The sequence below is a fragment of the Microcebus murinus genome, chromosome 5, assembly GCF_040939455.1.
Source record: "Microcebus murinus isolate Inina chromosome 5, M.murinus_Inina_mat1.0, whole genome shotgun sequence".
NCBI classification, from domain to species: Eukaryota; Metazoa; Chordata; class Mammalia; order Primates; family Cheirogaleidae; genus Microcebus; species Microcebus murinus.
Window position 1 is genome coordinate 111,244,271 of NC_134108.1, and position 71,455 is coordinate 111,315,725.

The 71,455-nt window shown below is 49.1% G+C and overlaps 2 protein-coding genes and 1 non-coding gene across 3 annotated transcripts; 1 reads left to right on the forward strand and 2 right to left on the reverse strand.

Moving 5' to 3' along the window:
* Positions 1 to 9,166: 9,166 nt before the first annotated feature.
* Positions 9,167 to 30,638, reverse strand: LOC142871025 (butyrophilin subfamily 1 member A1-like). The gene is made up of 10 exons (XM_076003595.1): positions 29,906 to 30,638; positions 28,660 to 28,754; positions 26,769 to 27,116; positions 25,166 to 25,696; positions 24,859 to 25,059; positions 24,591 to 24,611; positions 24,471 to 24,497; positions 23,221 to 23,247; positions 10,928 to 10,954; positions 9,167 to 10,573 (listed from the first exon to the last, which is right to left on the reverse strand). The coding sequence occupies exons 1-10, from the start codon at positions 29,950 to 29,952 to the stop codon at positions 9,906 to 9,908; spliced, it is 1,992 nt and encodes a 663-aa protein (XP_075859710.1). The 5' UTR covers positions 29,953 to 30,638; the 3' UTR covers positions 9,167 to 9,905.
* On the reverse strand, positions 9,511 to 9,651 carry LOC142871171 (U4 spliceosomal RNA). The gene has a single exon (XR_012919440.1). It is a non-coding gene; the product is annotated as a U4 spliceosomal RNA (small nuclear RNA).
* Positions 30,639 to 43,332: 12,694 nt separating the features above from the next.
* Positions 43,333 to 51,232, forward strand: LOC142871026 (uncharacterized). Its single transcript, XM_076003596.1, has 7 exons — positions 43,333 to 43,336; positions 45,156 to 45,327; positions 47,945 to 48,054; positions 48,404 to 48,589; positions 49,303 to 49,631; positions 49,975 to 50,128; positions 50,928 to 51,232. The coding sequence occupies exons 1-7, from the start codon at positions 43,333 to 43,335 to the stop codon at positions 51,122 to 51,124; spliced, it is 1,152 nt and encodes a 383-aa protein (XP_075859711.1). The 3' UTR covers positions 51,125 to 51,232.
* The last annotated feature ends 20,223 nt before the right edge of the window (positions 51,233 to 71,455 follow it).

Below are 71,455 nucleotides of genomic sequence, written 5' to 3' on the forward strand. Positions count from 1 at the left end.
TAAAAAAAGTCATGGTTGCAGGACAGGTGACAGACGAATAGGGAAGACAGGGTTCGGTCCCCCTCCCAACCTAGGGTAACTTTGCAAGTAGAGGGGAACCCAGTCAGCTTCCTCATAGATACAGGAGCAGAACATTCGGTACTAACGGAAGACACAGGAAAATTGTCCAGTAAGACCAGTTGGGTGCAGGGGGCAACAGGAGCCAAACTATATCGGTGGACCACGTGGCAGAGATTGGATTTGGGTTCAGGACAAGTGAGTCACGCCTTTATGGTCATCCCTGAGTGCCCCACACCACTACTGGGAAGAGACATTCTTACCAAGCTTAAGGCTCAAATTCATTTTGAAGAAGAGGGAGTAATAATAACTGATAATAAAGGCAATCTCATCAACAGCCCCCGGGGTCACTCAGATCTTGACCCTGACACAGGCAGATGAATATAGACTGTACTAGCCCACAAAAGGCAGACAGGAAGGCATGGAGAAATGGCTCTGTGAATTTCCCATGGCATGGGCCGAGACAGGGGGCACAGGATGGACAAAACACCGGCCGCCTCTTTACGTTGAGTTAAAACCCGGAGCCGAGCCAGCCCGAGTCAGACAGTACCCCATGTCCCAGGAAGGTAGAGTGGGAATTACGCCCCACATTCAGAGACTCCTGGACAGTGGGATTCTCCGGAAATGCCAGTCAGCCTGGAACACCCCCCTGTTGCTGGTGAAGAAACCGGCGGGGTAAGGACTATAGGCCTGTGCAAGACCTCAGGGAAGTCAATGCAAGGGCCTTGGATATCCACCCCACAGTCCCTAACCCCTATACTCTGTTGAGCTCTCTCTCTCCCACGCTGTCTTGGTATACTGTCCTAGACCTAAAGGATGCCTTCTTTAGCCTGGCGGTGGCGACACGCAGCCAGGAGATTTTTCGCCTTTGAGTGGCAGGATGATGAGAGAGGAATTCATGGGCAACTGACGTGGACGAGACTGCCCCAGGGGTTTAAAAACTCGCCTACCCTGTTCAACGAGGCCCTCCATCATGACCTGGGTGAGTACCGAACTAATCACCCAGAGGTGACTCTGCTGCAGTACGTGGATGACTTGCTGTTAGCTGCACCTAACCCCCGGGCCTGCCTAGAGGGCACCAAAGACTTACTCAAAGTATTAGGCGAGTTGGGGTACCGAGCCAGTGCAAAGAAGGCTCAAATTTGCAAGGATGAAGTCACCTATTTAGGATATAAAATAAAAGGTGGCCAAAGATGGCTAACCGAGGCAATGAAGCAGACTGTGTTGGGGATACCCATTCCAGCCTGGGCCGAGAACTGAGGGAATTCCTGGGGTCGGTGGGTTACTGCCACCTCTGGATTCCAGGGTTTGCGGAAAAGGCTCAACCTCTGTATGAAGTGTGTAGGGCGGGGCGAGCATGGGAGTGGACTGTGCAATGGAAGATGCTTCTCAGGCCCTGAGGGCAGCCATGCTGGAAGCCCCGGCCCTAGCACTCCCTGATCCTACAAAAGAGTTTCACCTGTTCATAGACGAGAAGAGGGGAATAGCCAAGGGGGTACTCATGCAGGCCCTGGGACCCTAGAAGAGACCAGTGGCGAACTTGTCAAAAAAAAAAAAACTAGATCCGGTGGCGGCGGGGTGGCCAGCGTGCTTGCGAATCATCGCAGCCACGGCCCTGTTGGTCAAGGACGCTGATAAGCTCACCCTAGGGCAGCGGCTGCAGATCACCACCCCGCACGCCATGGAGGGGGTCCTGAAGCAGCCACCAGGACAGTGGATCACAAATGCGAGGCTGACACACTACCAGGGGCTTCTGTCGGACGCCCCCCGCATTGAGTTCCGAACACCTGTCGCCTTGAATCCAGCCACGCTTCTGCCCAGCCCCGATTCAGCCACGCCTGAGCATGACTGCCTGGAGATCCTGGCTGAAACCCAGATGGCCCGGAGAGACTTAAAGGATCGCCCCCTTCCAAGCAGCGACCTGACCTGGTTCCCGGACGGAAGTAGTTTCGTCCGGGACGGACGCAGGTACGCAAGGGCGGCCATAGTAGATGACCAGGGGAAACTTATCTGGGCGGCACACCTTCCGCAAGGGACATCAGGACAGAAGGCGGAACTAATAGCACTAACAGAGGCTCTTACTCGGGCCCAAGGGAAAAGGCTGACAGTGTACACTGATAGCCGCTATGCCTTTGGGACGGTACGAAGCCTGGGTTACAGAACAGTTGCATGCGACACAAGGCGAGGATGGCTGGTTGTGGGACGAAGGGCATCGCCTGATAGTGCCAGAGACCTTAGGACGCCACCGGTTGGAGTACCTACACCAGACCACACATCTAGGGAAGAGAAAGAGAAAGATGCTGCAACTGCTGGACACTGCTCAACTCAGATTCAAGTCACAAGGACGGGTTGCAGATGACACCGTCAGAAGCTGCCGAGTCTGTCAGGTCATGCAGCCGGGGAGGACCAGAGGGACCCACACAGGTACGAGGGAAAGGGGGAGGCAGCCAGGACTATTTTGGGAAGTGGATTTCACAGAGGTCAAGCCTGGAAAATACGGTACCGATATTTACTGGTCATGGTAGATACGTTTTCCGGATGGGTAGAAGCCTTCCCTACGAAAGGAGAAACAGCTTTGACAGTAGCTAAGAAAATATTAGAAGAAATAGTCCCCAGGTATGGACTGTCGGAAGGGATAAGATCAAATAATAGGCCTGCGTTTATCTGTCAGGTTAGTCAAGGGCTGGCCCAGGCTATGGGGATAGATTGAAAATTACATTGTGCATATAATCCCCAGAGCTCTGGGCAGGTAGAGCTAATAAATAAAACAATAAAGGAGACCCTGACTAAATTGGCCCTGGAGACTGGCGGAGACTGGGTGACCCTCCTTCCCTTTGCCCTGTTCCGAGCCCGGAACACCCCTTATCACTTGGGTTTAACCCCTTTTGAAATCATGTATGGCACACCCCCTCCTGTAGTTCCTAGGATGAGCCCTGAGGCTCTTCCGGGACATCCCAAAGAAGTGTTCCAAGCGGTGCAGGCTCTGCAACGTGTCCACAGTCAAGTATGGCCGGGCCTCCGTGCTATCTACCGGCCTGAGGAGGAGGGTGCCGGACACCCGTTTCACCCACACCAGCCAGGGGACTGAGTGTGGGTGAAACGGCATAATAGCAGAACCCTCGAGCCAAGGTGGGAGGGCCCCTATCAAATTATTCTTGTTACCCCCACTGCTCTTAAGGTCGATGGAATAGCGACCTGGATACACCACTCCCACGTGAGACCTGCTAATAAAAAGACCAGGAGCGGTGCCAGGACCAGTGGAAAGCGACTGCAGACCCGAAGAACCCATTAAGAACCAGACTGACCCTCGTGACCACCACGGACCAGAGCCCCTCTGAGAAGAGGAACTAGATGGGACTATTGGCACAAATTGTCATCGGGCTGCTGATTGTTCTCCCGGGACTTGGACTAGGAGTAGTGGCACCGCAGAACTGGACTAAATTGCAAAAATGCATCTTGGTAACTTTTTATGTTTGCTATACGGGTGGTGTATTGGCCTATTGTTCTTGGGAGTTTTCCAACCACAGCTGCCCCAAATCCTCATGAGCCTCGTAATCTGACATGAGAAATTATCAACCTAGAAACCCATGAGGTTTGGAACACGACCTCAGGGACGGCACCGCTTAACACCTGGTGGCCAGACTTATATTTCAATCTAGACAAAGTGAGCGATCTAGAGGAAACACCAGAGGAAGGGAGGAAACAACAGAGGCAAGTGTCCATGAGCAGAAATGGTTTCTTTGGATGCCCGGGGTTCTGATCCCCAAAAGACAATCGCCTTGGCAGAGAAATTGTTAATCATTATTGTGCTAAGTGGGACTGTGTAACCGCAAATGATGGGGAGTGGAAATGGCAGGTGCAACCTCTACTTGTTGAAATGTCCTATGTCCAACCTTGTACCAAAGACAGGTATGCTGAGGACTGTAACCTAATAAGAGTCACCAACCTAATTTTTGAAAGAAAAAGGGAGCCCTTCACAGCCATAACCCTGGCTACTCTTTTTGGCTTAGGGGCAATAATAGCAGGAACTGGTATCTCTTCTCTGGCAACGCAGCAAAAAAGGGTTTAATACTCTAAGGGCAGCTATTGATAAAGATACTGCAAGGATAGAAGAGTCAATCTCACACCTAGAAAAGTCTCTATCCTCCTTGTCCGAGGAAATACTCCAGAACCAGAGGGGGGTAGATTTAGTGTCCCTCCAACAAGGAGGACTGTGTGCTGCCCTCAGAGAAGAATGTTGTTTCTATGCAGACCATACGGGAGTTGTTAGAAAATCTATGGCTAAGGTCAGAGAAGGGCTTGCCCGCCGCAAACGGGAATACGAACAGCAAGCAGGCTGGTTTGAGTCCTGGTTTATCATTTCCACTTGGTTAACTACGCTAATATCTACCCTACTAGGCCCACTCATTATATTACTCTTAGTCCTCACGTTTGGGCCTTGTGTAGTTAATAGACTAGTAGCTTTTGTGAAGGAACGGATAAGCACTGTCCAGCTACTAGTACTGCAACAACAACATCAGCAGCTGTGGTCAAGTGCTATAGAACTAGAGCACCTAAGAGACCTTGAGGACGAGCAGGAGTGCTCGTCTGCTACCTAGAGAAAGGGGGGAATGTAGGGCGGAGGAAGGGCAGAGGAATTTGTAGGGCAGAGGAAGGGCAGAGGAATTTTTCCAATTGTCGGGAATTTACTTGGGTGGGGCAATGAGCTAACTGCAAACTTTTGCTTCTGGTCATTGCTTGCTTGCTACGCCGCTGTATGGGGAATTATGGGATGAGGTCATTGAAGCACGAACGACTGGCCCATCAGGCAATAGAGGGCAACCAACCCGCCAATTATTTCAAAAGGCAATAGTGGGCAACCAATCATTTTAAAGGTCAACGCATGATCCATGCGTGATCAGCTTGTGTGCAGCTTGTGCACCATGGGGATAAAAGGCATGCCGTTGTTCCGGTCGGGGTCCTTGCCTGCGAGAGTGGCCACTGCGTTGGTGCTCTGGGGCTTGGACCCTGGCTAGCCAGAAAATAAACCTCCTCTTGTGTGATTGCATCCTCCATGTCTCTGCTTTTCGGTCTGGTGGGGCTGTGGAAGGTCGGTCCCTAACAATACCTATGGAGATTAATTGGCCAGAGGAAAAATTAAATTAATTAGATTCTAAATTGGTATCAGTTTTGCAATCCTCAAATAAAATTTACCATACACTTCAATTGACTGTTGATAAAGAGAGTAAACATATTGTAAGTCTGATTAAAAAATATGATGATGCACGCAGAGGATTTTTTGGCTGGTGAGGCTGCTTGCTACTTTCTGATTCTACCTATGACTCTCTTGAGCACCTACTGTTTAGTACTTTTATGACACTCATTGCTGTATTATTATTTATTATATGTCTCCTGTGAATGCTATACCAGATACAGGAAAAGGAAAAAAAATCAATCAAAGGCCCAGATCATGATAGCTCACAGAATAGATCTGGTCCAAGAAGTATTTTTAGACTAAGCCCGAGGCCTGACTCTATCTGGCCCCTTTAACAATTGGCTACTAAATCAAGTGGAGTCATGTCCCTCCCCTAAGATATAACACCGGCTATTCTACAACACCTATTCTACAGCACTGGGTGACCAGATAGACAACTCTAGAAATGAGCCTTCCTAGCACCATGGGACCTCATGCTGGTTATTGGCCTACACATGCATTCCATGGAATGATCTTTGGCCAACAGGAGGAACTGAGGACTGAACTCTGATTTTTTGCTAAAAACTCCTTCCTAAGGAGGCCAGCTGGGTCAGGCTGACAAATGGTAAATTCCCACTAAGCGGCTTTTGTTAACCAAATAAAGCGGTGATTTACTTCCCAACCTAATTCTGGTATGGCATCAACATCACCTAAAAGATAAGAAGCCCCTGTCTTAACTCAAGCATCCTAGCAGATGCCAATCATAAATTTAAAATGTCTTAACTCCAGCATCCTAGCAGATGCCTACTCTTAAATTTAAAGCATCTTAAAACATCCTAGCAGGCGCCTATTGTAAGTTTAAAATGTCCTCCTGTCTGGACCTCCCAGAGTGCTCACAACCTTATCTTAAATTAAGCATATCCTTTCTGGTCTTCTAGATAAAGTCTAACTCTATCAGCCAATTGCCAGCCAAAGAATCTTTAAACCCACCTATAACCTATAAGCCCCCACTTCGAGATGTCCCACCTTTTTGGGCCAAACCAATGTATACCTCTCATGTATTGATTTGTGACTTTGCCTGTAACCCTTGTCTCTCTAAAAATGTATAAAACTGAACTGTGACCCAGCCACAGCGAGCCCACTTGCTCAAGGCTTCTTGAGAGTGGCTCCAGGTCTCGGTCCTCAAATTTGGCTCAGAATAAATCTCTTTAAAATTATTTTGCAGACTTTGGCTTTTTTCCGTTGACAAGATGCTTGTATCAGTCAGAGTCTAATCAGGAGACAAAAACCACATCAGTCATTGGAAAATTCAATACAATGAAAATAAAGGGAAATGTTACTACAGTTATTAACTAGTAAATATGGTTAACCACAAAAAGAGGTAAAAGAAAGCTCTGAAGAATACAGAAATGGCAGCTATAGGGAGCAGACACTACCCCTAGGGCTGAGGCAGAGGAGAGTAGGGGCCAAGGGAAAACTCCCCTTTGCCTCCAAATAGCCCTGAATGTTCCATGCTCCACTGACAAAAGACGAGTACCAGGAGAAAGGGCATGCCACATTTCATTAACCCGCAAGGGAGGGCGATCACTCCTAACCCAATGGGTGAAAAAGCTTATATACCCTTTTTCATAGGAGAGGTGGAGACGGAGAATGTAGACGATTCTTTTTAGGGACAGGAAATGACTTTTAAGGAGAATCCATGTACCCAGGAGCTAGAAATTAACTTGTAAATGATTCTCTTTGGAATTTGAATGAGCTTGAGAGACAGACATTATCTTGTGAAAGGTCCATCCAGGGGGGGTTGCATTCCTCAATCTTGTTTTCTACAGATAGTTTTAATGAGATTTCAGGGCAGGGACAAAGGCAATGGTGTTTGGGGAAGAAGCTTTCTTGGTCAGATGAGGAAATTCCAGATAGAGTCTCTCCCTGTGCCTGGGCTGGGGGCAGAGGACTGAGACCAGGTTAGAGGGTCCTTGATCCCCAGGCTGATTTCTGAGGCCCTTCAGTTCTCAAACGCACTCAGCACACCAAACTGCCATATTTTGGGAAATCATTTTCTGTGCCCCAACACTAGCCAAAGAAGGAAGAAGCGAGGGAGAGGACTCCATCAAGACTGAGATTTCAGGCTCATTGGAGCAGGGGGAGCTGTGGCCCACTGGGCAGTAGAAAGGGATCTGTGATGCTCCCAACTAAATGGGGCGTCTTTTCTCCACTCTCACAACACCCCCAGAACACTTAGGACACAAAATATGTGGGATTATCCACACCAAATAATTCTCCAATTTTCTGCAGACACCAACTCGTGTCCTATAATTTAATTCAATTAAGGAGTTAGCACAGACCTCACAGGTTAAGGGCTCAGACCTACAAGCCTCCCACCCCTGGCTGCAGCTGCCAGTCACAGACGGGACCTCAGATTACTTGTACTTTTGACAGACAAGGTATAAATCAGAAGTTCCCAAGAATGGCTCATAGAACCCAGGGAAACACTTTCTTTACTAACCAGTTTACTATAAAAGATATTGTGAAGGATACAAATGAATACCAGACAAAGATGTACACAGGTGAGATCAGGAAGGGTCCCAAGCTCGGAAGCGTCTGTCCCCTTAGAGTTCGGGGTATGCCACCCTCCTGACACATGGACACACTCTTGTTCACTAACCCAGAAACTCTCTGAAACCACATTAGGGTTTCTATGGAGGTTTCATTATTAGGCGTGCTTGAGTAAATCATTGGCCATTGGTGATTAATTAAATCAACCTCCAGCCCCATCCCCTCCTGAGGTAGGAGGTGGGGCTAAAAGTTCCAACCCTCTAATCACAAGACTAGATAACCTGCCACCATCCTGAGGGTGTCCAGGGCCTTCCCAAAAGTCGCCTCATTAAGCCAGGAGCTGTGGTGCAAGCCTGTCATCCCAGCTATGCAGGACGATGAACACTCCTTCATGCCTCAGAGTATGAGTCCCCAATAGTCCTACTTCTTTCCGTTTGCTGTGGTCTTCCATTGAGAAAAAAAATAGCTCAGAGCAGTGTGAGTTGTGCGAGGTATGCAAAATGTATCCCGTGCAGAGACGTGAGTATGGGACTTCAGTCACCACTCCGACCCTGCCCACCACCGCCCACTCCCCCAGGGCCAAGCATTTAAAGGCGTTTTCTTCCGAACTGGCTGCCTCATCCATTATCTTCTTGTTCCTGAAATTTGTGATACAAGGAACAATGTATAGTCAATCAACAGTTTATATTATTTTAATGCAAATTATCCGTAAATAACTTGCCTCTTCCTTTCCTTTTCCTTTACCTTTAAAAACCCACTCAGTAATCCTAGAACTCTGGGAAGCCTATGAGCCCAGGCCAGAGGATCATGTGAGGTCAGACTGGCCTGAGCAAGAGCAAGATCCCCATCTGTACAAAAAATAGAAACATTAGCCAGGCATGGTGGTGCGTGCCTATAGTCCTAGCTGCTCAGGAGGCTGAGGCAGGAGGATCATTTGATCCCAGGAGTTTAAGGTAGCACTGAGCTATGATGCCACTGTACTCTGTCTCAAAAAAAAATCCCACTTGTAACTGCTGCTAATCTGAGTGTATATTCAGGGCAACTTGCTTCCAGGCTGTAGTCCTCAAACATGGCCCAGCAAACTCTCTACTTATATTAAGTTTGCCTCAGTCTTTCATTTTCTTTTTCCTTTACATTGACACCGTTAACGCTTACCATTGGACTTGGAAATGCTAACAGGCAATGCATTTACTACCTGGAAACATGCTCACGGTCAAAGCTTTCCGCAATTCACCCAGTATCTGAAAATTCTCTTCTGCATTTATGTCTTAGCCTGGTACTTACTGCTTGCCCCGCGAGCAAGTCTCTTCTTTCCACAGTCGCGTAGACACAAAAGGCCACCCTCGCCTTTATCCTTCATTCCCTGAATTACCACAGCACAACTTTTCCACAAGAAACAGACATTTACTGAGTTTTGAGAAAGCAGGTGTGTTTCATCCATCCCAGAATAAGAAGGGAATAAAATACAATATTACATTCAGATTCCCTTTCTCCTACACGTCCATCAGTTATGCCTTCCCGGGATGTTTTAGACGGCCGACCCTTCTGGTCAGGTAATCCAAACTCGACCACCCCAGCCGCCGGGGCCTCTGCACAAACTCAAGTTGGATAAAGTGAATTCCCCTTTGTTCTGCAGAGGAATTCAGTCCTCAGCCCTTTCATACCCAAACAGTATAAAAGTCCCATGAAATATTTGTTTCTTTCTCTTGTTTTTTTTTTTAAATCAGTCCCCGTAGGAACCATCAAAAATTGCCGGTGCTGACCATATTGCAAGTTGTCACTGTGGGGTATTGTGAAAAGTTTTCAATTAGAAATAATCACACCTCAGATAAACCTCATTGGCTACAATACTGCCATTGCGCAAAGCTGAAATATTTTTTAATATCAAAAGAACAATGACTTCTCCTGGTTAAATTCAGCCTACCACAGACCAGTTCCAACAACAGTCAACTGTTATCTTCTGCGATCTGAACACAGGCACGGACCGACTGTCTTCATAACCACCTGCCCGGGCTCTGCACTCAGAACAGCACGAGGCTCCCAGGGCCGCCCAGGGCTCAGCTCAGAGGTTTTGCAGCTCCCGGAAGAGCCACACAGGGAGGGGTCAGGGACCGTGATGGCCCTAGACGGGCACAGCCTCAGGGCCGCAGGGGAGCAGTGGCGACTCCACCCCTGGGGGAGCACCACCAACACCTGAGCCTGAGCCGAACCCCTCCCCCGGGGAGCTCTCCGGCTCCTCCAGAGAAGAAGAAATGTGATGGGGCACAGGGAGCCCCTTGGGCCCACCCACCACGGAGCAGAGGGTCAGGGACGCATCTCCTGACATAAGCCTGAAGTATGGAAAGAGCGTCCCAGAGAAGGAAGCTGGAGGGAAGGAGAAAATATGGGAGCCGTCAGTCATGTTATAGAAGGAGACATCCCCTTCGCTGTAGTCCAGGAAAACTCCCACTCTATGGGGAGCCTGCCTAAGGCGCAGATCAGTGTCAGGATTAGTACAGGCGCAATATCCGTCATCAAACCGCCCCATAACCCAGAACCCCTTTTCTGGACACTCTCTGTGCCACTCTGTACGTTTCACATCTTCCCTACAGACCCCCAGAGCCCACCGACAGTTGTCTCCATGCCTGACCTCCACCTCCCAGTAACGTCGCCCTGCCGGGATGCCCTCGAGGCCCAAGACACTGAAGATGCCCTGTGAATCAACACAGGTGTCCCTCAAGGTCACACTCTTCTTGTCCTGAGAGATGGCCAGGTTGGAATGGGCAGAGCCTGCATTCAGAGTGACAGACCCTGCGGAGAGAGACACCAATCATGCAGGCCCTCCCCTGCCCCGTAACAAGGGTGCACATACCCCTCGGCCCCCAGCTTAGCTGCACGGGGAAGGGAGGGGGAACCCTGAGATGAGAGTCGTGTGACTCTAGTCCACGCTCTCCAAGCCGAGGAAGAAACCAGGAGATGGATTTGATGGTTAGATATGTCACAGCCTGCTGAGGACCAGGCCCAGCTTTGTGACAGTCAACTCCACCACCCACCCCACCACCATTGATGGTGCCAGCACCTGGGCAATCACAGAGAACATAAGAAGCAGACAAAAGACAAAGGGGCAGCAGAAGGCGCACCCAGAAAGAACACGTAGTCACTCACAGGCCTGGAACTGTTCCGTCCGCCAATCTGCAAGAGAAGCACACAGTTCATATCAGGGAAGTGCAGAGATTGTACACATCAAAATAAACACCTAGTGTTCTGAAACACAGTGACACAGAAGTTATAGGGAAAAGTGTGTTGGAAAACATTCAACTGATATGTATCGATCTCTCTCTCTCTCTCTCTCTCTCTCTCTCTCACACACACACACACGCACACGCGCATGCACGCACACACGCACACACACACACACACACACACATTGATCATGCTGCAGCCTACAGGATGAGGACTAAGCCATAAAGCTTAGCACCCAGCCATTGAGAGACTGGACACCGACCTGAACAGAAAGGTCCTTGCCCAGATTTCACTGTCAAATTATGCTTCCTCAGGTCCCTCGCCATTCAAGCTTCCTGAGAGCTAGGGTTATTTGAGAAGGCATGGAGGAGACTGAAATTTCTACGACCTCCACTTACTTATGAAGAACTGAGCTGGCTTTGTACCATGTTTCCCCGAAAATAAGACAGGGTCTTATATTTATTTTTCCTCAAGAACACACCCGAGGGATACTTTTCCAGGGATGTGTTATTTTTTTTATGTACAGTACAAAAATCTCCATTTATTCAAATATAGCTAAGTCGTCTTCTTCTGGAACATCATCATAACTCTCCAAACCCCAAATTCCATCCTGAATTTCTTGTGACTCTATTTCCTGTAGAACCATTGGCCCCAATCTCTGATGTTGAGCACTAGAGCTCTCGTGGGGCAGATGAGAAGGGCTGCTCATCTTCTTTACTGCTCAGTGATGAAATGCATGGGTTGTGCAGATATGCTGCATAGCCACGCCCATCACTAGGTCTCATTTTCGGGGTAGGGTTTACATTGCACAAATGCTAGAAATCCTGCTAGGACTTCTTTTATGGGTAGGTCTTATTTTCAGGGAAACATGGTAGGTAGCCTGTAACCGTGAGCAGAGACAGAACGGCATCTAGCTGACCGAACCTGGGAAATGCCTGGAAACCATGAGTGTAGAATGCCTGGAAACTCAAGGTGTAGAATAAGAGAAATCTTGCCCAGGTAGGAGGAAATAGAGAGGCTTGTAGGATGGGAGAGAAAGAAGTTCCAATCAGGAAACACATATATCCAGTGAGAGGGCAGAGGATAATGACCTCTCCTCCCCTCTTCATGGGCTGACGGGAGCAAAAACATCCCTATGTAGACCGGAGAACCCAAACATGCTGGACCTGGTCATTTGGCTCCCCCAAGAATTGCCCGAAGGGTTGAAAGCTCCCAGGAGAAACCCTGCCATGATAGGCCCCCAAAGATGTCCATGCTGAAGCCCTGGAGTGTGTAAATATGTTACATACATGGCCAGGGGGACTTTACAAATGTGAGTAAGATTAAGGACCTTGAGATGGGGAGATTATCCCGGATTATCCAAGTGACCCCAAACTAATCACACAAACCCTTGAAAGCGGAGGCCTTTCTTGGCTGTCGTCTGAGAAACAGATGTAATCACAGAAGCAGGGGCAGAGACACGGTGCGTGGCTGGTTTTGAAAATGGAAGAATGGGCCCACAAGTCACGGGATGCTGATGGCCTCCAGAAGCTGGAACAGACAAGAGCCTCCAGAATGGAACGCAGCCTGGTCCACACGCTACTGGACTTCTGACCCACAGTGCTGTCAGATAATAAGTTTGTGTGGGTCTAAGCCACATAGTGTGTGGTGATTTGTCATGGTAGCAAATGTTAGAGAAAGCTAATAAGCCCACATGGGGTGGGAACATGGAACACATCCTCCATGGCATAGGGCACTAGCAGGGGAAGGTGTCGAGAGAGGATGAGGTTCTCCATCAACTGCACATGGACAGCTGAGGACCCAGGAAATCTCACATGCTCTGCTGGAAGGTGGAGAGGCAGAGAGATGCCCAGAGAGCCACTGGACCAGGCCTGGGGTCAAGAGGAAGAAGCCATAAGGTGCATCAATTTTGCAACCACAGACAAGTGACCCAGACTATGAACTTCACCTCAGGGTCAGGGGAGGGGGGACTAACAATGCCCCCAACCAGCCAGATGGGACCTGCCCCTTCTCAGCAGACACCAACTCAAGGAACATAAACCAGATCAAACTAGCCTCCCCAGAGTGAGAACCTGAAATGACTAAAGGGGAAGGACAGAGTCCCCTCCCCCCACACTCCTAAGCCATATAATCTCCTCCAACGTCTTTTTGGGGAAGAAGAAAGATCACCAAAGAAAGCAAAACCTATATATGTCATAAGACTCCAAAATGTCTTCAACTGGACAGCTTTTGCCTCCAACAGGATGGAGGCTTAGAAACCAAGATTAGAACAATAAACCATAAGTAAACATTTATCTTGCACATGGTGTAAATTTGTGACCATCATTGCCACTTACCCAGGTACAATCGGTATTGCCATCTGTATTGATTGCTTAATTGAAAGAGAATCACATAAAACAATTGAGTACCCCAGATGACCCTTTGAAAAAAGTGAACTTTACTCATATCTCATCAAGACATCAGTTGATACTTGGCTATAATTTTCTATATTACAACTGATACTGATAACCAAAGAAGAAAGAGGAGGAGAAGGAGGTGGGAGAAGAGAAAGACAGGGAGGAGGAGAAGAAAAGAAATCTGGCATTTGAGTATGAGACTGCAGTGTACCAGGGGCTATGCTGTACACGCTAATGCATTCTTCCCTTAATTTCCACAGCAAACCTTTAGGTTACAGATTATTCTTCCAATTATATGAATAAGATGAGATCAGGCATTTGTCCACCTCACACTGTCAACTTGCATAAAAATGTTGATTCCAGGGTAAACATAACCATTACAAAATAAAAGTGTATGGGGCGGGGAGGATCAAGATGGCGGACGAGAAACACCGCCAGACAAAGTGTCTCTGCAGAAAAGACAGATTCTAGCAGAAATTAGAAAAAAGAAGCAAGAAGACAAGCATACAGCAGACAAGGGCCGGAAGGAGGGGTACCTGAGACCCTGGGAGACTCCACGGGAGGAGGTTGCAGACGAGAACTGGAAGATGAGACCGCCCGAGCCGCCCTGAGACCAGCGGGAAGGGTAGGTGGATGAGTCACCATTCCCTTCCCCTGCATCTGGGACTGCTGGTGGGCTCCCCAGCAGGTGTAGAGACCTGCAGACACCAGCCCAGAGACGGCCGCCGCCAGCAAGTGGTAAGCCTGTAGCAGATGCAGCACCAGGCTCCCAAATCCCAAGGGGCACCTCCGTGTGCACAGACGCGAGCCGCGGCAGACGCCATATTGCCTCCTCCTCACCTCTAGCGACCCTACCCGCGGCTGCCCAGAGAGACAATACAGCCACCACCCGGAGGCACCTACAGGGAACAGGACCTTCCCTTTTGGGACCCTACAGCTGACTAAGGGGAACTCAGACTGTGAGCTCCCTACCCGCCAGCCCTCCCAGGTGCTGCTGGCACGGTGTTCCCAGGAGAAAGGGGCAGACCCTGAGGCTGAGAGACATAGACCCAGCTTGGGCTCCCAGTGGGTGAATTGGGACTGGCACTCCTCTCCCTCTGAGGATATAGTTTGAACTCTGGGACCCAGAGGTTAGACCTATAGACCAGATCCCGTGCACCAAGGTCTCGCATTGCCCGGGGCACAGAAGGGATATACGGAAACAGCCTACTGAGGTGTGTGTGCCTTCAGGGGCAGATCAGCATCCGAGAGGGCAACCCTCCTCCCAAAAGGAAGCTGTACGACCAGCCCAGGTGGCGTTCCTGCACAGAGAACCTCCCCACCAGCATCACAGTCCAGGGAGGCCTGGTGGCGTGTGGTCTGGCCTGCTGGCAGAGGCCCAGGAGTAGCTGTGAAGATGGGGAGGATGGAAAGAGATGAGGCCTGCTCTAGACAGTGGGTCTCAGACAGCACCACACACACACACACAGATTTTCTGATTGAGCCGGGCCATTCCAGCCCCTCCCTGACAGCTCTTCCTGGAAGCAGAGAACAAAACTTTGACCCCTGCTAATGGCATTGGTGGTGCCTGAGGGCAGGCTTACCCAACCCAGCTCCGCCCATACTCTCTCCTAGACCAGCCTTCACTGAGGGGGAGAAAAGGACACATTTGGAAGTCCCAGGGCCCCGCCGAACACCTGAGGCACTAGAGTGTCTCTCTAGCAGAAAAAGAGCTCATCACAGGTCACAAAAACAACAGCATAGCCTGTTCCTCCAAGCTAGCGCCACCTACTGACAGGGAGGACATCCTGCACACCCTTTTGACAGCACCTACTAACTCATTGTACAGAGACTGGTCGAATCTCACCCATAGACACCACCTACCGGCTCAGAAACTAAACAAGGTGTGTGAATACTCAAACAAAAACCTAAAGAAAAGAAACAACAACTGATCGGCCAACATGGGAAGAAATCAGCAAAGGAACTCCAGAAATATGAAGAACCAAATGGAAAACACACCCCCAAAGACCAGCACCAGCACCATAGAAACAGACACCAACCAAAATCAGGCAACCAAAATCAGGCAAAATGACAGAAGAGGAATTTCGTATGTGGATCATAAGAACACTCACCGACCTGCAAGAACAACTCAAAAACCAACATAAAGAAACCACAAAAAGCCTCCAGGACCTAGAACAAAAGTTCACTAAAGAAATAGATACAATGAAGAAAAGTTTAACCGAACTCCTGGGAATGAAGAATCAATTCAGGGAACTACAAAATACAGTGGAAACTCTCAAGAACAAGGTAGATCAAACACAAGAAAGACTCTCAGAGATTGAAGATAACACCCTCCAACTAAATAAAACAGTCACAGAGATAGAGCAGAGAAACAAGAGAAAAGAGCAAAGACTACTAGAGATGTGGGATTACATGAAGAAACCTAATGTGAGGGTCATAGGGTTACCAGAGGGGAAGAAGACAACACTCAAGGGTTGGACAAGCTATTTAAAGATATAATAGAGGAAAATTTCCCAGGCCTTGCTCAAAATCTCGATATACAAGTTCAAGAAGCTCAGAGGACCACTGGGATATTCAATGCAAACAGGAAGACATGCAGTCATCAGACTGACCAAAATATCAACTAAAGAGGCCCTTCTAAGAGCTGTAAGACGAAAGAAGCAAGTAACATACAAGGGAAAGCCAATTCGAATAACACCAGACTTCTCTAATGAGACTTTACAAGCAAGGAGAGACTGGGGCCCCATTCTCATTCTTCTGAAACAAAACAATGCCCAGCCTAAAATCTTATTCCCTGCAAAACTAACCTTCGTATATGAAGGAGAAATAAAGACATTCTCAGACAAGCAAAGTCTCAGAGAATACACCAAGACCCACCCTACAAGAAGTACTCAAAACAGTCTTTTGAGTACGAAAAAAAATAATAAAAACTCACAAATATAAAAACAACCAAAATCCAAAGATTCAAGGCCAGCTATTACAATGGCTAAAGAGACAAATCAAAGCAACAACATCCAACCTGACAGAATGAACAATAATCTACCTTACCTATCAGTTCTCTCCATAAAGGTGAATGGCTTAAACCCTCCACTCAAGAGACATAGGCTGGCTGAATAGACAAGAAAATACAGGCCAAGTATATGCTGTCTTTAGGAAACACATCTAACCTGCAACGATGCATATAGACTAAAATAGAAGGGTGGTGGAGATCAGTATTCCATGCAAGTGGAAGCCAAAAGAAGGCTGGCATGGCAGTTCTAATTCCAGACGATTTAGTTTTTAAACCAACAAAAGTAGTGAAAGACAAAGAGGGTCATTATATAATGGTGAAGGGCACACTTCAACAAGAAGAGATAACAATTTTAAATATATATGCACCCAACTTAGGTGCACCCAGTTTCATAAAACAAACCTTACTGGATCTAAGCAAATTGATTAATAGCAACTCCATAATCACCGGAGAATTCAACACCCCACTGATGGCACAAGACATATCCTCCAAACAGAAAATTAATAAAGAAATAATGGACATAAACAAAACTCTGGAACAATTGGGTCTGACTGACATTTATAGGACATTCTACCCAAAATCCACTGAATATACGTTCTTCTCATCAGCTCACAGGACATTCTCTAAGATTGACCATATCCTAGGACACAAAGTAAATCTCAAGAAATTTTAAAAAATAGAAATCATACCATGTACCTTCTCTGATCACAGTGGAATAAAATTAGAAATCAACCCTAACAGAAACTCACATTTCTACACAAAAATGTAGAAATTAAACAACCTTCTACTAAATGATTACTTCATAAATGAAGAAATCAAGATGGAAATAAAAAAATTCTATGAAGAAAATGACAATGAAGAGACAAGTTATCAAATCCTCTGGGACACAGCTAAAGCAGTTCTGAGAGGAAAGTTTATCTCCATAAATGCCTATAACCAAAAGACAAAAAGATCACAAATAGACAGTCTAACAAAACAACTCAAAGAGCTGGAAAAAGAAGAACAGACCAACTCCAAACCCAGCAGAAGAAGTGAAATCAACAAGATAAAATCAGAACTAAATGAAATTGAAAACAGGGAAGCTATTCAGGAGATTAATAAGACAAAAAGTTGGTTCTTTGACAAAATAAACAAACTTGACACGCTATTGGCTAAGCTAATGAAAAGCAGAAAAGAGAAATCTCTAATAAGCTCCATCAGAAATAAAAAAGGAGATATCACAACTGATCCCAAAGAGATACAAGATATAATTTAGGAATCCTACAAAAATCTTTATGCACACAAACTGGAAAATGTGGAGGAAATAGACAAGTTTCTAAAAACAGACAGCCTCCCTAGGCTCAACCAGGAATAAATAGATTCCCTGAACAGACCAATCTCAACAGCTGAAATAGAAACAGCAATTAAAAAACTCCCTAAAAAGAAAAGTCCCAGTCCAGATGGTTTCACACCCGAATTTTACCACACTTACAAAGAAGAACTAGTACCTATCTTGCAGAAAATATTCCACAACATCCAGAAGAACGGAAACCTCCCCAACACCTTTTATGAAGCAAATATTACTCTGATACCAAAACCAGGAAAGGATGCAACAAAAAAAGAAAACTACAGAACAATATCCCTAATGAATATAGACGCAAAAATTTTCAACAAAATCATAGCTAACGGACTCCAGACGCTTATCAAAAAAATAATCCATCACGACCAAGTGGGCTTCATCCCAGGGATGCAGGGATGGTTCAACATAGGTAAATGTATAAATGCAATTCACCACATAAACAGAAGCAAAAACAAAGACCACATGGTTCTTTCAATAGATGCAGAAAAAACTTTTGACAAAATTCAACACCTTTCAAGATACGAACACTTAAGAAAATAGGCATAAAAGGGACATAACCTAAAAATGATACAAGCCATATATGACAGACCCATAGCGAATATCATACTGAATGGGGAAAAATTGAAAGCTTTCCCACTTAGAACTGGAACCAGACAAGGCTGCCCACTATCTCCACTTCTATTCAACATAGTGCTGGAAGTCCTGGCTACAGCAATCAGACAGGAAAATGGAATTAAAGATATCCAAATAGGAGCAGAAGATATCAAACTTTCACTGATTGCTGATGATATGATATTATATCTAGAAAACCCCAAAGATTCAACCAAGAAACTCCTGGAACTGATCAATGAATTTAGTAAAGTCTCAGGATACAATATCAATACACAGAAATCAGAGGCATTCATATACACCAACAATCAAATTGAGAACCAAATCAAAGACTCAATTTCCTTCACAATAGCAACAAAGAAATTAAAGAACCTAGGAATATACTTAACCACGGAGGTAAAAGACCTCTACAGGGAGAACTATGAAACACTGAGGAAGGAAATAGCAGAGGATGTAAACAGATGGAAATCCATACCATGCTCGTGGATCAGTAGACTCAACATCATTCAAATGTCTATACTACCCAAACTGATCTACAGATTCAATGCAATACCTATTAAAATCCCATCAGCATTCTTCACAGATATAGAAAAAAAAAATTTACGCTTTGTATGGAACCAAAGAAGACCCCGAATACCAAAAGCAATTCTAGGCAACAGAAACAAAATGGGAGGCATTAATATACCAGATATAAAACTATACTACAAAGCTGTAGTAATTAAATCAATCTGGTATCTGCACAAAAATAGGAATATTGACCAGTGGAACCGATGTGAGAATCCTGATATAAAACCATCCTCATTTGGCCATCTAATCTTTGACAAAGCAGACAAAAACATATGCTGGGGAAAAGAATCCCTTTTCAATAAATGATGCTGGGAAAACTGGATAGCCACCTGTAGAAGGCTAAAACAGGACCCATACCATTCACCTCTCACAAAAATCAACTCACGCTGGATAACAGACTTAAACCTAAGGTATGAAACTATTAGAATCTAGAGGAAAAAGTTGGAAACACTCTCCTAGACATTGGCCTAGGCAAAGAGTTTATGAAGAAGTCCCCAAAGGCAATCACAGCAGCAACAAAAATAAATAAATGGGACATGATCAAACTACAAAGTTTCTGCACAGCCAAAGAAATAGTCATAAAAGTAAATAGACAACCTACAGAATGGGAGAAAATTTTTGCATCCTACACATCCGATAAGGGGCTGATAACCAAAATATACTTAGAACTCACAAAAATCAGCAAGAAAAAGTCAAATAATCCTATTAAAAAGTGGTCAAAGGACTTGAACAGAAACTTTTCTAAAGAAGACAGAAGAATGGCCAACAAACATATGAAGAAATGCTCAACATCTCTAATCATCAGGGAAATGCAAATTAAAACCACAATGAGATATCACTTAACTCCAGTGAGAATGGCCTTTATCACAAAGTCTCCAAACAATAAATGCTGGCGTGGATGTGGAGAGAGAGGAACACTCCTACACTGCTGGTGGGACTGCAAGCTAGTTCAACCTCTGTGGAAAGCAATATGGAGATACCTTAAAGTGATCCAAGTGAATCTACCATTTGATCCAGCAATCCCATTGCTGGGCATCTACCCAAAAGATCCAATGACACTCTACAAAAAAGACACCTGCACTCGAATGTTTATAGCAGCACAATTCATAATTGCAAGGCTGTGGAAACAGCCCAAGTGCCCATCAATCCAAGAATGGATTAATAAAATGTGGTATATGTATACCATGGAGTACTATTCAGCTCTAAGAAACAACGGTGAAATGCACATCTTATATTTTCCTGGTTAGGGCTGGAACCCATACTATTAAGTGAAGTATCCCAAGAATGGAAAAACAAGCACCAGATATACTCACCAGCAAATTGGTATTAACTGAGCGGCACCTAAGTGGACACATAGGTACTACAGTAATAGGGTATTGGGCAGGTGGGAGGGGGCAGGGGGGGCGGGTATATAAATATATAATGAGTGAGATGTGCACCATCTGGGGGATGGTCATGCAGGAGACTCAGACTTGTGGGGGGAGGAGGGAAATTAGCATTTATTCAAACCTTAAAGTCTGCACCCCCATAATATGCAGAAAAAATAAATAAATAAAAGTGTATGTAAGATATACATTAAAACACATAGACTAATTCAGCAGAGAAGGAGGAGATGGTAAAAGAAATCTCTCTGACCCTCATTTTTTGCTACGAAAATCCAGGGAGAACCACACTCCCTGGGCGGCTCCTCATGCCCCTGCTCCCCAGGCTCCTGCGTGCTGTGGCTCACCCTCTCTGTCTCAAGTCTCTATCCCTGACCGTGAGCACAGTCATCCGGGGCAGGGGAGGACACGTCACACAGGCTCAGAGGCTCAGACCCCAGACCCCCTGCGCTAAGCGCTCTCCGGACAGCCCTTCATCGCACTGGGACCCATGCTATACTCCTGCTCCGGCTGCTGCCAGGAGGCTAGATGGCCTCGTAGCTGGAGGCAAACTCACATGTTTACTTCAAAATGGCTTCAAAATAAATGTGTCTTTACTGAAAACTCCCAACGAGGTCTCAGGGAGTTGATTACATTTCATACACCCAAGTGACCTGCAAACACTCTTCACACTTCCCAACTCAGACCACCACGGCTGTGATTTCTGGTCTCCTCCACCACTCTGGGCCACCCAAAACCTCAAAAGCCAATCTTGGCCACGCTCCTTTCCTTCTAGTCTCCTCTCTATTCCCTAGATAGTCTTTTCTTCTCCGATTGGCTTCCCACGGTAAACAACTTTGACCTCCCTAGCTTTCTCCTCTTAAAATCTTCACACATTACCCCTAAAAATCCCAACCAAGAGCCAAGCCCATCAAGCAAAACAAGATTCTCCTAAATGAAAAGAAAATGGTTGTGAACAATTATAAGTTGCTTTTTTGTTCCTATAATACAAACACATACGCAGAATTTTGTATATAATGTCAGGTGGTTCCCAGACCCCACCTCAGGGCCATAAACATCCTAGGGGCTCTGGTCCCCAGATTTAGAACATTTGCTCTAAAGCAACTAATTCCTGAGCTCCCAAGGAGGCTTGGAAGAAGATATCTAGCTTAGACAGCAAGTCAGGGCATGAGGAAGCCAAGAGAAGACCAATATTCCAGAGGCAGAGGACCAGGAAGAAACAGGAAAACCAAAACCAGACCAAAAGGCGTAGAAACTTTGGGGAAGGGGGAATGCAGAAAAGGAAGACCTGACCCCTGAAACCCAAGCCTGACTTCTAAAATCTTCTGACCAGCAACTCCTGCTCTACACACTCGTTACCCTGCTCCAGCTTTCCTGAAAACTGAACTTGCTGTCACCTCAGTGAGAAGTGAAGTTGAACATGGTCTCAGCGGGTGTTGCTCACCATAAAGGGCCTGCGTGGAGGGTGGGGCAGGGTGGGCAGCTCTGCGCTCCCAAGGAGGAGACCTTGCAGTTTTTCACAGAGGCTGCCAGGGTGACAGAGAGCAGGACACCTATCCCATCCTGGGTGGGGACCCTGACAGAGAGCAAGACACCTGTCCCATGGTGGGTAGGGACTCTGACAGAGAGCAGGACACCTATCCCATCCTGGGTGGGGACCCTGACAGAGAGCAGGACACCTATCCCATCCTGGGTGGGGACCCTGACAGAGAGCAAGACACCTATCCCATGGTGGGTGGGGACCCTGACAGAGAGCAGGACACCTATTACATCCTGGGTGGGGACCCTGACAAAGAGCAGGACACCTATCCCATCCTGGGTGGGGACGCCTGACAGAGAAGAGGACACTTATCCCATCCTAGGTGGGGACCCTGAAAGAGAAGAGGACACCTATCCCATCCTGGGTGGGGACCCGGACAGAGAGCAGGACACCTATCCCATCCTGGGTGGGGACCCTGACAGAGAAGAGGACACCTATCCCATCCTAGGTGGGGACCCTGAAAGAGAAGAGGACACCTATCCCATCCTGGGTGGGGACCCCGACAGAGAGCAGGACACCTATCCCATCCTGGGTGGGGACCCTGACAGAGAAGAGGACACCTATCCCATCCTGGGTGGGGACCCCGACAGAGAGCAGGACACCTATCCCATCCTGGGTGGGGACCCTGACAGAGAAGAGGACACCTATCCCATCCTGGGTGGGGACCCCGACAGAGAGCAGGACACCTATCCCATCCTGGGTGGGGACCCTGACAGAGAAGAGGACACCTATCCCATCCTGGGTGGGGACCCCGACAGAGAGCAGGACACCTATCCCATCCTGGGTGGGGACACTGACAGAGACAGGACACCTATCCCATCCTGGGTGGGGACCCTGACAGAGAAGAGGACACCTATCCCATCCTGGGTGGGGACCCCGACAGAGAGCAGGACACCTATCCCATCCTGGGTGGGGACACTGACAGAGACAGGACACCTATCCCATCCTGGGTGGAGACCCTGACAGAGAGCAGGACACCTATCCCATCCTGGGTGGTGATCCCTGACAGAGAGCCGGACACCTATCCCATCCTGGGTGGGGACCCTGACCTAGAGCAGGACACCTATCCCATCCTGGGTGGGGACCCTGACCTAGAGCAGGACACCTATCCCATCCTGGGTGGGGACCCTGACCTAGAGCAGGACACCTATCCCATCCTGGGTGGGGACCCTGACAGAGAGCAGGACACCTATCCCATCCTGGGTGGGGACCCTGACAGAGAGCAGGACACCTATCCCATCCTGGGTGGGGACCCTGACAGAGAGCAGGACACCTATCCCATCCTGGGTGGGGACTGCTGACAGAAAGGAGACAGGACAGGGGGTGAGGGCGCGTTGGGGGGGTGGGCTCAGGAAATAGCAGAGCCGCTTACCTGCATACAGCTGGGCCTTCCTCCAGGCTGAAAAGGAACACAACCAAGTGACACCTCAGCCAGAACAAGCCTGCACAGGCTGATCCTATCGGCTCCGGCCACCCTTTGTTCCCAAGGGGAGACTCCGTAGGGGACCGGCTGCCGGCAGGTGCAGTGGGAAATTTGGACACGGGTAAGGAACCCGCACAACGGGCTGGGTCCACGTTGTCCAGCTATTGTGTGGATTTGGGCTGTCAAATGGCTGTCTGTGCCTCAACGACCTCCAAAATTCACATTCTATGCTCAGTTGTGCTGCTACGAATAAAATATTATATACTACGTGTGAAAATATTTAGGGAATAAAACTTCAGTTACTTCATAACTGTGAGAAAGCATTATTTATACCCAGGCTTTTTCTGGCAAATTTGGGATTTAAGGACAGGATGTGAGGTGACATCTGGGCGAAGGTGGCCAGCCTTTCACAGTCAGTTTCTAGAGAGAAGCTTCTGGGGAGTGGCCGGCTCGCCCCGCTAACTCCCACGTGTGGCCGGCGCCCAGTCCTCCCCTCTCCGCTTTCGGACCAGCACCTTCAGGAGCTGCACAGGGGGCTCCCTAGACGTGTTGTGTTGTGTCGTGTTGTGTTGTGTCGTGTCGTGTCGTGTCGTGTCGTTGTGTTGTGTTGTTGTGTCGTGTCGTGTCGTGTCGTTGTGTTGTGTTGTGTTGTGTTGTGTTGTGTTGTGTTGTGTTGTGACAGGGCCTTGCTATGCTGCTCAGGCCGGTCTCAATTCCTGGCCTCAAGCAATCCTCCCAAAGTGCTAGAATTGCAGGCGGGAGCCCCGGCGCCCACTGCGTGGTGTTTTGGGTTAGGGGCAGGCAGGAGGTCACACCCCTGAACTTAATGACCCACTTTATTTACATAGCTCATTTCATGAAATATCAGAGCTTCTGGCTTTGGGCTTTCAGGTTCCGACTGAGAGCTAGATGCACTGAAGACTAAGAAACTGACGACACGGTGGACAGGCCAGGGTTGGAACAGCCCCAGGATGCATAACAGACTCCAGGGGCCACCGTCCCACGCGGGTTCCCAAGCACTGGGCAAGAAACAGCTGCCCAGCCCTGGGGAGCCCATGAGCAGGGTTCCACCTCCAGCCAGCTTCCACTTCTGTCCCCAGGAACGGGGTCCACATGTCTGTGCCTGACAGAAATAAGGAGAGGGCATACCTGGGTGTAGGTGGGACAAGGGGCCAAGGGACATGTGGACAGTCACTCACCCACCATGTAAGCGTCCTTCCTCCTCTCTGAAAGGCAACACAAGGAGGCAGGTAAGCGAAGAACCAGAACGTGTCTTACAAAGGGGACACAGAGAGTGCAAAAGGGAAAGTAGAACTTACCGAGATCTGCCTGGAGTTCATCTGAAAGATGAAAGAAAGCATGAGCTCCCGGCCCTGAGAAAGGGAGGCCCGTGCCTGCAGAACCCACGGGAACCCTCTGCTGCATCCTAAGGAGGGGTCTGCCCCAGAGCCACCGAGCCGCAGCTCCAGCCGTCCTCTCTGCACCTCCTCAGACACCTGGCTGGGCCTGGGGCCCGGTGTCGCTAGAGCTGCCCACGGATCTGGGCACGAGCTGCGGCCCTGGCCAGCCCTGGCCGTCCTGCCTTACCGCCTGCCTTCCGCGCCTGCTCCCTTGCCTTCCGGTCCTCCTCCTTCTCCCGGCGCAGCTTCTCCCCTTCCTGCCGCTCCTGCAACTTTGTGGCGCGTTCTCTCTGAATAAAATATCCAGCCCCGAACAGCAGGACACCCAACGTGACCATGGTCACAGCGAACGCTGGCTTCCAGGGAGAGGCCTGCGGGAAGAAGGGCTCTGTGGCCCAGCGGAGACCCGTCAGGGGCCCAGCCGGACAGCGGCCCTGCACACTCAGGGACAGCACTTCCCCCCAGCCCCGCTGGGAGCGAGGAGCGGCGCTGACCTGGGATGAAAACGGCCGTGGCCTTCTCCTGGCCCAGGACGGGGTTGAGGACGGAGCAGGTCACGTTCCCCACAGAGCTGTCTCTCACCACCAGCGCCGCCTCCACACTGAACAGCTCCTCGGCGTCCTGGGCGTGGGCCTCGGAGAAGCCCAGGAACCTCTCTCCGCTGACGTCCCTCCACTGCACCTGGGGCTTCGGGAACCAGCCCGAGGCCGTGCACAGCACGCGGACCCCGCCGTCCTCTGGCCCGGCGATGCGCACGTGGGGGGCAGAGCCCACGCCTGCGAGAGGGAAGCCATGTGGGACCGGGACCGGGACCAGCAGTGCCCAGGCGTCGCCCAAGTCCAAGGGAGCCAGTCGTGTTGCATTCTGGGGTCCTGTGGGAAGGACGCCCCCGGGAAGGGTGACGCAGTGGCCCTGCCACAGGGAACAGAGGAAAGGAGCACAAGGCCAGTCGGCTGTTCTCTGCCGCCAACAGGGAGAAAGGCTCAGAGGAAGAGGAGGAATTTGGTCCCGGGTCCCACCTTCACCTGCACTCTCCCCACCTCACACACTCCCCCGGGACACCGTTTTGCATGGCCTCTGCCTCTCTCTGTGAACCACCTCCAAACCTGCATAGCTCCACAACCCCCAACAGAACTTCCTTCCCTTACAACTGCATCTCTGTGGCGTGCCTCTGCCACGATGCCTCCCATGCACTTCAAACTCAAATTCCAGACCTGAGTTCATAATTCTGTCCCATATCCGGTACGTTGATACAAAAATATCCTGTGTTCTTCACCTTTCTTTATGCCCAGCTCACCCTGTGCCACGTCCTTCTTAGTGGCTTCACACTCTGGGTCGGGCTCAGTCATGTGACTTGATTTGGCCAATCAGAGGTTCGCAAGGGTGACTCAGGTAGAGGTTGGAAAGGCCCTGGCACCACGGCTTGCCCTCTGCTGATCCCACGGGAGGGACAAGCTTGGGCTGGCCACTGGAGGATGGGACTCACGGAACATGGCCTGGCCATCCCAGCCTTTCCAGCTGAACCTGTCGTACATTAGCCAACATCCAACTGACCACCGGTATGTAAACAAACCCGGCCATGCTCCACATGGTGACCTCTTCAGTGGACCAAAGCTACACTAGTAAGCCCAGCTAGATTAGCCAAGGCCAGTCCAGATTAGTTCATGCCTAAATCAAATGAATTAGTTCATGCCTAAATCAAATGTTTATTCCTATATGCCACGGAGATTTTGTGACTGTTCATTTCACAGCAACAGGAAACTGATGCATAATTAGCAATCTTTCTACCACTAAACAAGTGGTCAAAACAACCCGCTGGGACTCTATGAAGTCCCCCCTTGCCCCTCCAAACTCTATGTGTCCCCAGATCTACTCTACAGGCCTGGCATATTTCAGGGACTCTATATATTTGTATGTATTTATTTATTTGCATTGAATTTATTTATTTGTGTTGAATTTATTTGTACTGAATAAATAAATGAGTGAATGAGTGTCCTTCTACTTATCTATAAAACGAGGGACTATTCAAAATGAGGTCCCTGAGGTCCCGCCCACTCCGACACTCCAGGACTCTAGAACACAGATCAAGTCACCAACCTGCCACCTTCAGTTCCAAAGTGGCATCCTGGTAGAAGGCTCCCTTTCTGAAGAAGCAGGTGTACATTCCGTGGTCAGAAGCGCGGACGTGGCTGATGCGCACCGCAGCCTCCCCGCGGGCGAGGCCGCCGGTCACCAGCGAGGTCCGCCCTGCGTACTGGGCCATCAGCTCCGCGCTCTGCTCGCGGCGGTTGCGGTAGACCAACACCGCGTCCGAGAACCTGCCGCGGAACCAGCGCAGCTCCATGTCCTCCGCACTCGAGGCCGGGGAGAGCGAGCAGGGCAGCGTGGCGTCGCCACCCAGCACCGCCACGACGGGCTCCCACGGTCCAATCACCAGGAACTCGTCTGTGGACCCCGACGCGGAGAGAGAAAGCGGGGCTCAGGCCGCCAGTGCGGAGGGGCCACCCTGAGCCGGTGATTCGAGCAGTAATCGCTGAATCTGGCCGAAGCCTGCAGTCAGGGACGTGGCCCAGAGACAAGGCAAGGGGCCGCCCCCGCCAGCCGTGCTGCTGGCCCCAGCCCCGTCCAGGGAGGACTCTGCCCCTGGGGACTCGCACTGGGCGCAGGCGCCGGAGCCCCGGAGGGCTGGGGAAACACGGGTGGCTGAGCCCCACCCCACAGCCCCTGGCTCAGCCCCGCTAGGGAGCTCCCCTGGCCGCGGAGACTGTCGGCCCAGGGACCCCAGCTCTAACCTGGCTCGGGACAAGCCTGAAAACTGACGGAAGAGCGCGCGCGGCCTGCGCCAGAACCGACCACTCAGCCGCGCCCAGGACGTCCCGCTCCCTTCCTAAGTTTAATGTTTCTGCCCATGTTTTCCTCCGCCGAATCCATGTGCGCTGACAACCTAGGGTCAGTGCTGCTTCCGCTCCAAACCCGCCCTCACGCCTCAAGGGGGCCGCGAGTTAAGTCCTCTCTGCGTGATGCAGGAAGCTCGCCAGGGCTCCCGCGGCGCCTGGCCCTCCGCGGCCCGGCGGGCCTGCACAGCACGACTCTTCCGCAGCGCAAGTCACGGCGGGCCTCCACAGAGCCACCTCTCCTCCCTGTGCTGCCCACCCCAGCCAGGGCCACCACAGTCTCCCCGGTGGACCAGTCTCCCCATAAGTGTCCTCTCCCCAGGCGCCTGTCGGCGACCCCCTAACCGTGCCCCTACTCTGCTCAAAGCCCTCCACGGCTCCCCAGCTCCCCGCAGTGCCCCACAGGCCTGACAGGGTGACCCCAAGTCCTTCTCTGTCCCAAGCCCTGCTTGTCTGCCCCTCGCTGGCTCCAGCGGTGCTCGCCCCGCGTTCCTCAACCCCGGCCGCTGCCAGCTGCGTGCCGCTGCTCCCCGCAAGGGACCCGGCTTTCCCAGAGACCCCACGGCTCACCCCCACTCCCCCAGGCCCTGGTCCCCGCCTCACCGCCCACTGACCCTCGCTGAGCACTGCGGCCTGCCCACACCCACCCTCCTTCATCTCTCATCACACTCGTCCTCTCGCACAGACTCCCACTGGGTTGTCCCTTGCAGGATGCCCTGCCCCCGCCAGGCCGGGGCTCCGCCGAGAAGGGGCTCGGCCTGCTTTGTTGCTGGAACAGCCCCTAACACATAGTGGGCAGCCCTTCGCTATCAGGACACTAAATGAATGAAGGATCGAATGCTTCAAACACCAGGAAAGCAGGAAAACCAAAGCTGATGGGAAGAGGTATTTTTAAGTTTTTCATATTTGGCTTTTTAAAACATAAAAGAAGTCATCATTGGACAATTGTCAAGATCCCTCATGGCAATTTTAAGGTTTAATGACTCTTAAAATTTAACTTCCGATCAGCGGCTGCTTGCTAGGCCGGGTGCTCCCGGGCCTCCCCTCCAGGCGGGAGCCCCCAGGCGGACCGGGAGGGGGATGGGCACGCTCACCTGCGGACGCCCAGGTGGGCAGCTGGAGGACGAGAAGCAGGGAGGCCAGACGGCAGAGCAGAAGGTGGCTGGAGCAATTCTCCATCTCCTCCGAGCTGGGGAGAGAGATGGGGCGGGAGGCAGGGCCGGCCCAGCGCCCTGGAGCCTCAGAGGGGAGACGCGGCCCAGGCCTGTGCCAACCCCCACGGCGGCGAGGCATTTCCTACTGGCCACCACGCGGAGGAGGCAGTGGCCGCACTTTGATAGCGGCAAAGACACGCTGGCCGCCTCCCAGCCCTTCCGGAAGACTCTGTGAGTTAGGGAACTGTCAGGTTTGGCTTCCCTTCCGGCCACAGCCACAGCCACGGCAAAGCCCTTTCTTGGCACCTGGGTCCCCTGGGGGAAAGCGTGCCTTCACCTCCCACCGTTCAACAACACGGTGATCCTCATCCCCGGACACGGGGCCCAGACTCAGGCCCCAGCCACGGAGGACATGCCAGCACCCACTTGCTGGCTGTGCTGTCAGGCCCCATGGTGACCAGGGTGTCACCTGAGAAGTCACAACCAGACACCATCCTCGGTGGGATGCCCGTCCAGCTGCGGAGCAGCCAGCCCTGCTTCCTTTGCTTGTTGGTGACATAACCTTGATCCCACCCCAGGCCTCCTCTCTTGGGCTACGAATTGGACCTGCATTCAGCAGGTGTCCCGCAACTCCCCAGGGACATTCCCACCTGGCCCTCTCTCTGAGGAAGGTCTCTGCCCCAGAGGCGAAGGACTGGGTTGGGAGACAGAACAGCACAGGACACAAAGGAGCCCTGGGCAGAGTAAAGGTGCCTAAACCAGCTCCTGTTAGGGAGAGGGAAGAGGCAGCCTGTGGTCCCGGAAGGCCCAGGCTCCAGGGACTGACGCCTGGCTCCCCGGCGCTCGCCACGCCCCCCGTGACCACCTTGGGTAAGTGTCTTGACCTTCTGTGCCTCAGTTTCCTCACCTATGCAAAATGGGGACAGTAAGAGCATCTCCCTCCCAGGGTCATAATGAATAGAACAGGGCCTAGTCCTGGTAATGCCATTACCTAGCCCTACAGAAATATCAGTAAGATAAACAATGTGAGGCGCAGCCTCAATAAGCTCTCTGGGTCTCCTAAAGCAAGAATATTCTCCAGCCGCCACCTCCCCCCGCCCCCCACCACATTCCCAGCCTCCTCCTACAGCCAGCGGCTCCCTGGCTTTCTCCCCCTGGCCCACAGGTGGCTTTACAGGCAACTTACCTGCTTTTCTCTGTTCCCAGTTTGAAAGGCCGCGACTTCCTAAGCATCTCCAAAGGCAGCACTTGAGAGCGTCCGAGCCAGGAGCCGTCACAGCCCGCTCCTGCCCTGAGTCTGCACCTGAGGAGAGCTGCGCTCACAGCCCCGCCTGGCTTCCGGCTCCAGCGCGGGGCCCAGGACGCCTCACCTCTGAGGGGCAGGGGCTTCCCAGAAGAGCAGAGAAGCAGCACAGCCCTGGACCCCCACTGTGTGCCCCCAGCCGGATAGCCAGCCCCGTCTGGCTCCTTCCAGCATCTGAAAGGGAAAGCTCTGGAACGCAGCCTGGGCGGCGTCTGCCCTGCCCTCTGAACACCAGGCGCTGCCGGGAAGGAAACAGCACAGGCAGGCAGCAAGAGGGTACCAGTCCCCCGAAACGCCCCGTGGAATGTCCCACTGACAGTAGGGACAGCCTCCACCACCCCCGCTGCCAGCGCCAACCCCTGCCCCACGGAGCCTTCCCAAGGCCTGGACACAGCAGGGAAACCTTATGAAATGACAGGAAGAAGAAAACAAATTGCACTGAACTACTACGCGTCAGGAACTGGCCACACAAATTATATTTATGCCACTTCGTTTGCTCAGCTACAGGCAGAAATAAAGACGGGAGCCCTCCCAACTAGTCACATTAACCCAGTAGGAGCAAGGGGAGCAAGGGGACGCCCGGGAAGCCCCACCCGCGCACCAGCCCAGCCCCCAGCTGCAGGCAGCTCAGAGTCACAAAGGAGCAGGAGGAACCTTGGACTCTGAGATGCCTGATCCTGTCTGGCCAGAAAGCTTATCTCACCCTTATCTCACCCTTATCTCAGCCCCAGCCCTTTGAGCCCCACGTTGGGAGGGGGAGGGAGTGACCAAGCCCAGGTCAGAACATGGGGGAAGGACATCAGACTGCAAACCTCACTGCCTGCCCCACCCCCATAGGACCATTTCCAGCTGCTTCAACCAGACACTGTGCACGACGCCTCCAACGCATTTTCGTACTCAAAACATAAATGATTCTGACTGCCGGACCATGGCGACAGATTAAAACAATGAAGAAAAAAATTTAAAAGTTCAAGATAAAGGCAAAAAAAGATAAATTAAATATATTAAATTTAAAAAATACATAAATGATGCTGTGGTAATAGGGTTAATGTTTTACTTCCCTTTTTAACAAACACATAATATCTCTTATTGTTTAGTTGTTTCTAGTGCTTTTGAAAGAGATTCAGAGAAATGTCTAGGCCATAAAACAATATGTATAGTGATTTTAAATACAACTGTTAATAGAATTCAGTTCCTTTTCTTAAAGGTGCAATCAGGTAAACTTCATTGAGTGCACTGGGTTATATTGTCTGATGTAAGGAAAATTTGAGGAACTGTTTTCTGACTGCTTATTCTCTGGGAAAAAAGTGAACAAGAAAAAGAAGCAAGGGGAGGATCAAGATGGCGGACGAGAAACACTGCCAGACAGAGTGTCTCTGTAGCAAAGACAGATTCTAGCAGAAATTAGAAAAAAGAAGCAAGAAGAGGAGCATACAGCGGACGAGGGCCGGAAGGAGGGGTACCTGAGACCACAGGCGACTCCACGGGAGGAGGTTGCAGAGGAGAACTGGAAGCTGAGACCTCCAGAGCAGCCTGAGGACCATTGGGAAGGGTAGGTGGATCAGTCACTTTTCCCCTCCCCTGCATGTGGGACTGCTGGTGAGCTCCCCAGCGGGTGGAGAGACCTGAGGACACCAGCCCAGCGATGGTAAGCCTGTAGCAGACGCGGCACCAGGCTCCCAAATCACTCAGGGCACCTCCTTGTGCACAGACCCGAGCCGTGCGGTGGGCACCATATTGCCTCCTTCTCCCCTCCCCCAACCCTACCCGTGGCTGCCCAGAGAGACAATGTAGCCACCAGCCAGAGGCACCTGCAGGGAATGGGACCTTCCCTTTTGGGACCCTACAGCACACTAAGGGGAACTCAGACCGTGAGTTCCCTACCCGCCAGGCCTCCCAGGTGCTGCTGGCACGGTGTTCCCAGGAGAACGGTGCAGACCCTGAGGCTGAGAGACACAGACCCAGCTTGGGCTCCCTGTGGGCGAATTGGGACCGGAACTCCTCTCCCTGGTGGGGATACAGTTTGAACTCTGGGACCCAGAGGTCAGACCTGCAGACCAGATCCCATGCACCAAGGTCTTGCATTACCCGGGACACAGAAGGGATATAAGTGAACAGCCTACTGAGGTGGGTGTGCTCTGAGGGGCAGATCAGCATCCTACAGGGCAACCCTCCTCCCAAAAGGAGGCCATACGCACAGGCCAGGTGGCGTTCCTGCCAGCGTCATAGTCCAGGGAGGCCTGGTGGCGTGTGGTCTGGCCTGCTGGCAGAGGCCCAGGAGTACCTGCAGAGTTGGAGAGGGTGGAAAGAAGCGAGGCCCGCTCGAGACTCGGATCTCAGACAGCCCCACCCCCACACACAGATTTTCTGATTCAGCGGGGCCATTCCAGCCGCTCCCTGACAGATTTTCCTGGAAGCAGAGAATAGAACTTTGACCCATGATAATGGCATTGGTGGTGCCTGAGGGAAGGCTTACCCAACCCAGCTCCACCTAGACTATGTCCTAGACCAGCCCTCACTGAAGAGGGGAGAAAAGGACACATTTGGAAGTCCCAGGGCCCCACCGAACACCTGAGGCACTAGAGTGCCTCTCTACAGGAACAAGAGCTGATAACAGGACACAAAACAACAGCGTAGCCTGTTCCTCCAAGCAAGCGCCACCTACTGACAGGGAGGACATCCTGCACACCCTTTTCACAGCACCTACGACTCATCATACAGGGAGTGGTCGAATCTCACCCATAGACACCACCTACCGGCTCAGAAACTAAACAAGGTGTGTGAATACTCAAACAAAAACCTAAAGAAAAGAAACAACAACTGATCGACCAACATGGGAAGAAATCAGCGAAGGAACTCCAAAAATATGAAGAACCAAATGGAAAACACACCCCCAAAGAGGAGCACCAGCACCATAGAAACGGACACCAACCAAAATCAGGCAACCAAAATGACAGAAGAGGAATTTCGTATGTGGATCATGAGAACACTCACCGATCTGCAAGAACAACTCAATAACCAACATAAAGAAACCACAAAAAGCCTCCAGGACCTAGAACAAAAGTTCACTAAAGAAATAGACACAATGAAGAAAAGTTTAACCGAACTCCTGGAAATGAAGAATCAATTCAGGGAACTACAAAATACAGTGGAAACGCTCAAGAACAAGGTAGATCAAACACAAGAAAGACTCTCAGAGATTGAAGATAACACCGTACAACTAAATAAAACAGTCACAGAGATAGAGCAGAGAAACAAGAGAAAAGAGCAAAGCCTACTAGAGATGTGGGATTATAAGAAGAAACCTAATGTCGGGGTCATAGGGTTACCAGAGGGGAAGAAGACAACACTCAAGGGTTGGACAAGCTATTTAAAGATATAATAGAGGAAAATTTCCCAGGCCTTGCTCAAAATCTCGATATACAAGTTCACGAAGCTCAGAGGACCACTGGGATATTCAATACAAACAGGAAGACATGCAGTCATCAGACTGACCAAAATATCAACTAAAGAGGCCCTTCTAAGAGCTGTAAGACGAAAGAAGCAAGTAACATACAAGGGAAAGCCAATTCGAATAACACCAGACTTCTCTAATGAGACTTTACAAGCAAGGAGAGACTGGGGCCCAATTCTCATTCTTCTGATACAAAATAATGCCCAGCTTAGAATCTTACTCCCTGCAAAACTAAGCTTCGTATATGAAGGAGAAATAAAGACATTCTCAGACAGGCAAAGTCTCAGAGAATTCACCAAGACCAGCCCTACAAGAAGTACTCAAAACAGTCTTTTGAGTACGAAAAACATAATAAAAACTCACAAATATAAAAACAACCAAAACCCAAAGATTAAAGGCCAGATATTACAATGGCTAAAGAGACAAATCAAAGCAACAACATCCAACCTGACAGAATGAACAATAATCTACCTTACCTATCAGTTCTCTCAATAAAGGTGAATGGCTTAAACTCTCCACTCAAGAGACATAGGCTGGCTGAATGGATAAGAAAATACAGGCCAAGTATATGCTGTCTTCAGGAAATACATCTAACCTGCAAGGATGCATATAGACTAAAATTAAAAGGGTGGAGATTAGTATTCCAGGCAAGTGGAAGCCAAAGAAGTCTGGCGTGGAAGTTCTAATTTCAGACGATTTAGTTTTTAAACCAAGAAAAGTAGTGAAAGACAAAGAGGGTCATTATATAATGGTGAAGGGCACACTTCAACAAGAAGAGATAAAAATTTTAAATATATGTGCACCCAACTTAGGTGCACCCAGTTTCATAAAGGAAACCTTACTGGATCTAAATAATGTATTAATAGCAACTCCATAATCACCAGAGAGTTCAACACCCCACTGACGGCACAAGAAAGATACTCCAAACAGAAAATTAATAAAGAAATAATGAACATAAACAAAACCCTGGAACAATTGGGTCTGACAGACATCTACAGAACATTCTACCCAAAATCCACTGAATATACGTTCTTCTCATCAGCTCACGGGACATTCTATAAGATTGACCATATCCTAGGACACAAAGTAAAACTAAAGAAATTTAAAAAAATAGAAATCATACCATGTATCTTGTCAGATCATGGTGGAATAAAAGTAGGAATCAACACTAACAGAAACTCACATTTCTACACAAAAACGTGGAAATTAAACAACCTCCTACTAAATGATTACTTCATAAATGAAGAAATCAAGATGGAAATAAAAAAATTCTATGAAGATAATGACAATGGATGGACAAGTTATCAACTGCTCTGGGACACAGCTAACAGCAGTTCTGAGATGAAAGTGTAACTCCATAAATGCCTATAACCAAAAGTCAAAATATCACAAATAGACAATCTAATGAAACGACACAAAGAGCTGGAAAAAAAAGAAGATACCTACCCCAAACCCAGCAGAAGAAGTGAAATCAACAATATCAAAACAGAACTAAACGAAATGGAAAACATGGAAGCTATTCAGGAGATTAATAAAACAAAAAGATGGTTTTTTGAAAAAATAAACAAAATTGACATGCCATTGGCTAGGCTAATGAAAAGCAGAAAAGAGAAATCTCTAATAAGCTCCATCAGAAACAAAAAAGGAGATATCACAACTGATCCCAAAGAGATACAAGATATAATTTAGGAATACTACAAAAATCTTTATGCACACAAACTGAAAAATGTGGCGGAAATGGACAAATTTCTAGAAACACACAGCCTCCCTAGGTTCAACCAGGAAATAAATAGATTCCCTGAACAGACCAATGTGAACAGCTGAAATAAAAACAGCAATTTAAATTCTCCCCAAAAAGAAAAGTCCCGGTACAGATGGTTTCATGCCCGAATTTTACCACACTTACAAAGAAAAACTAGTACCTATCTTGCAGAAACTATTCCACAATATCGAGAAGAACGGAAACCTCCCCGACACCTTATATGAAGCGAATATTACTCTGATACCAAAACCAGGAAAGAATGCAATCAAAAAAGAAAACTACAGAACAATATCCCCAATGAATATAGATGCAAAAATTTTCAACAGATTCTTAGCTAACAGAATCCAGACGCTTATCAAAAAAATAATCCATCACGACCAAGTGGGCTTAATCCCAGGGATGTAGGGATGGTTAAACATACATAAATCTATAAATGCAATTCACCACATAAACAGAAGCAAAAACAAAGACCACATGATTCTTTCAATAGATGCACAAAAAGCTTTTGACAAAATTCAACATCCTTTCATGATACAAACACTTAAGAAAATAGGCATAGAAGGAACATACCTAAAAATGATACAAGCCATATACGACAGACCCATAGCCAACATCATACTTAATGGGGAAAATTGAAAGCATTCCCACTTAGAACTGGAACCAGGCAAGGCTGCCCACTATCTCCACTTCTATTCAACATAGTGCTGGAAGTCCTGGCTACAGCAATCAGAGAGGAAAGTGGAATTAAAGGTATCCAAATAGGGGCAGAAGAGATCAAACTTTCACTGTTTGCTGATGATATGATATTATATCTAGAAAACCTCAAAGATTCAACCAAGAAATTCCTGGAACTGATAAATGAATTTAGTAAAGTCTCAGGATACAAAATCAATACACTGAAATCAGAGGCATTCATATATATCAACAACAATCTAATTGAGAACCAAATCAAAGACTCAATTCCCTTCACAATAGCAACAAAGAAATTAAAGTACCTAGGAATATACATAACACCTCTACAGGGAGAACTATGAAACACTGAGGAAGGAAATAGCAGAAGATGGAAACAGATGGAAATCCATACCATGCTCGTGGATTGGCAGACTCAACATCATTAAAATGTCTATACTACCCAAACTGATCTACAGACTCAATGCAATACCTATTAAAATCCCATCAGCATTCTTCACAGATATAGAATAAATAATTTTACACTTCGTATGGATCCAAAGAAGACCCCGAATATCAAAAGCAATTCTAGGCAACAAAAACAAAATGGGAGCCATTAATATACCAGATATCAAACTATACTACAAAGCTGTAGTAATTAAATCAATCTGGTATTGGCACAAAAATAGGAATATTGACCAATGGAACAGATGTGAGAATCCTGATATAAAACCATCCTCATATGGCCATCTAATCTTTGACAAAGCAGACAAAAACATACGCTGGGGAAAAGAATCCCTTTACAACAAATGGTGCTGGGAAAACTGGATAGCCACTTGTAGAAGGCTAAAACAGGACCCACACCTTTCACCTCTCACAAACATCAACTCACACTGGATAACAGACTTAAACCTAAGGTATGAAACTATTAGAATTCTAGAGGAAAATGCTGGAAACACACTCCCAGACATCGGCCTAGGCAAAGAGTTTATGAAGAAGTCCCAAAAGGCAATCACAGCAGCAACAAAAATAAATAAATGGGACATGATCAAACTACAAAGCTTCTGCACAGCCAAAGAAACAGTCAGGAAAGTAAACAGAAAACCTACAGAATGGGAGAAAATTTTTGCATCCTATGCATCCGATAAGGGACTGACAACTAGAATATACTTAGAAGTCACAAAAATCAGGAAGAAAAAATCAAATAACCCTATTAAAAAGTGGGCAAAGGACTTGAACAGAAACTTTTCTAAAGAAGACAGAAGAATGGCCAACAAACATATGAAAAAATGCTCTACATCTCTAATCATCAGGGAAATGCAAATCAAAACCACAATGAGATATTACTTAATTTCAGTGAGAATGGCCTTTATCAAAAAGTCTCCAAACAATAAATGCTGGTGTGGATGCGGAGAGAGAGGAACACTCCTACACTGCTGGTGGGACTGCAAACTAGGTCAACCTCTGTGGAAAGCAATATGGAGATACCTTAAAGCGATACAAGTGAATCTACCATTTGATCCAGCAATCCCATTGCTGGGCATCTACCCAAGAGATCCAATGACACTCTACAAAAAAGACACCTGCACTCGAATGTTTATAGCAGCACAATTCATAATTGCAAGGCTGTGGAAACAGCCCAAATGCCCATCAATTCAAGAATGGATTAATAAAATGTGGTATATGTATACCATGGAGTACTATTCAGCTCTAAGAAACAATGGTTATATAGCACATCTTATATTTTCCTGGTTAGAGCTAGAACCTATACTATTAAATGAAGTTTCCCAAGAATGGAAAAACAAGCACCACATAACTCACCACCAAATTGGTATTAACTGAACAGCACCTAAGTGGTCACATAGGTACTACAGTAATAGGTTATTGGGCAGGGGGGAGGGGAGAGGGGGGCGGGTATATACATATATAATGAGTGAGATGTGCACCATCTGGGGGATGGTCATGCTGGAGACTCAGACTTGTTGGGGGAGGGGGGAAAAGGGCATTTATTGAAACCTTAAAATCTGTACCACCATAATATGCCAAAATAAAATAAAATAAAATAAAATAAAAAATAAAGTAAAAACAAGCAAAACATATACTGACCAGCAAACTGGTTTAACTGAGCAGCACCTAAGTAGACACATAGGTACTACAGTAATAGGATATTGGGCAGGTGAGAGGGGCAAGGGGGCAGGGGGGAGGGGTGGGTATATACATATATAATGAGTGAGATGTGCACCATCCGGGGGATGGTCATGCTGGAGACTCAGACTTGTGGGGGGAGGGGGGAATGGGCATTTATTGAAATCTTAAAATCTGTACCCCCATAATATGCCGAAATAAAAAAAAAAGAAGAAGCAAACAGACACACATGCACACAAGGTGGTGGTTTTTGTTTCAACTTTAAATTTGTCCCTCCAATCTCCCCCATCAGGACCTGGCTGGAGGGCTGAGCTCCAGGCTGTCGGCCTGCCGAGCAGAGCCCCAGGGGCGGGGCAGCGGCCACCTTCCTCTGGCCATCTGCCTCTGATGGGAGAGACTCTGCCAGGCAAGGCTTTCATCTCCACAACCGAAATGGCCCACCAAGGTGTCTCACAGACTTCCGCCTCTCTCCCTCTCTGAGGACTCAGGGCCTGCCCCAGCCACGGCCAGAGGAGGGAGGGCAGCTGGACCCTCCTGGCCTGGGACACCTGTCCCACCACCCTCTGAATGGGCAGTCCACCTGCTTCCAAATCTGAGATTGCAGGGGAGGTGAGGGGACATCGCTTCCACCCAATTTCTGAGATGTATAACGACAAAGGAATGAGGCCAGAGGGAAAGAGCCTTTCTGTGTGCATGTGGAGACAGGACCTCACTCTACTGCCCGGGCCGCAGTGCAGTGGTGCGGTCACAGCTCATTGCAACCTTGAACTCCTGGACTCAGGGCATCCTCCCACCGTGGCCTCCCAAAGTGCTGAGATCACAGGCATGAGCCAGTACACCCGTCCAAAAAACATTCTTCTAGAAAATCTAATACATTTTCTAGATTATTTGTATCTACAAATAAATTTAATAAATTAGCCTAATAAATAAGCAAAAATAAAAGGGAACAAAAGCAGCAGAAAAGAAAGATGTCAAGAGAAAGGAAAGAGCACAAAGGAAGGAAGGGAGGGATAAAGGAAAAGCGGGAGAGAGTGGGGGTCGGGAAGGGGAGGAAGAAGGAAGGGAAAAGGCAGGGGTGGGGTCGTCCTGGCCTCAGCCCTGACACGTCTGGCGATGAGATGCCACAGCCGGCAGAGGGTGTCAGTGGGTGAGTGCAGACAGCACGTGTCCTGTCCAGGTGGGTGTCCCGGGAAGGACTTGCTGACCCTCCCGATCCCACCTGGGTCAGACCCATCGTGCTCAAGGTGCCACAGGCAAGTCCTAGTGGGAGGAGTTTGAGAGCCAAGTTACGGGAGAAGGCATGGAGGTCTCTGACCGTGTTCTCTGTCCCCGAGAGAGTCAGAGGGCAGAGATCTGGGGCAGTGGCGCTGCAGAGGCCTGTCCTACCCTGGGCGGGCTGATCCTCACCGTCCCCAGGGTGCCAGGCGCCTGCCAGGGTGTCCTCTCACAGGAGGGGCGGGGCTGAGGCCCGAGGCCAGCACCCTGCAGTCTAGTGACCACCTTCAAACCATCAGGCCCACCGCCCCTGCGCGTCATCGGACTCTGAACTGCGGACTTGACTTCCGTGAATATGAATATTCTGTATAATACTGTGGCTCTTGCTGTGCTCCTTTACGGCTGAGCGCAGAGGAAGCATGAGGAATGTGAGGGAGCCCGCCCAGGCTCACACGGTCCTGTTGCCCAGCTCTCGGGCCAGGGCTGCACCAAGCCCGGCGGAGCTCTACACGGGACGGGACGGGCACCAGAGGGGGCGCAGCCCAGGGGGTCCCAGGAGGGAAGGCAGAGAGCACATTACAATTTCTATTGTAAAGGCTTAATCTCGCCCCTTCTCATGTGTGATCTGTGTTTGTGCACATGGCCTGTATGTCTGTGCATATTTGTTGGCTGCGTGTTCAGAATATATCACTGAAAGAAGGGCGCTCACGAATTTGGAGATCCTTGCTCCAAACCTCTGCTCCGGAAACCTTCTCCAAAGCGGCAGGTCTCAGAGGAGGAGGCAGGACCCAGCCGCAGGGGCCGCCCGGAGGCGCCAGAAGGAGGCTGCTGGGCGGGCGAGGGGAGTAAGGCTCCCCGGCCGCCGGGTCCCCTGGCCTCTGCTGCCCCCTGGCGGCCAGCGCGTGGCAGATGAGAGCACTTCCCGCAGAGGTGCGCAGGGAGGGGCGGGGGGAAGCACAAAAGAAACCTTAGAAATGTGGACAGAGCGAAGGAAACCAGGCACAAAGACCACAGGCTGCAGCATTCCAAATGTATGAAGGCGAAGACGAGGCAGAACAAGTCTGTGAGGACAGAAGCCCAGCGAGGACAGCGGGGGACTGCAGGGGCGGCCAGAATGCTCCGTATTTTGACCTGGAAGGTGCTCACTTAGGTGTAGCGTGGGCAACTAACTATTGTGGCGGACACTGAAGATTAGTGCTCCTGATTCTGTACAACCTCAACTTAGAAAAAATTTTCAGAGCTCAGGAAAGGCTGGCGGGGCTGGAAGCCGGAGGTCACTGTGGCCAGAGCACCAACTCTGGAGTTGCCCCCGGACCAGACCCCCCTCCCACATGGCAGTCATGGGACCCGGGCACGCTGCTTCCTGCTCCGGGCCTCTGTGCCCACCTGTGAAACTCAGGTAACCTGAGTGCCAGCCTCAAACGGCTCTGTGCAGATTCCACGACTTCATTCAATAATTACTCACTTAGGATTTTTCACTTATTGCTGCACTGTCCTTATTAGCTTTTATTCATATTCATTTATCAAGAAAACAGAGCCTGGGCAGGCGCGGTGGCTCACACCTGTAATCCTAGCGCTCTGTGAGACCAAGGCAGAGGGACAGCTTGAGCTCAGGAGTTCCAGAGCAGCCTGAGCAAGAGCCAGACTCTGTCTCTATTAAAAAGAGGGAAAAAATTAGCTGGAAGTGCTGGTGCCCACCTATATTCCCAGCTGCTGAGGAGGCTGAGGCAGGAGGATTCTTGAGACCAGGAGTTTGAGGCTGCAGTGAGCTATGATGGCACCACTGCACTCTACCTGGGGTGACAGAACGAGACTCTGTCTCAGGAAAAAAAAATTGAAATTTAAAAAAAAAGAAAGCTGAGTTCCCACAGAGGGACATGGTGGGACAATGCCAGTGTCTCTATCTGCACTCATTCATCTGTCCCACATTGCTCCACAATGTCACTGCTGCCCCGAGAACGAGGGTGACGCCCCCACTGACAACACACACCTCTGCGTCCCAGTCTTCACAAAATGCCCAAGCCAGACCTTGGTTCTGCCATTTTCCCCCAATCCAAAAGCTCTGCTCTGCCTACCACCCCTCCCCTGCACGGAATCCCCACTGGGAGGTTACGGGACACAATGCCTGCACAACTAGGTTGGTGAGCATTAATTGACAGCCAGCTGCATGCATCTGGGGGAGACAGCGAAGAAACCTCCTGCCCTGAGCAGCCTCACAGTCTGACCAGCTGACAGGACACATGCTGGGGAAAGTCACAAAGCAACGTGGGGAAGAACTGCAGGGCCCTCAACCCAGGGAGGCGAGAGGGGAGGGAGAGGAAGGCTTCTGCCCTGGGCCAAGGAGCTAGCGAAGCGCCCTCAGTTTCCCTGCTTTGACCCAGATAAAATTCCGAATTCCCTGGACATGGCTGGCTGACCCCTGACCTCTATGGGACGCCGTCTTCTTCGCTGACATGACATCGTCCTTGCTGAGGAGACACTGACTCTGAGACAGTCGGAAGCAGAGGGTCAAGGGTGCAGGCGGTTAAAGGCTGAATCCCAGGAGGGTGGGAGGGGAGAGGGAAGCTGAGCTCTCTGCCCTGTGGTTCCTGCTGAGAAAGAGCCGGGTCCGACAAAGGGGAGCAGGGTCCCCACCCCAGGGGACATTCAGCTCTTGCCTACCCCCAGCTCCCAGGGCGGAGAGAGAAGAGGGATGAGCGGTGGAGGGTCCCAGCGGGGAGCTGCAGCCGCCCGTCCCACTGGAAGGAAGCTGCTGTGGGAGGCAGGTGCGGGCGCTGCAGGGAGTCGCAGGCAGCAGGGGCCACTGTGCCCACTGAAGGGGCAAGGGGAGGAGGAGCCAGGGACAAGCTGCAGGGGGCAGAGGGTGGCAGACACTGACCGCAGGGAGAAATCCCTCCCCTCTCCTCGCATTGCCACTGTCCCTGCAGCGCGGCCATTGACAAACCCCGAGAGGCAGCAGCGACGGGACCCAGGGTGAACCGTCCCCAGGCCTCAGTCTCCCAGGTCACAAAGCAGGGACGGAAAGGATGGAGGATGGATGGGGTGGGGACAGGCAGAGAAGAAACAACACAGCAAAGGACAAGGTCAGGGGCCTGGAGCAGCGGTGGGTAGGTCGTATCCCCACCTGACACCTTCCCAGTGGCTGCCAGATGACAGCCTCCACCCTCAGAAACTAGGACACCAACGACCGACCCGAGGCCAAGGCCAGTGAGCGGGGAATCAGTGCCCTGGGAGGGGAGAGGTGGGCAGGCAGGCCAGGGCAGCTCTGAAGTGGGGCAGGAGAAAGGGAAGGCACCGGGCTCTGTCCCCACAGCAAAGCCCTTGATGTGCCCGGGTCGAAAGCCACAGGCCAGCCCACGCTGGGGGCCGGCAGAGCCCCTGCCTGCACTCCCGCTCCACCCCCTGTGCTGCCCGAGCTGCTGGGAAGAGAGGAAGCTCCGTAAAGCAAGCCGGGCCAAGGGGCAGAGAGGGGGACAGGAAGACCTTCTGTCCCCGTAAAATGCTGTCCCACCATCAGGCAAGCCGGGGGATGGGCAAAGTGTCCCCTTCGTTTTGACCTCCTTCCAATCAACAGTGCCCAGAATATTTTGGTTTCCTTCAACCTCCAGGAGTACCCGTGAGGACAGTGTGAAAGGTGACAGAAAGGAGCAATGCCCAATTTCCAGGCCGTCTTAGTGCACCTCGTGCTGCTGTAACAGGATACCACAGACATCACAAAACAGAACGGAAATTCATTATTCATGTTCGGGAGGCTGGGAAATCCCAACTCCCAAACCCAAAAGGCACCAGCAGGTCTGGTGGCTGCTGTCGGCCTCCCCCATGGCGCCGGATGCTGCATCCCCGGGAGGGACAGACGCGGTGTCCTCACACTAGGAGGGTGCAAGGGCAGCAGGGAGGAACTCCTTCCACCAGGCCCTTTTATCGTGACACTGATCCATTTACGAGGGCGAAGCCCCAGTGATCTAGGCCCCCAGAAGGCCCCCACCTCTCAACACTGGTGCATTGGGGATTGAGTTACAGCCCATGAATTTGGGGGACACATTCAGACCCTGCATGGCCTAAGCCATGGGTAATGCCTTTGCCAGGATGGGGGAAGGAGCGGCTGGAGCAGGCAACCAGACTTGGGCTTCAGAGGTCTCTGGGTTCCCTTGCCTGCCATCTTGGTAGAGGGGGTGGGTCTGAGGCCCGAGGAGAGGTCCGGGCTGGAGACACCCACCTCGAGGCTGCAGCTGCTTCCCGGCGCTGCCTGGCGTGTGTCCACGGCACCGCCCACCGCAGGCGCAGGTCCTTTGTTCTCACTGCCTGCCTCTCCCACCAGGATTGCAAACCTGGAGGGCAGGCTTTTGGGGACCAGACACCCTTCAGGGCACACGCTCTGCTCATGCCCAAAGCCAGGCCAGGCCCGAGGCCCCGTGAGGAGGGCAGGTGAGGAACGGGCAGCGCTTGGCCCATGACTGTGCCAGGCTGGGGACCCAGGACCCAAGGGAGTCACCCCCAGCCTCACCGTCGGCACAGGCGGGATTGGACATTTCACTTCCTTTGGTGTCTACCAAACACCCAGGGAGGGTCCCTGGGGACAGGGCAGGGCAGCCCAGCCAGCTGATCAGCTGCAAGTCTCAGCACCTCAGGCTGCCTCATCGCGTGCGGCAGCCCACCCTGCCCGCACTGGGCTGCTCGGGGCCTCTGACCCTCCCTGGGTCTCCCTGTCACCCACGAGAAAGCGCCCCCTGCCTAGGTCCTGAAGCCCCAGCCTGCCACCTGCTGCCCCTCCCTGAGCCCAGCCACCTGCCGCCTTAGGGCTTCCTCCTCGCGTGGGGAAAACACCGAGCCCACTGAAAGCACGGGCCTCGGGCCTCCCCCAGCAAGTGTTCATAAAGTTTGGCCAGAGAGGCAGAAAGACAAAGAAATACTCAGACTCACGAACCCTTTGGATCTACTGGGGCTTGGGGACGTTTTCTAAAGGCCAAGCACTTGCTTTGCTTATTTCACTTATCCTGCCAATCATTCTTTTTTGGACTTACTTTTAAAATATATTTTAATAGATCCTTTCCTTATATTAGATCCCAGCACATGATTTCTTATCAGAAATAAATAAATAAATAACTCATTTGTAATGTCTTTAACTTCTTCCCACAGTTTCTCAATTTAAAACGGACGATTGTCAATCCATGATTATATGTGTTTGCTAAAATGTTTAAGTCTTTTCTCAGGGACTTAATTGTCGTTCTTCATGGAAAAGGGGTAACCTGTAATGTTGCCCCAGCCCTGGAGACCCAGTCAGCAGAACGGGAGCCCATTGCTTGTTCCCACAACAAGGACATGACTTGTTGACCAGCGGAGAGAACTGTTCCTCCGGGCAAATGGCCAAGGACCTGTGGTCTCGCATGCGAGCCAAGGCTGTCTGTCATCCTCACGCAGTGCCAGACAATAGAAGACAGAATGAAAACATCTTCTTGTCGTGCTATGCAACTAAGCCAAGGCGTCTTGTTATCCGCAAATGGTATCAAGCGTTGAGGGGCATCTCCTGTGCTATGATAGAGGAGCAGGTGCTGTTGGCCAGTGGGAAGTCACGTGTCCGGAAGTAGCTGGGAAAATAGCTGGCATGAGAAAATAGCTGTGGGCCACTTGTCCAATTAAACAGTATAAAAGTGAAACGACTGGCGCTTTAGGGTGCTGCAGTCTTCCACCGTCCTGTGTCTGTGCACTTTATTTTCCTGGGACTGCAGCCAATTCTCTTGTGCCTGCCTTTTATGTCTATGTCTTTATGTGTGTCATCCCCTGTCCTGCAAGCGGGCCACAACACTCTGAGGACAGTGGCTGACGCTGGCCACGTCCCCCAGGCACCTCCTGGTCAGCTCCCTCCCTCTTCCCCACTGCTTGGCCCGCAGCAGCCCCACCCTGCCGGCAGAGTCGGGAGGAGCAGCCTGGCTGGGACAGCAGCCGCTCAGCCCCATCTGGGGCCCAGCCCTGGGGAGCCGGGCATTCCTCCAGCCCACCCCTCCCAGGCCACGCTTTCCAGAAGGAACTACCTCGGCTCACCCAGGGCATGGCCCGTGAGAGGTCAGCTGCACAGCCCTGCCCAAGGCCCAGAGCGCCGCCCCACAGCCTGCAGGAGCCCAGAGCAGAGACGGGAACAGAGCAGCGCCCCGTGATGAGCCCCCAAACGACCCAGAACGGAGAGCGCAGGCGCAGCTCCCTGCGGGGCGAGGCCGGCAGCTGAGGGAGGCGGGGGAGAGCGGCCGTGCTCGGCTGCAGGGACCCAGCCCGCCCGACTGGGACAGCTCCGGCCATAACAAAATGCAGCGCCCTGGGTGGCTCAAACCGCAGAAATTGCTTTTCTCACAGTGTGGGGGCTGGAAGTCCGAGGTGCCGGTCAGCCCAGTGTCCGCCGGCACTCTTCCCGGTTTCCGGGCCGCCTGGGAGCGAGCGGGCGGGCCTGGCCGGGCGCGGAGGCGGAGCGCCAGAACAAAGGTTTTCTTTTCGGTGACTTCATTACCCGGGAGTTCCCGTGCTGCCGTGGCAGTTTACAGGACGGGGGATGAACACAGAACATAAAAGGAAACACAGACGCACACACAAAGACGGCTACATGGCTCGAGTGACGAATGCACCGGTCAGTTTATTTTTATGCTCTAAAAATTAAAGTTAGTTCCCTGTACATAACCACCCAGGCTTACAGCAATGGCCACAAATTCCAGAACACGTGGCCTTAAGGACACAGATGTCCCCTGACTCAGGGTTACCAGGTGGTTGCGCTAGGCGCCAGGCATAGATCACAACAACAAAAGGGGCGACCCAGCACCCCTCCTCACAGCCCCCACCCCTATTTTAAATTTTTGAAGAAGCAGTCCATATATCCAAAAACCTTTGTACCCCTATAATATTTTCAAATAAAAAAAGAAGTTATTGCAAATTTTTTGGAAACAATAATGATACCATGTTTTTTAAGAGCTTTTATGTTTTAGGTATACTGAAATGTTTGTGACGACAATGATATAATGTAGTGTATTTATAGAGGGAATAAAAACAAAATGCCGGATAATCTCTGCCCCATGATGAAGTTATCCGTCAGTAGATGTAACTTCTAAGAAACAATCCGGATATGCCACGTGTGACTGTGATGCCACACAGCGCTGGGAGGGCAGGAGGAAGAGCGTCTCACCCCTTCACTCCAGAGCCCGAGGGCGTCAAAGGAGAGCCGGAGGTCTGCGGTCTGTCGCGAGGCTGTCTGAAAGGCAGAGAGTGAGGAACATTCTGCAGAGCAAATGGACCCTGCGCGCCGTGCGTGTCCTACTCCCACGCAGTCGCTCCCGCCCGGGGTCTTTCTACAGTAAACGAACGGCTCGGAGCGACTCACTAGCTACGGCTCCTCCAGGGGTTGGTTCCCTTTTCTGGAAGGAAGACCCACCGCGAGCCCCAGGTGCCGGGCTCCTGCCGACCTCACCTTCGCACAGGGTGAATCTCTTTGGGACCCCAAAGAGAAGGGGAAGGGCTCAGGGAAAAGGACTAAAGAAACGACAGTAGCGATCACATCTGACACCGTCACTGTGCTGTGTGTCAGCCAGCGTCCTTAGCACTGCAAGCACACTAGTTCATTTACCCCAGGACCCGTCCGTGGGGCCGACCGTTATTCTTCCCTTCCGCAGATGATGGGATAGGAAGGAAGGAGGGTGCCATGACAACTGGCGATGGAGCTGGCTTTGCCCCACGGTGCCGCCCCACGGTCCGCCCCACGGTGCCGCCCCACGGTCCGCCCCACGGTCCGCCCCACGGTGCCGCCCCACGGTCCGCCCCACAGTCCGCCCCACCGTCCCGCCCCACTGTCCCGCCCCACTGTCCGCCCCACCGTCCCGCCCCACGGTGCCGCCCCACTGTGCCGCCCCACGGTCCCGCCCCACGGTACCGCCCCACCATCCCGCCCCACGGTCCGCCCCACGGTCCCGCCCCACGGTCCGCCCCACGGTACCGCCCCACGGTCCGCCCCACAGTCCCGCCCCACGGTGCCACCCCACTGTGCCGCCCCACGGTCCCACCCCACGGTGCCGCCCCACTGTGCCGCCCCACGGTCCCGCCCCACGGTGCCGCCCCACTGTGCCGCCCCACGGTCCCACCCCACGGTGCCGCCCCACTGTGCCGCCCCACGGTCCCGCCCCACGGTGCCACCCCACTGTGCCGCCCCACGGTCCCACCCCACGGTGCCGCCCCACTGTGCCGCCCCACGGTCCCGCCCCACGGTACCGCCCCACGGTACCGCCCCACGGTCCGCCCCACGGTCCCGCCCCACGGTGCCACCCCACTGTGCCGCCCCACGGTCCCACCCCACGGTGCCGCCCCACGGTCCCGCCCCACGGTACCGCCCCACTGTGCCGCCCCAGCGCCCCTTCTCGCCGCTGCTCCTCCAGCGCGGGAGGGCCGGCAGCCCAGGGAGAGAGGCCGGGCGGAGAGAAGCGGGGGCGGGGGATCACTGGCCCACGTTTCCGGGAGACTCGCGGACAGATCATGTCACCGTCAGGAAGACAAGCGCAGTCTCTGGCTCAAATCTGAGCGTCTCCAGCGCCCACATAGGTGGCGGGTGGGGAGACCCGAGGGGAGCAGGGCCGGGTCACGGGCTCCCTGTCCTCTCCTCCGCCCCCGGAATTGGCGGTTCCGGGTGGCCCCGGGCCAGCACTCCCTCTAGTACCGAGTCCTCGGGCCGGCTCAGCCAGGCGCCCCTGGAGTCCTGGCGTCGCCTGCCTGGGACTCGGCTGCGACCACAAGCATCCGAGCGTGCAGCCGCGGGCGGACAGGGTGGGCCAGGGCCGTGGGCGCTAGGAGGACCACAGGGGATGGACACCACGCGCCCGAGGGTCCCGGGCAGGTACAGCCGCCAGGGCCGGTGAGTGACATCAGGAAGCGGGCACAGGAATCGCCCCTCACAGCACACGGACGGGCCAGTGTCCCCCAGGTGTGGGAGGGCGGGCCTCACGCGGACCCCTCACAGGGCAAGTGACATTTTGCTTCAGGTTTCTTTTCAAACTAGACTGACTTTAGCGTTTTAGGGAGGACACGGGCGCGGGGGGCGGGCGGGGCCACAGCGGCCTGCCTCCCCTCCCCCGCCCAGCCTCCCGCTGACCCGACCCAGGCCCCTCACCTGCAGATGCCGCGCGGCTGCGCAGTGGCGGGGACAGGAGCTTCCTCGGGGGACACTTTCAGTCCGCCCACGACGGGGAGGATTTCGTGTTCCTGAACCGGGACCCACAGACCTGGGCAGCGGCGCAAACCGCGGCTCAGAAGACCACAGGCCTGGAGACGTTCCGGATCTGGAGGCCGCCCGGGAACGCGGGTGGGTCAGGGTGCTAAGTGGCGGCTCAGGCACCTGGAGCAAGGCAGCCACACGCCACTGCCGGCAGGTACTGGGGACCCCGGGGAGGCACGTCAGGACCTCCCCCAGCTGGAGTTCTGTCCCCTGGAGGTGTCCCCATAGCAGAGAAGAGGGGTCCGAACCCAGCGCCCTCCTCCCCCTCCCCCTTCCTCCCCCCCCATCCTCCTCCTCCGTGTTTCTCTCTGTGGGGCTGGGGCTCTGCCCAGGCCACTGAGGCTGGCCTGGCGGTGAGGGCGGAGGAGTGTCGGGAGGAAAACAGGAAAAGACAGCAGTGACCCGTGTCACCAGCGACGTGCTGGGCCCTCCTGTGCAGCGTCCCTGGTCCTTGGCCCCAGGAGTAAAGGGAACCTTTGGCCCAGCCAGAAGCTGAGGCACCGGGTGGAATCCATGGAGACGAAGGGAATGACAGTCGCTCACAGAGCGCCGCCGGTTCCCATACCTGAACACAGCAGCTCACAGGTGTCAGAAAATTATACATCTGATTCCAAATTAGAAAAGACACAGAAATTTTAAAACTCAAAAATAATACTTCAGAAGTTAGAACCAAAATAGTGACTTAGCAGAAGATGAGACACATTTGAATAAAATGAGAATTAGTGATTTCGAAAATCGCTTCTCTTGGAACCTATTTTCAACTTTGAAAATTGCTGCTGCACTCTAGCAAGGAGGCTGAGATCCAGGATTGGCATGTAGTTTCTCACCCACGAGAGCCTACTGTCTGTGTCTCAACACGCCTCCCCCTCTGACTGCCCTCAACACAAACAACCATGGACAGGGAGGAGACCCGGCCTTCCCAACCCCCCACCCCACACTGGGCCCTCCTGCTACCGCCCTCCTGCTGTGCCAGCCGCCCAGCGTCACACCCTCCCGGCTTCCCAGAGCTTCTTCCTACTGCGCCCTGTCTCTGTCTCCCAGCCCCTGTAGGAACGGGGCCACCTGCCAAGAGAGCCCTCAGGGTCCCCGCTGCCTCTGCCCCCCTGGCTACACAGGAGGCAGCTGCCAGGTGAGGGGTTGAGCTGGGGGTGCTGAAGGTGGGGCTGAGAGTTCTAGTGAGGGGTCTCGGAACGCAAAGGTGGGCAGCGGGCAGCTTGGGACAAGTGTCTGCAGGAAGGGGAGGCGTGGAGGACTAGAGTCCGGGCTCTAGCTTGAGGTCTGTGTGAACCAAAGAAGGAAGGACTGAACGGATTTCCAGTCCCAGCTGTTCTGGAAAGGAAATCGGGGAGGGTCACCTGCTCCCGTAGCCTTCAGGAGAGAGTTCTAGACGTAAGGGATTCTGAGGAGCTGGAGCTGGCAGGAGACCGTCTCTGGGCCTGGGAACCTGACGCTCTGCCCTGCCCCGTGCTCAGACTCCGCTGGACTTGTGTGCGCAGAAGCCCTGTCCGCACGCTGCCCGCTGCCTCCAGACGGGGCCCTCCTTCCAGTGCCAGTGCCTCCAGGGATGGACCGGGCCTCTCTGCGACCTCCCACTGTCCTCCTGCCAGAAGGCTGCGCTGAGCCAAGGTACCCACCCAAGCCCTGCAGAGCAGAGGAAGGGAAAAGGGCGTTCTCGTCTCCCCACCCCGAGGGCATCCATGCAGCCTTTGGCCAAAACACCTACCCGAGAGCCAAAACCACACCGACCAACCACGCCATTAACTCCAGTCCAACACCAGGACGGCCTAACACCGTCCAGCTCCTGCCACCACATTCAACACAACTCGAACAACAACCAGCCCAGTCAACAGGCGGAGTCTAACACGCCACCAGGACACAACCTGGAGCGCCTCGCTCCCTGCAGACCACATATCCCAGACAGAGTGGGCCACACTCACAACTGGACACATTCACCCCACCCCACACACCCTGACGTCACACCAACCCCTGGTAAAAGAACATCCCGTCGTTCAAATAAAGTTTATGTGAAAAGCTCAGGAAAGAGACTACTGTGGAATTCGGGGATGGTTGGTGGGGATCACAGCGAGAGAACACCAGAGAGGATGCAAAACTCAGGGCCAGACTTGAGCCATGCGTCCTCACCTGAAGTGTCTCTTGAATTCTTTCTTGCTTATGACTGGTTTTTAGCCAAGAAAACTATTGCTTTTAGCACTCTGAGGAGCTTAAGAATGATCTCGCCCCTATTCTGGCAGAGAAGGTGGGAAGGGAAACTTGATGCTTCGACTTCCTCAGGGTCAGGAGTCATTAATTCCAGAGGCTCAGAGGGGCCTCCACCCAGGAAGATCGGTGGCCCCCAAGGTAAAGACTTCTGTGCTCAGTGTCGGGGGCCCTGAACACTCTTTCATCCCCGTTTGTCTCTCCCCAGGCGTAGAGGTCTCTGCCCTTTGCCAGAATGGAGGCCTCTGCGTCGACAGCGGCCCCTCCTATTTCTGCCACTGCCCTCCTGGGTTCCAGGGCAGCTCGTGCCAGGATACCGTGAACCCATGTGAGTCCAGGCCTTGCCATCACGGTGCCACCTGTGTGGCCCAGCCCCATGGGTATCTCTGCCAGGTAAGAGTCTAGAGAGAAAGGGAAGCAGGAGGAGGCTGGGCTGGGTGTGGGCGACAGCAGAGATGGGTGGGAACCCGACGTGCCCATTCCTCCTCCCTTTCCGTTACCCCACACACCCAACTAACTGTCAGGTCATGCCATTTCACCTCCTGAATATTTCTCAACTTTGTCCTTTCCCCTTCACCCTTTGCCCACTGCCTCTGTCCAGGCCTTTGTTGCATTCCTGCTAGTGAGGACCTCGCGTCTGTGGCCCAGGTCACTTAGCCAGGAGAGGCAAAGCTGGCATTTAAGTCTGAGTAGCCTGATTCCTGTGCCCAGACCAAATTTTTTTTTAATAGTTGCCGTTTTCTTTTCTCTTTTTTTATTTTATTTATTTGTTTATTTATTGAGACAGAATCTCACTCTTTTGCCTCAGCTAGAGTGCCGTGGGTCAGCCTAGCTCACAGCAACCTCAAACTCGTGGGTTTAAGCGATCCTCCTGCCTCAGCCTCTCAAGTAGCTGGGACTACAGGCATGACCCACCATGCCCGGCTAATTTTTTATATATATATTTTTTAGTTGTCCAGCTAATTTTTTCTATTTTTGGTAGAGACAGGGTCTCGCTCTTGCTCAGGCTGGTCTCGAACTCCTGAGCTCAAACAATCCTCCCACCTCGGCCTCCCAGAGTGCTAGTATTACAGGCGTGAGCCACCGTGCCCAGCCTCTTTTCTCTTTTTTATTGATACCAAATAATTGCACATATTTATGGGGCACAGTGTGATATTTTGATACATGCATACAATGTGTAAGGATAAAATCAAGGTATTTAGGATATGCATCACCTCAAACTTTTTTTTTTTTTTGAGACAGTGTCTCGCTCTATCACCCAGGCTATGGTGCAGTGGCATCATCACCGCTCACAGCAACCTCAGTCTCCTGGGCTCAAGCAATCCTCCTGCCTCAGCCCCCCGAGTAGCTGGGCCTACAGATGTGTGCCACCACTCCCAGCTAATTTTTCTATTTTTTTTTTTAATTTTTCTATTTTTTGTAGAGATAGGGTCTCAGTATTACCCAGGCTGGTCTCAAACTCCTGGCCTCAAGAGATCCTCACACCTAAGCCTTCCCAAGTACTAGGACTACAGGCATGAACCACTGCGCTCAGCACCTTGAACAGTTATCATTTCTTTATGTTAGGAACATTCCAAATCTTCTAGTTATTTTGAAATATACAATAAATTATTAACTATAGTCATCCTACTCTGCTATCCAACACTAAAATTTATTCCATCTATCTGACTGTACTTTTGTATCCATTAACCCTGTGGTCCCCAGTGCCCGGGCCACGGACCGGTACTGGTCCATGGCCTGTTAGGAACCAGGCTGCACAGCAGGGGTGAGCAGTGGGCACACAAGTGAAGCTTCATCTGTACTTACAGCCGCTCCTCATCACTCAGGCCACTGCCTGAGCTCCGCCTCCTCTCAGATCAGAGGCAGCACTAGATCCTCTCACAGGAGCACGAACTCGACTGTGAGCTACGCACGTGAGGGCTCCAGGCTGCACACTCCTCATGAGAACCTAGCATTTGATGATCTGGAGTGGAGCTGTGGCGGTGATGCTAGCACGGGGAGGTGGCTGTACATACAGATGATCATGAGCAGAGGGGTTTGACTGCACAGAGACCACAATAAACCAATTACTCGCAGACTCATATCGAAACCCTATCAGTGAGTGGCAAGTGACAATCTAATAATAATAGAAATGAAGTGCTCAATACATGTAATGCCCTTGAGTCATCTTGAAACCATCCCCCGACACACACCCACCCCCAGTCCATGGAAAAATTGCCTTCCATGAAACAAGTCCCTGGTGACAAAAATGTCTGGGACTGCTGCATTAGCCAGCTTCTCTCCACCCCCAATCTCCTGCCCTCCCCGCTCTACTGACCATCATCTCCCTACCTTCAGAAGATCAGCTTTTTTAGTTCCTACATTTGAGTCAGAACATGCAACACTTGTCTTTCTGTAACTGGCTTATTCCACTTAAAATAATGACCTCTAGTTCTATCCATGTTGCTACAAGTGACAGTATTTCATTCTTTTTTATGACTGAAAAACACTCCATTGTGTACATATACCATGTTTTCGTTATTCATTTATCCATTGATGGCACTTAGGTTGATTCCATATCTTGGCTATTGTGAATAGTGCTGTAATAAACATGGGGGTGTAAATATCGCTTCAATATACTGATTTCTTTTCCTTTGGATATATAGATATATACCCCGCAGGGACATTGCTGGATCATAAGATAGATCTATTTTGAGTTTTTTGAGGAATCTCCATACTGTTTTCCACAGTGGCTGTACTAATTTACATTCCATCAACAGCGTTCAAGGGGCCAGGAGTGGTGGCTCACGCCTGTAATTCTAACACTCTGGGAGGCCGAAGTGGGAGGATCATTAAGGTCAGGAGTTCGAGACCAGCCTGAGCAAGAGTGAGACTCTGTCTCTACTAAAAAAATAGAAATAAACTAGCTAGACAACTAAAAATATATGGAAAAAAAATTAGCCGGGCATGGTGGTGCATGCCTGTAGTCCCAGCTACTTGGAAGGCTGAGGCAGAAGGATTGCTTGAGCCCATGAGTTTGAGGTTGCTATGAGCTGGGCTAACGCCAGAACTCTAGCCAGGGCAATAGAGTAAGACTCTGTATCAAAAAAAATAAATAAATAAAACAGTGTTAAAGGGTTTACCTTTCTCTGTAGCCACACCAGAATTTGTTTGTTTGTTTGTTTGTTTCTATGTTTGTTTGTTTGTGATAGGGTCTCACTCTGTTTCCCAGGCTAGAGTGCAGTGGCATCATCATAGCTCACTGCAACTTCAAACTCCTGCCTCAGCTTCCTGAGTAGCTGGGACTACAGGTGCATGTCAGCACACCTGGCTAATTTTTCTCTTTTTTGTAAAAACAGGGTCTCACTATGTTGTTCAGGCTGGTCTCGAACTCTTGGCCTCAAGTAATCCTCCTGCCTTGGCCTCCCCGAGTGCTAGGATTACAGGCATAAACCAGCATGCCCAGCCTGTATATCTTTTTTTAAGAGATGTCTATTTGGATCATTTGCCCATTTTTAAAATTGGATTATTTGGGTTTTTTCTTAATGAGTTGTTTGAGTTCCTTACATACTCTATTAGTCCCTTTTTGGATGGACAGTTTGCAAATATTTTCTCCCATGCCATAGGTTTTCTCTTCACTCAGTTGACTGTTTCCTTTGATGTGCAGATTTTTACCTTGTATATCAAGTTAAATTGATCTATTTTTGCTTTTGTTGGCTGTGCTTTTCAAGTCTTACTCAAAACATCTTTGACCAGACCAATCTCCTGAAGATTTTGCCAATGTTTTCTTCTACTAGTTTCTTTGTTTCAAGTCTTACATTTAAATCTTTTAATCCATTTTGAATTGATTTTTTTATATGGTGACAGATAGGGACCTAGTTTCATTCTTCTACATATGGATATCCAATTTTCCCAGTGCCACTTATGAAAGAGACTCTCCTTTCCCAAATGTATGTTCTTAGCATCTTTGTCTAAAATCAGTTCATGGTAATTGTGTGGATTTATATCTGGGCTCTATATTCTGTTCTATTAGTCTAGGTGTCTGTTTTTATGCCAATGCCATGCTGTTTGGGTTACTATAGCTTTGTTGTACATTTTTAAATCAGGTATTGTGATGCCTCTAGCTTTGTTCTTTTTGGTCAGGATTGCTTTGGCTATTTGAGTCTTTTGCAGTTCCATATGAATCTTATGATTGTTTTTTCTATTTCTGTGAAGAATGTCATTGGTATTTTGATGGGAATTGCATTGAATCTGTAGATCATTTTGGGTAGTATGGACATTTTAACAATATTATTCAATCTATGAGCATAGGCTATCCTTCCATTTTTGTGTGTCTTCTTCAATTTCTTTCTTCAATATTTCACAGTTTTTATTGTAGAGCTCTTTCACTTCTTTGGTTAAATTTATTCCTTGGCATTTTATTTTATTTTTTGTAACTATTTTAAATGGAATTGCTTTCTTGATTTCTTTTCCATATGTTCACTGTTGGTGTATAGAAATGCTACTAATTTTTGTATATTGATTTTGTATCCTGTAACTTTACTGAATTTGTTTTTAGTGGAGTCATTAGGTTTTTCTAAATATAGGATCATGTCAAACAAGGATAATTTGACTTATTCTTTTCCAATTTGAGTGCCTTTTATTTCTTTCTCTTGCCTAATTGATCTGGCTAGGACTTCTAGTAGTGTGTTGAATATAAATGGTGAAAGTGAGCATCCTTGTCTTGTTCCGGATCTTAGAGGAAAAGCTTTCAATTTTTTCCCAGTCAGTATGATGTTAGCTGTGAGTTTGTCACATATGGGCATTTTTGTTTTGACCTATAGAACCACAACTTTTGCTAGAAGGCTCAATGCAGATTCCTAACCTACCCTCTTTCACCTTTTAATTTTATTTTAATCTCTTATTATGAACATTGAACATTTTCAAACATATACAAAAGGTGAATACTGATCAGTGATGAACCTCTGTGCACCCATGACTCAGTTTTACTTCCTCTTTCATGAAACTCCCTCCTTCTGAGGTCTCCAAAACAACCCTCTCGTCTTCTCCTTCCACTCTCTGGCCACTCCTCAGGTTCTTTGTGAATCCCCTTTTCTCCATCTCTTTGAAGTCATCCTGGTACTCCCCTCTTGCACGCTTCTCTTCCTCTTGCAAGAACTCAGCACATGGTCGGACATTGTCAATGACCCTTGTCTCACTAGCAGACTGGCCTGAAGCAATCAGAGAATGCTTGAGAGCACTGGTTATGGAATCACAGACCTGCATTGAGTCCCAGCTCTGCCACCTGTAGCTATGCGACTTGTACAAATTACTTAACCCTTCAGGGACTCAGTTTCTTTATCTGTAAAGTGAGAATCAAATGAGATAATCTATATAAAGCATTGTTAGAGGGTTTTACCAAGTTATGTACATAGATTGTGCAATAACTGCTAGCCATCTCTCTCTCTCTCCTCTGGTTGACTGAGAACTTCATGGAACAGGAATTAGTTTTAATTTTCTTCATATTCCTAGTTCCCAAAATGGTGCCCAGAACAAAGTGGGCATTCAATAGATGCTTATGAATTAGCTGGACAACTAAAAATACATAGAAAAAATTAGCTCGGCATGGTGGCACATGCCTGTAGTCCCAACTACTTGGGAGGCTGAAGCAAAAGGATTGCTTGAGCCCAGGAGTTTGAGGTTGCTGTGAGCTAGGCTGACGCCATGGCACTCTAGCCCAGACAGAAGAGCCAGACTCTGTCTCAAAAAACAAACAAAAAGCATGAAACAGGAAGACAGTACATTTGTCAATGCTAGAAGAACTGTCAAACAAGAAGTTTATATCTAGAGAAAATATTCCAAAGTATCTATAAAAACATTTTTGGCAACATTATAGAATCGTAATCAATTGTATTCCTATATACTAGCAATAAACAACAAGAAACCAAAATTAAAGCATAATACCCGCCAATTAGTTCAAAAGGCAATAGTGGGCAACCAATCATTTTAAAGGTCAACGCATGATCCATGCGTAGTCAGCTTGTGCGCAGCTTGTGCACAGTGGGGATAAAAGGCATGCCGTTGTTCGGTCGGGGTCCTTGCCTGCGAGAGTGGCCACTGCGTTGGTGCTCTGAGGCTTGGACCCTGGCTAGCCAGAAAATAAACCTCCTACTGTGTGATTGCAAAAAAAAAAAAAAAAAAAAAAAAAGCATAATACCATTCACAACCACGCCCAAGAAAATTAAATACTAAGGCATAAATCTAAGCAAATGTGTACAAAATCTGCAGGCTAAAAACTAGAAAATGCTGATAAAAGAAATAAAAATATATGTATATAAATGGAGAGATGTGCAGTGTCATTTAACTGGAAGACTCAATGAAGTAAAGATGTCAATTCTCCCCAAATTGATCTATAGGTTTAACATAATTCATATCAAAAGCTTTCTTTTGTAGATATATGCAATCTAGTCCTAAAATGTATATGGAGAGTTAAAGGAATAGGAATTGCTAAAGCAGTATTGAAAAAGAATAATAAAGTACAAGGAATCACACTACCCAATCTTAAGGTTTACTATATAAACACAATGTCAAGACAGTATGGTACTGAAGGCAAAACAGACTCACATATCAATGGAACAATATAATAAAGAAAAAGACCCACGCAAGTCTCCCCAACTGATTTTTGACAAAGGAACAAGAACAATTCAATTGAGAAAGAACAGTATTTTCAAAAAGTGGCATTAGAACAACTGGACTTCCATTGGGCACACACACAAATTGCCGGCACAGTGGTGCATGCCTGTAGCTCCCCAGGAGGCTGAGACGAGATGATTACTTGAACCCAGCAAGAACCTGTCTCAAACAAACCAAAAAACAAAACAAACAACAAAAAAAAACTCTCACATTTTATTTCAAAAGAAAAAAGTCAAATGGATCATAAATCTGGCTGGGGCCAATGGCTCATGTCTATATCCCTAGCACTGTAGGAAGCCAAGACAGGTGGGAGGATTGCTAGAGGCCAGGAGCTCATGACCAGCCTGGAAAGTAGTGAGAACTTGTCTCTACAAAAAATAGAAAAATTAGCCTGGCATGGTGGTACATGACTGTAGTCCCTACTAGGGGGGCTGAGGCAGGAGGATCGCTTGAGCCCAGGAGTTTGACGTTACAGTGAGTTATGATGATGGCACTGCACTCTAGCCTGGGCAACAGAGCAAGACCCCCTCTCAAAAAAAAAAAGATCATAAATCTAAATCTAAAAAACTTTTAAAGGAAAACATAGGAGAAATACATTGTGACATAGACATGGCACAAAACACACAATCCATAAAAAGAAAATTAGATAAATCAGACTCTAACAAATTAAAAATTTTTGCTCTTCAAAACTCCCTGTTGAGAGTATGAAAATACAAGCTACAGACAAGGAAAATGTCTGCAAAACACATGTTCAACAAATGGCTTATCTCCAGAATATATAAAGAACTCTCTAAACTCAAAAGTAAGAAAGCAAAGAATCCAATTAGAAAATGGGCAAAAGACTTAAACACACACTTTTCCAAAGTTGATACACAGATGCAAATAAGTCTATGAAAAGATATTCAGCATCACTAGGCATGAGACATACATAAATTTAAACATAACAATATATCACTACGATCGACAAAGATAGTTAAAATAAAAAGTGTTGATAATAGTAGTTTTGACAAGGATTGGACCAGTGAATCTCATCTATATTGCTCATACAACATAAAATGATACAGCAACTCTGGAAAAGTTTGTTAGCTTCTTATTCAGTAAAAAGTACACTTACCATACATAATCTAGCCACCATAGTATTCCTGGACATTTATCCCAAAGAAATAAAACGTATGTCCACACAAAACCCGTACAGGGCAGGGCGCAGTGGGAGGTGGAGGCAGGAGAATCTCTTGAGTTCAGGAGTTCAAGACCAGCCTGAGCAAGACCAAGACCTGTCTCTACTAGTCTCTACTAAAAATAGAAAAAATTAGCTGGGTGTAGTGATGCAGGCCTACAGGACTGCCTGAACCCAGGAGTTTGAGGTTGCTGTGAGCTAGGCTGATGCCAAGCACTCTGGCCTGGGTGACAGAGCAAGACTCTCAAAGAAAAAAAAAAAAAAATATATATATATATATATATATATACAAGAACATTCATAGCTTTATGTGTAATATAGTACAAATGGAAAAAATCCAATGTCCTTCAACAAACAAATGAATAACAAACTGTGGCACATCTACACAACAAAATACTTAGCCAAAACTACTGATCCATGCAATAACTTGGATGGACCCAAAGGGTATTATGGTGAGCTTGAAAAGTCAATCTCAAAAGGTTACATACTGTAGGATTCTATTTATATCACACTCTTGAAATGACATAATTATACTGATGGCGACCAGGTCAGTAGTCGTCAAGAGATAAAAAAGATACAACATAAGGAGAGTCTTTATGGTCATAAAACAGCTTTGTATTCTGACTACACTGGTGATTTCCTAAACCTATACATATGATAAAGTTTCATAGTCCTGTATACCCAAAATCAGTACATAAACATTGGTGAAATCTGAATAAGATCTGTAGTTTACTGAATAGTACTGAATCAGTGTCAATTTCCTGGTTTTAAAAATGTATAATTATGTCAGATATCATTGGAGAAAGATGGGTGAATGATATACTTTTGCTTGTCTGGTTTTTGAGACTAGGTTTCACTTGTTGCCTGGGCATGAGGGCAGTGTCCTAATCACAGCTCACTGCAACCTGGAACCCCTGACCACAAGAGATCCTCCTGCCTCAGCCTCCCTTAGCTAGGGGCACAAGCCGGCCACCAAGCCCACCCTAAAAATCCAAAATCAAAACGTGAGAGGAAGGAAAGAGGGAAGGTCACAGGAAGGTCCCCAAAACAGATTATATCACACCTGTTGTTCTGGAAGAAAATACAAGTCAAAACAGCTTTGCATTTGTTCAGGTTTCAGCCAAACTGCCAGATTCCACTTTATTTAAGAGGCCGGGCAGAGGAGGAAACCTACCACTTTGGCAGAGGCAATCTTCCAACTCAGCTCTTTACCTGAAAACTCCTTGTGAAGCCAAGGCCCCTTGCTGTGGTGCCTGCTGGGCGGCCACCCAGAGGGGTCCCTGTCACCGCCAGGCCAGGACTCAGGATCTGAACTTGAATCCCCAAGAGCCTCCAGGCCCCTGTCCTGGCTCCCCCAGCACGTGCCGCCAAGAAGTGTCCACTCCAGTGCCCCCGCTCCCCTGGGCCCCCCTCGCCCCCGCTCCCCTCGGCCTCCCCCCCGCCCCCGCTCCCCTCGGCCTCCGCCCCCCCCCCGCCCCGCTCCCCTCGGCCCCCCCCGCCCCCGCTCCCCTCGGCCCCCCCCCTGCCCCAGCTCCCCTCGGCCCCCCCCGCCCCCGCTCCCCTCGCCCCCCCCGCCCCCGCTCCCCTCGGCCCCCCCCCGCCCCCGCTCCCCTCGGCCTCCGCCCCCCCCCCGCCCCGCTCCCCTCGCCCCCCCCGCCCCCGCTCCCCTCGGCCCCCCCGCCCCCGCTCCCTCGGCCCCCCCCTGCCCCCGCTCCCCTCGCCCCCCCCCCGCCCCCGCTCCCCTCGCCCCCCCCGCCCCCGCTCCCCTCGCCCCCCCCCCCCGCCCCCGCTCCCCTCGGCCCCCCCCCTCGCCCCCGCTCCCCTCGGCCTCCCCCTCGCCCCCGCTCCCCTCGGCCCCCCCCCGCCCCCGCTCCCCTCGGCCCCCCCCCCGCCCCTGCTCCCCTCGCCCCCCCCGCCCCCGCTCCCCTCGGCCCCCCCCTCGCCCCCACTCCCCTCAGTCTCCCCCTCGCCCCCGCTCCCCTCGGGCCCCTCTCACGCCCTTCCCTCCTCATCCCCACCCACCTCCCCATTCTCGCTCTCACCGCTCTCACCCCAAGTCTTCTCCTCAATCCCCACGCCCTGCTCACCCCGCCTGCCTCTCCCCACAGTGTCCCCCTTTCCCCCCACTCGCTCGCCACCCTCCCAAGCACAACCCCACCCTCTGCTCTCACTGCCTCCAGTTCTCTCCAGTCCCCACCGGTCCTTCCCCTCCCCATCCTCCCCGCCGCAGGGACCTTTCCCTCACTCCCTCGGCCACCTCCAGGTCCTCGGTCCCATCACTCCCCTCTCCTCCCTCTCACTGTGCTTGATTTGGTGGTAGGTAGGAAAGTAAGTAAGTAGTGTACTAAGTAATGCGAGCATTTATCTCTACCCCTCCCCATCACGGCTAAAATGATCTGTAAAGAATCAGACAAGGACAAAGGAAACAAGAAACAACAAGAGACTGTAACGCTTTTCTGGAAAATTGGTGAAAACCAGAGCTGAGGACGGCGGAACCTACTGTACACCCACAGAAATGCTCAAGAGAGGGAAGACTACTATTCAGACAAAACCCCAATCTCCAGAATTGGAAACCTGGAAACTAAGCAAGTCTAAGGAAAGGAAGCAAAGCTGAAAAAAGTGGACTCATTGAAAGTCTGTATAAGAAGGAGTTAGGGCTGAGATCTTTCCCTTATTCTTGATCTGCACATCCATGAGAACAACTTTCCCCCAACACCATTCTTGACTTGAAACAAGAGTCACTAACCTTTATCTGTAAAAGGCCAAGCATCCAATAACATAGACGGAGTCCAGGGCAATCAAAGAACTTGGAAGACCAGAGACAATTCAGAATACACCTATAAAAAGAACTATAATCAAAATTTTTCAAGAGATAAAAGCAGGTATCCCATATGTAAAAGAGCAAGATAGTCAAACAAAGGCACAATTAAAAAATAAATTAAAATATGAGAAATATAAATAGTTTGGCTTTGTGGATCCACATGGTCTCTATCACAACTACTCAGCTCTGCCTTTGTAGCTCAGTAGCAGGCATAGACAGTCCATAGATGAATGAACTTGGCTGTGTTCCAATAAAACTTTATTTATAGACACTAAAACTTGGATTTTATATAATTTTCACATCACAAAATATTATGTGACATTTTACATAAAATGTGAAAGGCTTTCTTAGCTCAAGGGCTATGCAAAAACAGGTGGCAAGGTTGGTGCCTTTTAGTGCCAGCTACTCCGGGGTGCGGCAGGAGGGTCTCTGGAGGCCGGGAGTTAGGGCTGTGCTGTGTCATGGCGGCGCCTGTGAACGGCCACTGCACTCCAGCCTGGGCAGCACGGCCAGACCCTGTCTCTAAATAAAGAAGTTTCTCTTAAATAAAAAATATTTTTTAAAAATAAGTTAATTGTTTAAGAAAACAGGTGGCAGAGTGTACTGGGGCCATGGATGGTAGTTTGCCCATCTCTGGCTTAACTAAAAAGAAATTAATAAACTCAGAATAGAAGGGAATTTCTTTAGCTTGATAAAGGGTATTTTTTTTAATACAGCACATTTTCCAAAAACAAAACGTTGGGAAGCATTCCCATTAAAATTGTGAAGAAGACGTTGTCATTACCAGCATAGTGAGACAAGAAAAAAAAACTAAAGTTTCTTTTGGCATAAAACTGTCAATATTTACAGAGGATAGATATGATTGCACTATAGAAGCTAAAGACAAATGAATCTAAGGGCAAATTTACTATAAGAGAGTTTAACAAAGTAGCTGATATAAATGCAGTCCTCTATTTTAACATCTTTTCTTTTCTCATTGTCCATGTTTTTATCTTTTTGTTATACTACTGGAATATTTCCTCTACTTTATCTTCCAATACCTTTATTAAAAAGTTATTTTGAGCTCTCATCTTTTTATTTATCTTTTAATTGTGCCTTTGTTCGAGTATCTTGCTTTTTCACATATGCTCTTTCACATATGCTTTTATCTCTTGAAACATTTTGATTATAGTTCTTTTTATAGGTGTGTTCTGAATTGCCTTGTTCTTCCAAGTTTCTTTGATTGCCCTGGGCTCTATGTCATCAGATGTTTTCTTTGCATTTTAATCATACTTGGAGGTCCCTTCTGAAACCCTACACATAAGCATCTTGCTCTCCAACCAAAACCCACCATTCTTACAGCTCTAGCACTCTTGTGTTCCCTCTGCCCTCCTTGAACCTCGCTACTAGTACCTCCAGGCACTTCACCCTTGAGTCTACTTCCTTCCTTTACTGATTTCATTACCTGAAACTTTCTGGCCTAAAACATCATGAGTCAATTCAGTTGCACCCACATTACAAACATCTTCTTACTGGATCAAATCAACTCTCTCCCTCTCGGTTGCCAGAAGGTAAAAAGGCCTGTGAGTTGGTCTGACTCCCAATCTCCATCTCCATGTTCCTCTGTGCCTTGAACATGCCCACTTCCACACGCCCCTCTCCCACTGCCCAAGGCAGCTTTTTCAGACCTTCAACCCTTTTCTTAAGCCACTTCCTAGTCCTTGTTCTCAACAGAGGATCATGCCTGCTATTTCACACACACAGAAAATTAATCAATTCATGATGCTGTCAACAGCCCCAGAGATCCATCCTTACATCTGTTCTCTCATATTTCAGTGGAAGTGGCATTCCTGCTTCCGTCAAATTTTCTCCCTCACCTGTGCTCTAGCCGAGAGACTCTCAAACCTGAGCATGCATCAGAGTCACGTGGTGCACTTCCCAAAGCCCAACCCCCAGAGATTCTGATTCACTGTATCTGGAATGAAGTCTAACAATTTTGCATTACTGTTACTAACAAGCTCCAAGGTGATGCCCATGCTGCCCATTTGTGGATTGTCTTTTGAGTATCCTGTTCTAGATCCCATCATCTCCTGTCTCCCAGAAACCCTTGCTTTATCTTCAGCCTTTCTCCTGTCTTCCATGCCCATCCTTTCTTCCTCAAACATATATAAATGCAATCAAGACTCTCCAATCAAATAAATAAATAAAACAAAGCTATCGGGTTATATCATCATGTCATTGCCGCCTTCCTTTCATGATCAAGCTTTTCTGATAAGTGACACCAGCAATCCTTTTCTCACTCCTCACCACCCATTGCACCTTGCAATTTGGTTTCTATTCCAACTGAAGCACCAAAACAACCCAGGGTCTAAACCAAGTAGTCAAGATGCTTATTTTTCTTGACATATTGGCCTTAATCCTTTCCCTAGTTCTAGAAGACACTATATGTCTTAGGGCCTCCTGAAGTTGGGGCCACCTCCTGCCCTTGAAAAGACATTACCATTTGGAATCTTACTAACCACAGAGAGATGACAACACACAGTTGTCCACTAACACACACAGTTATCCACCTTTATTTCCTATGAAATGCAGTGCAAAGTAATATCTAAATATTACCCACACTGCCCCTGCCTTTTCCCAGAGGTCAAAATCTTTTAAGGTCCAAACCATCCTGTGCCTTGAAGCCTCCAGTCTCCCCATACACTGTCCTCATCCTCCCCATTGAGCTCCTCTTCCTTAAGCGATGTTATTCCTAAGGTTATGACTGTTGTCTTTTCATTCCCATTCTCTACCCAGTCCATATCATCCAGACCGTGGCTTAGGCCCAGTGATACAATTGCCTCCTTGATGTCTAGTCTTGCAAAAGCTTTGACTCATTAATTAATTCAGTCTAAGCTGCAAATACATTCACTCCTTTTCCTGAACTCCTAGTCTCAGCACCACAACCCCCAGGCAGAGTAACTAGGAAGTACCCCAGAGTCCGTCTATTGGATGACTTGCACCAAGTCTTGTCAGATAGATCTTCTATCTCCACAACCTATCCTCTCTGCCCCTGCCTGAGAATAGGCTTTCTAGAGTTTTGAACCTCAGGTGATAAGGTTTGGATGCTCGTCCAGTCCAAATCTGAAATTTGATCCCCAGTGTCAGAGGTCCGGCCCAGTGGGAGGTGTCCGGTCCTGGGGGCAGATCCCTCATGAATGGCTCGGTGCACTCCCCACATAATGAGCTCTGCTGTATTGGAGGGAGCCTGGCACCACCTCTTCTCTCTCTCTCTCTCTCTCTCTCTCTCTCTCTCTCTCTCTCTCTCTCTCTCTCTTTCCCACTCTCTCCCTCCTTCTCTCACCACATGACACACCTGCTGTCCCTTCACCTGCCACTTGATTGGAAGCTCCCTGAAGTCCTCACCAGAAGCAGATGCTATAACCATTCCTCTTGTCTAGCCTGCAGAACCATGAGCCAAATAAAGCTCTTTTCTTTATAAATTACCCAGGTATTTCCTTTACAGCAACATAAAACAGACTGATACACAAGGGTCTCCCTACACTGTATCTTAAATCTCAAAATCTCCACACAGCAGTCAGAGTGACCTAAAGCCTAAAATGTAGTGGTCATAACCTTTTACTCAAAACTTCAAGGTGCTCCCCATTGCCTTCAGCATAAAATCAGAGCTCTTTGGTGCAACACACAAGACCTTTGTGACCTGGCCATGCCTACATCGGCTCCTTTCTTATAGCTCCCATCCAAGCACACAACATTCCTATCCCTGCAAAATAGGTAAAAGTTTGCTGAGTATGCCTTGCTGTATCTTGCCTTAGCGTATTTGCGTGTTCCATTTACTCTATCTCAAACTTGCTTCCCTTCCTCATCTCGCTGACCAGGCACAGCCTCCAGCGGGAGCATTCTTACTTGCCTTCTGTATGTGAGGCACAGTGCCAGGAGCTTTGCAAGCTGTGTCATTCAGTCATCCATATAAGATTGTAATTGTTGGCTGGACACAGTGTCTCACGCCTGTAATCCTAGCACTCTGGGAGGCCGAGGCAGGAGGATTGCTCGAGGTCAAGAGTTCGAAACCAACCAGTCTCGCAAGAGTAAGACCCTGTCTCCACTAAAATAGAAAGAAATTAACTGGCCAACTAAAAATATATAGAAAAAATTAGCCAGGCATGGTTTTGCATGCCTGTAGTCCCAGCAACTCGGAAGACTTAGGCAGTAGGATTGCTCGAGCCCAGGAGTTTGAGGTTGCTGTGAGCTAGGCTGACGCCAGGGCACTCACTCTAGCCTGGGCAACAGAGTGAGACTCTGTCTCAAAAAAAAAAAAAAAAAATTGTAATTGTTATCACCATTGTACAAATGAGGAAAGTGAGCTTTAGGAGAGCAAAGCATTTGCCCAGCTGACACAACTGGAAAGTGGACAGGCAGCATACAAACCTACAAAGGCCCAATTCAAAAGCCCAAGTTTTTTCCAAGAATGGAATGTTTTTAATTGACAGTTCAAGCACCCAAAGCCTCAGGCAAAAATGGCACGTCTTCCCACAGGCACCAGGTTTACTCTCCCAGTTACTGTTTCTGTTGTTCTTCATTAGGAAGGGGTACTAAGTTATGTAACTTAATTGGTCAATACTTCTCAAAATTATTTTTCATCTAAAATAGAAATTTTTAGAGGATTCCACATGGAGTTCCAATATAAAACTTCAAAATAATTTTAAGCTTGTACCGGGTACTTTAGGCACATATAGTCTGGCATATACTGTTGTCAGTGATTGATGAAGAAAGGAAGGGATTCATGTGGAGAATAAACTGAGAAAACGAGGAGACAAACAGTAGTCTGGAGTAGAGAAGATGAGGGTTGGAACTAAAGTGTTGGCCAAAGCAACGAAAAAAATAACGTGGAATGATTAGGAAGGAGCCATTATGTCTCAACTCCCAGGTACCAAAGCTGGGGGCTCCCGGCCACGCCTGGAGTGCCAGAGCAACCCTTCTCACGGAGTTTACACTGTCCTTCGCTCCCTTCGGGCTCCTACTCACTTCTCAGCTGGTAAAAACCTCTAGGGGAGGGGGTATGTGGTACAGTATTTAGAAAAGAGAACTGGCAGAACTCAGTGGAATTCCTGAAGATGGTAATTAAGAGGGTGGATTGAGGGTGACATCTGGGTAGCTGGTGAGAACATTAATCAAGAGAGAATTCAGAGAGGAAAGCAGTATTCTGCAGTCAGGAGGGGAAGTGATGTGGTATGTCCTAAACAAGTTTGCTTTCAGTTACCTATGGCATGAGAAGGTGATTTTAAATTTTAAAGTGTAATTTGGAAATCATTTACTAATTAACTTAACTCCCTTTTAACAAAAAACAAATAACATCTTGGGGTACATCTAATGCCTGAGAGGAAAATGGAAGTCTGTTACTCAAGAAAGGGATTGAGCGTGAGAGCTGAGTTCTTTTTTATTTTAATGTGTCTTACAGAATGTATATGTAAAGTCTGGTGAATTTGACCAATTGCACATACTTTGAAAGAAACAGAGACAAAAGTAAAATCGGCAGTGGGAAATGTTAAAATCTCACCAAGCATTTTGCAGCTATTGGTCCTGTGTCTGTGCTTGACATCAATTCCTTACCCTTTCTTCTTAGTGTCCCCACCCCTCACAGCAGACTCTTACAGATACTGAGGTCTCCCTCTGGAACCGATTTCGCCCCTCTCCCCTTTTGGCAACTTTGATTTGCATTTCCTTTGTGCTCCCAAGGTGTCTGTGTATTAACAACATGCCTCACTGTTGACACAACAGCCTCGTTAATTACGTCAGCAGAGAGTGGCACTGGGGCTGTGCGCGCCTGGTGACTCCTGTATCCTTCTTGCTGGCTTTGCTGCCTCTGAACCACCAACCAGCCAAGAGCAGCCCTCCTTTTCCTTCTGGAGAGCTGATTTCTAAGGCTTGGATGAGAACTCCCAGAAGTAATTTCTAGGGGAAGAAGAAGAGAGACGCTGTGACTGAACCCTAGGAAACAAACTTGTTATCTTTTAGGGACAGCATCTCCATCTGTTGCCTAGGCTGGACTGCAGTGGCACAATCACAGCTCACTGCAGCTTAAAACTCCTGCACTCAAACAGTCATAATGTCAGGCCGGTCCACCAAAACCCGCCTGTTTCCTTATCCCGCTCCTAAATTGAGCGGATACTAATAGTCACAGCTGATGAGGTGATTTGGGGTCATACTTCTGATTGGCTGACTACTATGTAAATGAAGTAACTTTGGGGACATACTTCTGATTGGCTGACTACCATGTAAATGAAGTAACTTTTGGGTCATACTTCTGATTGGTTGACTACTATGTAAATGAAGTAACTTTTGGGTCATACTTCTGATTGGTTGACTACTATGTAAATGAAGTAACTTTTGGGTCATACTTCTGATTGGTTGACTACTATGTAAATGAAGTAACTTTTGGGTCATACTTCTGATTGGTTGACTACTATGTAAATGAGGTGACTTTGGGGTCATACTTCTGATTGGTTGACTACCATGTAAATGAAGTAACTTTTGGGACATACTTCTGATTGGTTGACTACCATGTAAATGAAGTAACTTTTGGGACATACTTCTGATTGGTTGACTACCATGTAAATGAGGTGACTTTGGGGTCATACTTCTAATTGGCTGACTACCATGTAAATGAAGTAAATTTGGGGACATGCTTCTGATTGGCTGACTACTATGTAAATGAGGTGACTTTTGTGAAAATTTGCCATTGGCTAACTGTAACCCCCAAAAAGGTATAAAACTAAAAGAAAATGAAAAAGGGGCGCTCAGAGTTTGGTGGCAGGTATGCCTCTCTGAGCCCGCCGGCGAAATAAATCTCCAACTCTCCGTGTGCTGCTGGGGTTTTTCTTTTGCCAAGAGATGTTCACACCTGCCAGAACAATGCACCACCACGCCTGGAGAATTTTTCTCTTTTTTCTTTTTTGTAGAGAAGGGGTCTCCCTCTATTGCCTGGGCTGGTCTTAAACTCCTGGCCTCAAGCCATCCTCCCACCTTGGCCTCTGAAAGTGCTGGGGTTACAAGGTGAGAGCCACCACACCTGGCCTACAAATCTTAAAAATAGGCTACTAGGTGACCTGGACTTCTAGCAGCCAATACAAGGACGGAAATGTGATCAGTTCAATTCACTCAACAAATACTTATAAAGTAGTCATGATAGTAATGCAAAGCTCTCAGGATATATATGCAACACCAACCATGAAACTTATAATATATTCTGGAGGACATTCAGATATTAATCAAATAATCGGGACTAACTATAAATTGAAATGATTGCTCCAAAATTGAAGAATAGCATTCTATGGGACCAAATGAGGAAGGTGTTCCATTTAGACCAGAGAAGGAGTCTGAGCTTTGACTTAAAGATTAACGATGAACCAGAGAAAGTTCAGAGGAAAGGGTAAGATAAAAAAAAATAAACCTGTTTCTCTACAGCAATGGCAACAGAATGGAGTCTCATCTTCTACAAAGAGTTCAGTTCTTGGACAGGCAAAACTTATACAGGGTCAAAATAACCCTAGACAATCCTTTATAAATTGCTCATCAAAGCACTGTACCATGGCTATGTGCATAAGATAAAGTGTATAGTATCGGACACAATATTGTAAGCAAGACTATGATAAACCAAAAATGCATCTTCAAACAATTAAAATCACCCTCAGTGTTCGAACAGTCTCAAACAGTGAGAAACTGGGAAGGAGACCTCTTTAGGAAACAGAGATTGGCATCTCTCTTTTCACACTCAAACCAAGGCTGCCTTTCCCTGAGTCAAGTGAAATTGTTTTCTGTTTACATTGCTGCATTGTTTTTCTTTTTGTTTGTTTATTTTTTTGCTTTGCAGAAAATTCAAAGTTGACCTTCCTTACATTCCTAGGTACTACTCCATTGCTTCCCGGTAGTAAGGCCAAAGGCCCCGCCCTGCTTGTCCCTGTGAAAGAGGACACACCATTTAATAAAGCAAGCTCTCAGCAAAATCCCCACAATAAGCCCGACAGTAGGGCCAGTCGGGTCATTCTTTGTGGCATTTCCTAGTGTGGACCAGAGCAAAATGCCAAAGCCCAGGTCACACACCGATTTCCTGGAAGAATGAGAGGAAGTGGGCCAGGGACCCAGCTCTCTACCGGCCTGGCTTACTCAGGCAGAAGCTGATAGAAGAGCAGAGGAGCTGCGCTCTGGGTCACAGTGCGCCACTCAGAGGAGCGCTTTCAAAATACTGAGTGGCAATATTCCCAGTGTTCCCCAAATAGGAGACCCACGTCTCTGTTGCTACCTGAGAGGATGATTTAGGTAGAGCATGGATAATTGTCTTCTTCTTTAATTATTTTTAACAAAAAATGTTTTATTTTTCTTGCAGCTTTGTTAATTGCAAAAAATCATGGTTTTTTTTGGTTTTGGTTTTGGGGTTTTTTTGCCATTTAAACATTATCACACGATCCTGTTCTGAAAGACAAATGTTCAATTGTCTTGACCCGCCCCCCCACACACACACACACTATTAAACTATCTCAAGCTATCTCTCTCTCTTCCTTTCTGGCTACTCTAATATCTGCCAACTTTTTCTATTGATGTTAAGATAACTCATTGTTTGTGGTATTACAATACCACATACCACTACCTGGAGACCCTGCAGCCAGTTCTAGCTAAAATGCTAACATTGGAAAACTCATTTTGAACTGAAAAGAAATAAAATCAAACTGCCATGGAAACTGCTTTACCCAAAACTTTGATCCCCAGGCCTAATTAGGTACCTATGAGGTCAACTAAAGTTTGCCGTGTAAACAAGTTCCAGTCTCATCAGAAGAAATTTAGATCCAGCTTTCTTTTACAGACTGGTGAGTTTGTGTTACCGTGTCATGGCTAAAGTTCTAGGGTAAAATTTATCAGAACTTTGTGTGTGTGTATGTGTGTGAGAGAGTGTATATATTTGGGTATGTTTTATGTCTATCCATGTATTACATGTTTGTGCTTATAGGTTTCGGACTGTTTTAAAATTAAGGAAGCGCTCATAAATTAAACCCAAATGCTTCATGTGAATTTAGTAATCTTTGGTAAATAAGCTGTGTTATTATTAAATAAATAAATAAAAAGGTGTTCTTAGTAAAGTAATAGTAAAAATGCTTTCAAACTGTCAGCATACATTTGTTTTTGCCTGGGTTTTACTGGACATTTTTAAGTTCTTGAGGTGTAAAGTGTAAGGTTTTTCAGCGGTGGCGAAAAGAAAAGAGACACAGAAAGAGAAAGAGTGGGGGGCCAAACCACGTGGCTTTATTATACACTCGTGGACGAGGTTCTGGGGCCCCAAGAGCGGGGCCCCGGAAGTCGCCGCCGTTTGAAGGGGCTGAGGCCTTTTATATCCTTTGGGCCTGGCTAGGGACTTTTGGCGGGAAGAGCTGGGGATTTTAGGAGGGGCTGGAGGTGTTTGTGGAATCCAGGAGCCAAAACATTCTTATCTAGGTGGACATCTGGGTGTGGATCCTCTCAGCAGGGCCTGGCAGTTTTGTCCTTGGCAGGTCAGGTCACTAAGCGTTTTCTTTTTCCATCTAGGGAGGGGAGGGGGCCCCTGCCACCAGCCTTACATTCCGGCCTTTTTGGTTATGATGGGCGCCGCTCTTTCTGACTACTTCCTGCTAGGAGGGGGCGTAGTTAGGGGCTATAGGCCGGGTCGGTTGGTGGAGGGGTGGTTGGTAGTGGAAAGTATGGATGAAGAAGTAGTTGGTTTACCGCCACTCGTGTCAGCTCTTGTAGGCTCTTGTAGGCGGCGCTGGAGGAACTGTAAAAGACAGGGAACAAACAGAAAGATTAGGCAGATGATGACACTGGGTCCTATTAGCGGCAATGGCCAGGTAGCCAAAGGGAATTGTATCCAGCCAAAGGGGGACGCATCCCAGTGGCGGAGTTTGTGCAGGTCTTTACTCAGGTTGGTGAGCTTGTCTATGTTCTGCTCCATAAGGCCTGATTCGCCGACATAGCAGCAGCATTCTTTATGAAGGAAAAGGCAGGTTTTTCTTTTTTCAGTCATCAGCAGATCTGCAAAATCTTGGGCAGATATGACACCATGGCCCAGGGCACCTCCCGCGAG

Excerpts from the sequence above, each read along its gene's own strand:
- LOC142871025 (XM_076003595.1), bottom strand. The coding sequence starts at position 29,952 with ATGCTTAGGAAGTCGCGGCCTTTCAAACTGGGAACAGAGAAAAGCAG. Across the intron at positions 28,755-29,905 it reads CTGGGAACAGAGAAAAGCAG|CTCGGAGGAGATGGAGAATT; the intron begins GTAAGTTGCCTG and ends CTCTCTCCCCAG. Across the intron at positions 24,498-24,590 it reads TGAACTCCAGGCAGATCTCG|AGAGGAGGAAGGACGCTTAC; the intron begins GTAAGTTCTACT and ends GTTGCCTTTCAG.
- LOC142871026 (XM_076003596.1), top strand. Across the intron at positions 49,632-49,974 it reads ACACAGGAGGCAGCTGCCAG|ACTCCGCTGGACTTGTGTGC; the intron begins GTGAGGGGTTGA and ends CCCCGTGCTCAG. Across the intron at positions 50,129-50,927 it reads GAAGGCTGCGCTGAGCCAAG|GCGTAGAGGTCTCTGCCCTT; the intron begins GTACCCACCCAA and ends GTCTCTCCCCAG.